This window comes from Bubalus kerabau, chromosome 16 (assembly GCF_029407905.1).
Source record: "Bubalus kerabau isolate K-KA32 ecotype Philippines breed swamp buffalo chromosome 16, PCC_UOA_SB_1v2, whole genome shotgun sequence".
Taxonomy (NCBI): Eukaryota; Metazoa; Chordata; class Mammalia; order Artiodactyla; family Bovidae; genus Bubalus; species Bubalus kerabau.
This window is the reverse complement of record NC_073639.1, coordinates 31898212-31970300: the sequence shown is the minus strand read 5'-3', so window position 1 is coordinate 31970300 and position 72089 is coordinate 31898212.

Below are 72089 nucleotides of genomic sequence, written 5' to 3'. Positions count from 1 at the left end.
AGCCTAGGTCTGAGGGAACAGATAATAAGACCTTTTGCTCATGAAGTATGTCTCACTGTGACTCACAGCCAATTTTAAAAATATAGAGAGGAGTACAGAACATTGTTTGTTTTGTACATATTCTTATTTTTAAAAATCTATTTGGGATTTTTGTTTTGCTGGTAACATTGGCCATAGTATAATACTGCACTGCAGTGTTTTCTTTTTTACTTAATACTGTTATAGCAAGGGTTTGCTGCTGGTTATTTCATGATTAGGAGAATATAACATTAGAATGAGTTTTAGCATTATATATTTGAAACAGGGTTAAGAAGAAGGAGGAATTGTCTTTTTTCCTACCTGTGAACGTTTATACATTGTTTTACAGCTTTCTGACAGAAGGGAGCAAATGATACTGTTACTGGTATATTGAAAATGGCTCTAGATTTTGATTCAGCTTATATGGATTCTGGTTTCAGTCTTCAGTTTGAGTCTGTTACCTGCTAGATGATTCATTTTTGATTAATTACTTAATCTATTTGAGTATTTCTCTGAAAATAGGGATACTAAACTGTCTTTGTGATAAAGATTAAATGAAACACGGAATTTGACAGTAAATTCTAAAAGCATAGAAATTTGAGAGGACTATTTTATGATTTAGAGATATGAAAGTAGTGTTTAAGTTTCATAAAGAAATGCTTACACTTGGTGTTTTGTTTTAAAAACTTTTTCTTTAGTCTTTCTCATCATTGAGCATGTGAACATGCTTATGTTAACTTCTGTAATCCTGAAAACATTTACTGCTGATGTATTGAGCGGGATAGTCTATTTAACTTCATGCTGATTTATTTCAACAGTGGAAGGATCACAAAATGCATTTTTTTAATTCAACCTAAACTCTGCTTTCCCAGATTATTATGCAAAAGTATAGAATATCATTGGGCTTCCCTGGTGGCTCAGGCAGTAAAGAATCTGCCTGCAATGTGAAAGACCCAGATTTGATCCTTGGGGCAGGAAGATCTCCTGGAGAAGAAAATGGCTACCCACTCCAGTATTCTTGCCTGGAAAATCCCATGGAGAGAGAAGCCTAGCAGGCTACAGTCCACAGGGTGCCAAGAGCTGGACAAGACAGAGTGACTAACACTTTCACTTTCATTCATAGGATATCATTAGTGATTTTATCTATGACCTTTATCTAAAAGATTAGCAAGGGATCAGGTTACCAGCAAGGGTTTTTCCTGATGGCTCAAGAGGTAAAGAATCTGCCTGCAATACAGGAGACTCAGGAGATCCCAGGTTGGAGAAGATTCCCTAGAGGAGAAAATGGCAACCCACTCCAGTATTCTAGTGATCATGGCTGGATACAGTTCATATGGTCGCAAAGAGTCAGACACTCTTGACCATGCATACACACATGTCTTACTGACATCTTTAGGTTTACATCAATGTTTGTTTCATTTATTCTTGTTGGTTTAATGCACATTCAAAATTCAGAGACTAATCAGATCAATGTCACAAAGATGTTCAACGAGTACCTTTAGCTTTACAGATAGAAATGTAGAGATTCTCAAAAGGCTATAAAGGAGCTTGAACACCTTGTCTCCTTCTGTGTACCACCAACAATCATAAATCTGAAAGTGGTTTGACTTAATATTAATAGTATGGAGCATTATAGAAGATGGAGGTAGCACAGGTATGATACTAAGTTCCACCCCCAGCCCTTTCCTTCAAGAACTTGGAAATAAGGAAACACAGGAAAAGAGCAAAGGCAGAATTCATGTTGGAAATAGCCTAGACTGAATGGATTAATCAAAGAGGGAAAGGTTCCAAAATAAATTCTGAGTGGGAGAGAGAGAGAGTGAAACTCTAAATGAGTTAGTGAGTCCTTCTGTCCACTTGTATATCCTTGCATTAGAGTTAGAAGCACTACTATCTTCCAGAGTTAATGCAATTAGCATCCTGAATTATGTAACTAACTCTCTTTATACTGATTCTCTTCTTTTTAAGATCATCCTCAAGAGGAGATTCTGTCTTGAAAGACATATGTGCTAATCTAGCAGGTGAGGTCAGCTGGTATCCTAGCTTATAACTTTTGGCACTTGTGAGTACAAAAAAAAATCTTTGGAGGTACCTTCAACTTTAGGCCACCAGGGAGATCTAGTTTCAGCAAAACTCAAGACCAACATCAGGACATGTTGAAATTACTGAGTCAATGTCATTCTGTGTGATCTCTTGAAAAGGAGTCATTTGACCTTCCTCAGACTATCTTAACTTGTTCATATGGTTTGAAAAAACATCCACATAAGTCATATGATATTTTCATACAAATCCAATGTATGTGTGTAACAACTGATATCTTAGATTGCTAAGGTTCTCCTTTCACTCACATTTGTGCTACATTTTTTAAGGGCAACTTTCAACATTTATTTTGCCCTCCCTGTTCTCAATTACCTAATTTTGGCTCTCTCCTTCTCTGGGATGTGGGTATGTTATCTTTCAGTGCCCTCTATTTATCCAGTACATTTGTTTTGTATGAGCATTACTTCCATGCTATCCTATCAATTATGCTCAAGGACTTTGGTATTGATGATCTGATTTAACTTGAATATGCATTACAACATGGGGGGGTGGGTTCTGTGGAGGAGAACATTACTAAAATATTCAGAAGGTATGCACATCTTTTATAGGAGGGCAGAGCACACACTGCAGACCATTAATTGAGTTTGAGGTTTGCTGATTTTTCTTTTCTATAACCTTTAGTCAATTTCTCAAGTCATGTTTTTAGTTATTCATATTTTAATCAGTCCATTGCTGGATTATGTGTTATATTCCTGATACATAGGTAGCAGAATCTAAGAAAAGACTGTATTCTTGGAATTCCAATGGAAACCTGCAGGTTAGTTTGGGATTTGCCTGGTATATAAGTTGCTGAGGTAATCTGGTTATATATAATTAATTCGTCTATTCCTTCTATATTTAGAAAACTTAAATCTATATATTTTAATGTATAGAAAGTTGACATAATTGCATATTATGTGAATAACTCAATGTTGAAATTTTAGTTTTCAGACATCACTTCTTTTGTGGAATTTGCACTTCTTTAGGTCAGGGACCTTATCATTGTCTCCTTCACATTGAGCTTGGTGCCTCAAAGATAAATCAACACATATTTACTGAACTGAATTGATAACTACTTCAACTATAGCTCTTTTTTTTTAATTCTCAAAATCAACTTGATCAATTCAGATTCATCATTTAATTTTAAAATATATATTCTGCCCCCAACCTTCCTAATTTGATGAAGAGGGGACATCTTTGCTATTAAAAACAATTCCCACTTGGCTGGCCAAGGTGGATGTATAAACAAGTTCAGCATGGGGCATTAGTGAAGACACCAGGAAAGATGCCAGGGTAGGAGTTGAACAGATGACAGTGGGTAGACAAAAACTAGACTGCATTGTTTTCTTGGTTGGAGGGCAGTTACAGGCAGGAAAAGGTCCAAACGGGAGGTGATGGTGAAGCTTGAATTAGCAAGCTGATGTGTTTGCTTGTTGAACTAGGTGGTAGACACTATAAGAAGGGTTAGCAGTGTTTAGGGCACAGTCTGTCGATAACAATGTGGAAAATGGTAAATAACAATACTTCATACAAAGGGGATATCTTGAGGAAAAGCAGCTTGCTGCTGCTAAGTCGCTTCAGTCGTGTCCGACTCTGTGCGACCCCATAGACGGCAGCACCCCACCCAGGCTCCGCCGTCCTTGGGATTCTCCAGGCAAGAGTGGGTTGCCATTTCCTTCTCCAGTGCATGAAAGTGAAAAGTGAAAGTGAAGTTGCTCAGTTGTATCCGACTCTTAGCGACCCCATGGACTGCAGCCCACCAGGCTCCTCTGTCCATGGGATTCTCCAGGCAAGAGTACTGGAGTGGGGTACCGTTGCCTTCTCTGGAAAAGCAGCTTAGTGGTTCCAAACTGTAATTACTGTGTTCTGACTGGAGCCCAGGGCATTAGGTCAGCCTCACAAGAGACTTAGTAAGTACTGAGAGGGAGGCATAGACCAGAACATGAAGGACCTCAGATTCCATGGAAAACAAAATTAATTTTGCTGTTTTGTCTGAAAAATCTCCATGTCATATTCAACTTTTCCTTTTATGTCTTCTATAGATTTAAATTTAACCTGTTTTAACATGCTTTGTAATGTCTCCTTTTTTTACCTATCTTTCTTGTCACTATTAATACTAGTCTGGTCATTAATACGAGTCTGGTCATTCAATCATTGTGTCATTCAACCACTAATTTTTATGTGCCAAATGTTATCCTAGGCTATAGAGAAACAGTTCTGAACAAGGCAGACAAAACACCTTTATCAAGCTTGTAGATAATTAATGAACAATCTGCCTGTTAAATTTACCTGAAAATGTCAAGAAGCAATAAAACCTATGAAAGTAAAGTGTAGTAAAGGGATGTCACATTGTGGAGTATACCTTGCTAGTTATGGTGGTTGGATAGTCATTGCTAAGCAGATGATGTTTCAGTTGAGACTTGGATGAATTCATCAGCCAGCCATGGGAGGGCTGAGAAAAAGGAGTTTCAGGAAGAGTGAATGACAAGAGAAATTTGTACTGATGAGGATGAATGTGGCTGATTTGGACCTGAGCATGGACCTGCTTATGTTCAGGTGGATGGACCTGAGCATCTCCCACAAGTATTTAAGATCAAATACATTCTCTATTTTGTAATGATCATAGCAGCTCTGCTTCCTTCTTCAAAGCTGGATAGCTACAGGAGTAAGTGACTGGAGCACAGTAAGTGAGGAAGAAAGGGCTTTGTGTTTTTGTTTGTCATGCTCACCCTGCGATTAAAAAAAAAAGAAACAACTTTTCTTTAGATAGGCTTCTAGTGTTTATTTAGAATATACACTGAACACTTTAAGAATTTGAGATGAAAGTTTGGATAAAATACAAATTTTATATTTAGCCGCACCATTTATATAATTTCTCAATTACTGTGTGTCATAGAATATACTGTGATATTTTCCTGACTGAAAAGGCATTTGTTCAGCTTGAATATACTTGAAATACAGTTACCCATTGTTAACATTGCATTGTGCAATATGGAATAGACTGGATTAGATTTCTTGAGGGATCTCTAGAAATGAAATATTTTTATTTACATTGAAATAAAGTTTCATTCATTACTAGCGGCCACCTGGGAAGTCCATTCATTACTAGGAGATATAGATAAAGTTTAATAGAAATATCTCGGCCCTTAAAGGATGCCTGTTTCTGTTATCTTTAGATATGTTCTTTGATTAATTGAAGAAAGGCATGACATTTCACCTACATATTGTTTTTCCTTTTTGGGATATAACCATATTTCTATAAACAGTCATAATTTGGACTGGCAGCTGTAAATATTTTTAAAATTCATTTTTGAGAATGGCATTTGTCATGGTTAGAACTAGTTCCTTCTTAAGATTCAGTAAAACTTTTTGCAATGATACAGTATTTCTTAAGAGCTTTAGCTTATCAAACATTGTTAAAATGTAAATAAAATAAATACAATGGAATTTAGATCCACAGGGTGCTTCTAATAGCTTTTCTTCCTTGACATGGAGCTAATATGAACTGCATCTAACCAGTTGATTTTTTAAAATTGCAGAAACTGACAGTTATTTTCCAGTGCTGCTTGCCACTGCTTTATCTCATTTTAATTCCAAAGTCAATGGACAATACCAATACCTATGGATTACATGTTAAAAGGATTTATGAATTATGGATGAACTGGGACAGTTATTGGTATTTAAAGGCACCAATATTTCATGTTGAATATTAATAGGAGTGAAAGACCAGAAGAATATAGTTATAAAAATATTTCAAAACAGACTAGCTTTTTTAAGCCTTGGGATATAAGAATAAATGTCAAAAAAAATTATAGTTAACTCATTTAGTGACAATTTCTACAATGATGAGTAGAGATGAGAACTTAGCGTCAAAGGTTTTTTATTATTATTCAATTAGGGCAAATCTAATGTGGACATTAAATAAATAGATAGTTTAAAAATTGTTGTAAATTGTGACAGTGCCTTTTGTCTGGTTGTTTAGTCTTATGTAATTAGTAAAAGGAAACTATGGTACCATATGATATGAAGTAAAATGTAATTAAAGTTTTTATTTTAAGAATTCAGGTTGCTCTTAAGAAAAGAGAAAAATATTTTTATTCAACACATGAAATGACATCATAAATCATTACTTTTACTATATAGGTTGGTTCAGTTGGTGCATAATAAAGACGGTTAGGCCTCTGCCTCTTGGGCTTAGGGTCTTATTTCCCAAACTGTCATTATCCCTCAAAGAACTTTATTTATTCTCTTGAACTACAAGAAACTCAGTCAAGCTCACCAACCCACAAAACTAATAAACCAAAATATTAATATCCATGGATTACTGTGTAATGAGAAATAAAAGAAACACCAAGAAGACTAGCATGTGTGCTGATTGAAAAAAACATTGCATTGCCAGTAGGAGTGTTATTTATTATTTATTCATCAAGTGTGTATTGATGTCTGATTTATACCAGACATTTTACTAGACACTTGGATGAAAAGTCAAATAGGGTATAATCTCCACCATCAAGGAGCTTATTGACTAAGCTTTCCCTTCTCCAGAGGATCTTCCTGACCCAGGGATCGAACCCAGGTCTCCTGCATTGCAGGCAGATTCTTTACTGTCTGAGCCACCAGGGACGCCCCAGTTAGAATGACAGCCAAGTAAATACAGCAATAATAAGCAGTGTGAAGAGATGATTACAAATCCAAATAGCCATCTGGAAGGGCTTCTCCAAGGTGTGAAACTAGGTGAAGTAGAAGTAAGAAGTTTGTTAGAAGAAGGAAATAATTAGTTTGTTTGACACTCTGTTTTCTGGTGCTGTGGCGTGGCATGATACTAAATCAGGATGACATCTTGACTTAGCACCATGGCTATGAGGTGAGATCGCTCTGCCTGCTCCTTCTAACCATGAGCTTGTCTCTCCTTTGGATCCTATTCATCATCATACCACTCAGTTCTCATACCACATATTTTTTATTCACTCATCCTAGAAATTCTTTGAGCATCTACTGTGTGCCAGACAGTGTACTAAACACCGAGCATTAAGCAGTAAGCAAAATAAAATCACTGGCCATCACAGAGCTTAGAATCTAATTAAAAAAAAAAAAAAAACCCTCCCCTGACCATGTACGCTGTCAATTACTTTTCCATTTCTCTATCAAACTTACTGATATTTCCACAACCATTTCTATTGCCTCATCTCTCTTTTTTTTTTTTTTTTTTCTCATCTAAATCTTTCCACTTCACTCCCAACACAGCCCTTGATGATGTCATAACAGCCTCCTCGTGGCAGAGGCAATAGCCACATCCCATTCCCGTGTTATTTAAACACTCAACAGGATTAGACACTGTTGCCTATTCTTTTCCCTTTAATACTTTTTTTCTTTTTTTTAATCTCTTCTTTCCTTCCCCCCCAGCTTCAAGGACAGGTTCTCCTTTCATCTCACTGGTTCCTCCTCTTTCTCCCTTGCTCCTCTTGCCCAGACAGGCCTCCAAATGTCATAATTCAGGCTCAGCTCTGGATTCACCTCTTTCTGTCTCTTCCCTTTGATTTGCTGTCTCAGAGTTTGATTCTCACATTTTTTTAAGTGATTGACTTAGGAAAATATTTTAAGATAGAAAATCTCGGGATTAATTTTACAGTGGGAATGCAAACTAGTACAGCCACTATGGAGAACAGTGTGGAGATTCCTTAAAAAACTGGAAATAGACCTGCCTTATGATCCAGCAATTCCACTGCTGGGCATACACACTGAGGAAACCAGAAGGGAAAGAGACACGAGTACCCCAATGTTCATCGCAGCACTGTTTCTAATAGCCAGGACATGGAAGCAACCTAGATGTCCATCAGCAGATGAATGGACAAGAAAGCTGTGGTACATATACACAATGGAGTATTACTCAGCCATTAAAAAGAATACATTTGAATCATTTCTAATGAGGTGGATGAAACTGGAGCCTATTATACAGAGTGAAGTAAGCCAGAAAGAAAAACACCAATACAGTATACTAACGCATATATATGGAATTTAGAAAGATGGTAACAATAACCCTGTGTACGAGACAGCAAAAGAGACACTGATGTATAGAACAGTCTTATGGACTCTGTGGGAGAGGGAGAGGGTAGGAAGATTTGGGAGAATGGCATTGAAACATGTAAAATATCATGTATGAAATGAGTTGCCAGTCCAGGTTCGATGCACGATACTGGATGCTTGGGGCTGGTGCACTGGGACGACCCAGAGGGAGGGAATGGGGAGGGAGGAGGGAGGAGGGTTCAGAATGGGGAACACGTGTATACCTGTGGTGGATTCATTTTGATATTTGGCAAAACTAATACAGTTATGTAAAGTCTAAAAATAAAATTAAATTAAAAAAAATAAAATAAAATAAAATCATTAAGTACAAAAAAAAAAAAAAAATTATTTAGCAAATCTCCTAAATTGTCTCCTTAGTGTGTATTTGTCATCAGATGTCATAAGGGTAGTTGAATGATCTTACTCATGAAAATAGAGATATGATGTCCAGGTGCTTGGGGATATTTACTTAGTTCTAGGAACTCTTTACACTGGAACATGTGGAAAATAAATTGATATATATATATTTTTTTGCTTGGATTCCTTTCTTCTGTACTATATATATTATATACCTTTATGTTGAAAGGAGACTGAAAGTAATTACTTTATAACTTTTCTTGGTCTACCTTTATTCCATTCATGGCATACGTTGTTTCTGAAGCATTTTGGTCTTTGTGAGATGGACATAGAAAATGTCATAGTTCCATTAAAACCTTTCAAGTTTCTTTTATTATTGAGTAATGATATATAATAATGCTAATCTGATTTTAAAGTATTATTTTCTAGTCCTGTTAAGAGATCTTGAGGTTATTTGGGGAATGTTCATCATCCTATGGCCTTCCTCATGGCTCAGACAATAGAATCTGCCTGCATTGTGGGAGACCTGGGTTCTATATCTGGGCCAGAAAGATCCTCTGGAGAAGGAAATGTCAACCCACTCCAGTATTCTTGCCTGGAAAATCCCATTGACAGAGGAGCCTGGCAGGCTACAGTCCATGGGGTGGCAAAGAGTCAGACACGACTGAGCGACTTCACTCACTCACTCATCGTCCTATGAATAACTGATTATTTAAACTTCATGCTCTTACAGCATGATATTTATTTTGAATCACCCATAGAAATGTCAATGTACCAATTCAAGGTATAAGGTAGCTTTTCCTTATTCTAGACAAAAATCTCCCATAAATAGTGCTATCTTTGTTATAGGATGGAATAAAAATAGCAATGATTTCTAAACATGATTACATTGTTCTAAGTGTTTTACTGTATGAATTCACAGAACCCTCACAAGAACTTTACAGTGAAACAGAACTAACAAGACCAAGTCTATCTCCAGAGCCTATGTTCTTAATCACCAAACTACACTGGCATATAAAATTTATGCCATTAGAATAGTTCCAAATCTATGTCATTAGGACTGAACATACTGTTGTGATCTTTTATTAGCATCATACCCTGATGAGGATAAATATGTTTTTGAGGCAGGGAGGCCTGACAGGAGGAAAGCACTACATAGGGGCCCATCCCTTGCTCTCCCACCTATTCTGAAACCCTTCCCAGCCCCCTGCATCCGGTCACTTCCAGTGCTGGGCCATTTCCAACGGTTACAATTTGGATGCTCAAAAAAGATAGGCAGTGTTGTATTTAGCCATACAAGAGCAAAATATAAAATATAGGCAGCTTTGGGTTAATATTATTAATATTTATAGCTAAAATTGGATATTTTAGCTCCTCCTAAATAAGTACACATCAATGAGGATTTTATTCATGAAATATTTGGATGACTATTTTAACTCTACTGTTAAAATTTCATTATGTAAAGGGGCATAAAAAGAGGCACTGAAAGTAGAAACAATTAACTTGAGTCAATTACTTGGCATTCTCCAATTTGAATAATATGCTGTTTGAACAATAAATTAGCTAACTGCAATTTTAGCTATAAAGCATCACCACATCTACGATTCAGGAGTCAAATGATATTTTTTCCCTTGTTTTTGAAGATGACAAAGATTACTTCCCAAATAAGATTCTAGAAGTGTCCTTCTCTTGTATCTCCATCCTTTCTGGTTCTATTCCAGCATGTCTTTGTCTATTTTATCTGTCTTGTGTTCTCTGTTTGAGTTTTTATTATAATTTCATAAAGTACATGTTAGAATCTGTCATGGATCTTACTTCTTTATTTACATGCCTTTCTGTAGGGCTTGCATGTTTATTTTTCTAGCAATCATAATGAGAGGACAACAATACTGAGCAGGAAACAAGGAAATCATTTTATGTTGAGCTCAAATTTAAGTCTTTGGAGCCATAGTTCAAAATTGTGCAATAATATTTGCTGTTGCTGCTAGTTTGGAGTTTTGAGGGGGAGACAAGGGGAAGGATCAAAGAATGTGAGTAAAGGAAAGTAAATAAGAGGAAAGCCGAATGCCACGGTTAAAGAAGGGTTTTGTTTGATTTTTGTATATAAAAAGAGAAAGTTTATAAGGGAAGGCTTGAGGAAGGGTAACTGTGGCAAAACTTCAGTCCCAGTAAGAGAGGACTTTGGAGCTTAAGTTCATATGAATTCTGTTACAAGGTGAGATGAAATGGAGCAAGGTAGGGTCTCCCACCAGAGAGAAGGGAGAACTGTGGAATGAAGAGAAACAGAGTTCAATATTGCAAACATAAATCTCAGGTGGAGTGACATGCTAGCCTCTGAGGTGGGAAGGAGATGGTGGGTGAGCCGAATAGTGAGAGGCAACAAAGAAATGATGGTCAAGAGAAGAAACTTTTTTTCTACTCCATCCGATATTAGTTTTGAAATACTAAACTTTTTCTTTGTAGTAAGGTAATATATTACTTTATGATCAAAGGATGGATTCCATGTAGAACAACTAAGAAAATAAACCTAGGAGTATCTATATTTAGTAGTGAGAGAGACTAAAGGAAAACAATGACAGGGAGCCATAAATGTAGGCTACCTCACAAATGGCCTAAGGCAACAGCCAAGAAATCTAGGGGAGGAAAGAGAACACAGCTAATGTTGATGGACCGCTTTTGTGCATTCAGCTTTGTATTAAGTGATTTCATTTATTTGGTTTTGTTTTATCCTGAGACTCTCTCTGTGAACTTTGCTGTCTTATTCTGATTTTGTAGATATATTAATAACTTATTTAAGATTATATTATTTTTTTAAGATGGAAATGGAATGCTTACTTTACACTGGCTGATTTCAAAGCCATATTTTTTCTACCTACTATTGCTTGCAGAATTCTTGTTAAAATCAGAATACCCATGCTGACTTTGAGAATGATTCCATGCTTTGAGATTAACATTTGCCAAACTTTGTATATCATACAGCATCACAGGTTAAAGAGAATCGATCATTCACTTCCATTGTACTTATCTATTTTGTAAAAAGTATGCATGTGTATGAGCCTATAACAATATAATGTCACTTATGAAACATACACAAAACTTTAAAAGTATGAATTAAAGCTAAATGTAATTAAAACTGCTAATAGTTCCAGCAAGTATCCCAAACAGTTGTCTAGTTCAGCCACCAGAGTAAACAGATGGTACTGTGGAGAGTGCTGTTGAATATCACCATTACTATCTCCTGTAAAGCATGCGTTGGGTTATATGAATACAGCAATATCTCATTATTTAAGGCTCTTCAGCAGGTTACAATAATCAATGATGGTGGCCAGCATATCTTCTGGTTTGATAAAAGTCACAATTTACTGGCAATTTACTGGCAATAAACATCCTACATGGCAGGTAGGACATACATTCCTAATGCCTTAATGAGAGGAGATGCCATGTGCAACATGTTTTTTTCTAAAAAAAAAAAAAAAAAAAAAAAGTCCTAATAGATCTACATGCCCTGCTGAAGTGGGATTCAATGCAAGATACAATGCAGAGGTTACTTGTTATTCCTGAAACTCCTAAAGACCTCACCTGCTCATCTTATGATAGCACTTTCCTCCTCCTTATCCCACAAAGATTATTTGTTTTGGGTAATGTATTCCTACATATACGATTTAACTGGCTCCTTTCTCTGTCTCTGCTTTTCTTTTTTTTAAAGTGTCAGAGGGGTGGAAGGTGAAATCAAGTCCAACAGGCCAGTGGACCAGAGACGTGATATGAAGAGACCGCAGCTGTAATTACAGGTCACTGTGTGGAGCCTTCTAAGAGGATGTCCTCACTGTGAAGCCTTCTGTTTTGTCAATACTTTTACATCAATACTTGGCAGTCGGTTCTGCTGCTGTAGGGTTTCAGCATATAAAACAGACAAAGTCACTAATATCAAATTGGAGCTACTTTGCATTTGCAGTTGACAAATCCTATTTTAGAAATATACATGAGTCCGAGGATTAGATCAAGCTTTTAACATTTACATTTTTTTCCAGCGGGGAAGTCTCTGATCCTCTCCTAATTTACCTGTTGTTGATTTCCTGAATCTTTTTAAATCCCTTGCAACTGAGGCTGGTCTCTCCATCAGAGAAGCAATTAACCAAATCCCTGACTAGAGTGTATGAGGCATCTGTTATAAAAGTATAAAAGGTTAACTTAAATCCCAACACACAAAGGAGACGTCAGACCAGAACAAATCAGCATGGAGAATTACCTGGAGGGGATACAAGGTTAAGGTGGAGCATATGTACAGTTGAGAGGATGTTTATGACTAGCAGAATTTGTTTTTCTGACTGCAAAGACTGGAAGGTTAGAAATGGCATGTCTATTATTAATCAACATAATTTATATTCAGCAGCTTTTATCTGACAAAAGAAAATGTTCCTTATTTTTACCTATGCAGCTTCAAATCCAAACAAAGAGTTGTAGAGGTGTCAACTTTCATCTCGCACAAGTGCTTTAGGTAGTTTCTTTTTTAAAAAAACAAGAGAGCAGTTTTTAGAAGTTCATGCATGCATTGCCTGAGTTAGGTGAATTAGTAAGCATGTAACAATGAACTAACTTGTTTTTACATATAGATAGGCCTCTTTCAACCATTTATTGTAGGATGGAATAATACAATTTATTAAAATATTATAATTATTGAACTAATAATTATAAAGTAAATGGCCTGGGATATTACATTTTTATATGGACTTATGCAGCATGATAAACATGGTCATACATTCTTTGATACTCTTTCCATTGAGAGGAGGGTTATAGGTCCCCTCCACTTGCATCTTGATATGTTCTGTGAGTCCCTGATCAGTAAAATATGGCAGGAGTGATGCTGTGACAAATTCTGAACCAGAACCTTAAGAAACTGGTAGTTTCCATTTCCTGTCTTTCAGAGTCCTCACGTTATGAGCCCAACCTATGGTGCAAGTCCAGCTAGCTTGGAAAGACTATGTGATGCACAGACCCGAGACTACAGGGAGAGAAGAAAAGGGAAAGAGAGAGAGGGAAGGCAGGGAGCGAGGGAGGGGGAAAGAGAGGAGAGGAGAGGAGAGGCTTAGTTTAATTCATTCTTTCAGCTTTGCCAAGATCCAAAAAAATGTGAGTGAAGCTATCTTGGGCCATCGATCTGTCCTAGCCATCAACTAGATACCACCAAGTGCCCCTTGTTGACATCACATGGAGCCAAAGAATTGCCAAGTAAGAGTCTGTATCAGTTGGTACCCCACAAAAGTATAAAGATTATTAAAAGGTGGTTGCTCTAAATTGCTGATCTTAAGGGTATTTTGTTAAAATACCAGATAGTTGAACTGGTAGGTGTGAGAAATTTCATTACTTTTATAATTAATCCTTAAGAATTAGGATATTTTCAAGATTAGTAAATCTAAAAAGTAAATATGATACTTGTGGAAATGGAAGTTATAAAACAGTATGGCAGAGTCATACGTTCTACTGAGGTTGTCCTTAACTTGATGTAATTGCATAGCTAAAGGCCCCGAGGGAAGAGAAATATACTATTTTTGTTTCTTTACCATCCTGATAGACGAGTCAAATATGTTTTCTTTAAAGTTGCATATTCTAGACCATCATTCTAAATCTTTGGATCTTGCAAACATAATGTTACACCAAATGCAAATGCACTCGGTTATAAATATGGCTGTCAGCTAAGATTCACTGTACTTGCATATTTAAAACTAGTCACATGGACAGTTAGATCCCTGAATCTTTGCAAATCTCTACAGTTTCTAGGGATAAAGAAGGACAGCTTCTCCCCGACCTCCATCTTCTCTTCCTCCTCTTTCTGCTTCTCTTTTCCTTTCTATATATCTTGATCTCTCACCTCCTAATTTCATTGAATTAGTTCTATGGTGGGTCATTTTACTATCCTCCTGGGGAATATTTCACACAGATATGAGGTATAGTTCTTTTTATTATTATTACTTAAATTTGAAATTACTCCTGAAAAGCATTTTATGGCTTTCAGCCTCTAATGAAAGTTTGGCGCGATAAAGACTACACGAGCTAGGCTGCTCTCCCAGTGCATTTCCGTTCCTCTCCAGGCACCTCCATTCCAGAAAACTCAAATTTTCCCTTTGTTTTGCCAAAAAACTGTTTTCTCTATCCTTTAATGTTTTGTAAGTATATTTTTTTCTATGTAAAGATTTACTAATTGGCTTTGTTAATCTTGAAGCAATATTCCAAAATTTATCCCCAGCAGGCACAGAGGAACCGACAGAAGTGAGCTTTTATTTTCCTCATTTTCCTACCCTGTGTTTAACTTTGGATAAAGGGAAATAGGGCAAAGGACACTTTTCAGATACTACATGGCTCCAGGATTAGAGTAATGGGTTAGAGGATTAGGAAACCAGGTTCAAGTGAATCCAGTATTTTATCTAGCATAAAGCTTTACTAATCATTTCAGACAGGACAATCAAGAGGTTCAGATGATGACAACAGATTAGCGTGATTTCCTAGGTCCTTTTTTTTCACATCAGACATGCATCTTTGGCCCAAAATAATATAGGAGATCTCCAAGTGAAACTTTGTGAGTTATCACCTCACACAGCAGGAAAATTATTTAAATTACAAGCATTTTCACTTTATATCCCATACCCCAGAGAGCTGTTATAGTTTAAGGGATATTCTCTAAGGAAGTCAGGCCTCATAACTGTATAGATCTTGCATATATTTACTAATAAGAACCATCAACCAGCAACCTTTGGCTAATGGCTTTCTACATAAGAGGCTCATTCCTTCTGGAAAATATATTTGCCTATTTCCACAGAGGTTCAGTTGACAAGATTAAACAAAGTAACCCACTTTTTCTTTCCTTTTCTGAGAAAAAGAAAGTGACTCTGGTAAACTGGGTGACCTGGCCATAGGCTAGACGCTGTAATGTTTTTCCCTCTCTGTCTGTCTCTGTCTCTTTCTCTCTCTCACACACACACACAAACACACAAATACACCTTCTCTTCTACTGTTCACTTGATTTTCCATGTGTACCTTACTTTTCTTCCTGTGACTCTTTTTAGCAACTATTATCTCATTGTTTACTCAAAACAACCATATTCTATATATATATATATATATATATATATATATATATAATTAACTGATTATACTTTAACAATGAAAATATATTTGTGATTTGAGGGATTTCATTATATATCCCCAAACTGACAACTACTTAATAAGCAATCACTGAATACCTTAAGTGTACAAGGCATTATTCAGAATGTTGACGACTTAAACATGGCTGGAATCCCACTGGGGTGTACCAATACTCCTGTATAAATTTTTCAGATATTACAATGTTTGTATATGGTTTCCCCTTACCCCTTTTCACTTGCTCTCCAGGCCTCTTCTTGAATCTGCATCTACTGTGATCAGGCTACTAAAGTTTTATACCTGGCTCAGGTGGCTCCTATGATCCTGCTTCAACACTAAAACTAGAGTCTCTCCATGTAGAAAACAGTTAACCTTTCTTGTGCAAGTATTGTCTCCTCCCAGCCACCTATATTATTAGGGGGTAGCCCAATTTATAGGGTTAATCAATAGCATGCTTAAAATCCTCATGATGAGCATTACTGAGCCACCACTGTGGACTTGCCTTCCAGGTCACCATGGTTCTGGCCACTCCCCTGGCCAGAGTTACATAGACCATAAGTCTACTGGTGCTTGATCATCTAGTTCCTAATATTGTACTGCCTCGCATTGGCTAAGGGCTTTCCATTTCCCTTTCCCCAATTGCATTACCTTCACATAGCTGCTTGTGGGAACTGTATCCTTTGCATGTCTTAGATCCTGAATTCCAGAGAAAAACATTGGGGAAAGGGAGGCAGGCAACAATGGGAATAGCTCAGACTCTGGTATGGTGCTCTTAGCTGTACACTAAGCATTGCTGACACTTCTGAGACAGGGTGTATTCAAAACATATTTTAACTAATCTGAGTATTAGATTTACTACCATCACCCCCTATTTTAGATGAGGAAACTAAGACACTGAGACGTTATCTAAAGCTTAAGTCACAGAGTAGAGATTTGACCACAGGAAACTGTGATACAAAACCTATACTCCTAACGATAGAAATATGCCACCCCTCCACAATGCACCTCCTCTCATCTGATCTAACAAAATGGGTTTCCCTGAATAAAATTTGACATTTCAATGAACTGTTTTTCTGACTTGTTTCATGAAAAATGTTACGTTATTCTCACATCTTCATTCCTCTGCATTATAGAAATAAACAACCATCTTTTCAGTAGCTTCCAGTAGAGAGAGGAGTATATTTCTGCACCTCATTAATGTTAGACTTCACCCTGTGACTTGCTTTTGCCTAGGAAATGAGTGGATGTGGCAGCATTCTGGTTCTGATAGAGGCCTTAAAAGACATCAGGCATTTCTGCTTTCTACTCTCCTCTGATTTTGTCATTGCAATGAGTAAATTTCCTAGGTAACTGCTATTTCCAGAGTGGTAGTGGATACATGTAGAAGATTTGAACCCAATTTTCAGCTTGGAGCTCAGTTTCAAGAATGATTAATGATAGTTCAGTTCAGTTCAGTCATTCAGTCGTGTCTGACTCTTTGCGACCCCATGAATTGCAGCACACCAGGCCTCCCTGTCCATCATCAACTCCCAGAGTTCACTCAAACACATGTCCATCAAGTCGGTGATGCCATCCAGCCATCTCATCCTCTGTCATCCTCTTCTCCTCCTGCCTGCAATCGCTCCCAGCATCAGAGACTTTTCCAATGAGTCAACTCTTCACATGAGGTGGCCAAAGTATTGGAGTTTCAGCTTTAGCATCAGTCCTTCCAAAGAACACCCAGGAATGATCTCCTTTAGAATGGACTGGTTGGATCTCCTTGCAGTCCAAGGGACTCTCAAGAGTCTTCTCCAACACCACACTTCAAAAGCATCAACTCTTCGGTGCTCAGCTTTCTTCACAGTCCAACTCTCACATCCATACATGACCACTGGAAAAACCACAGCCTTGACTAGATGGACCTTTGTTGGCAAAGTAATGTCTCTGCTTTTGAATATGCTATCTAGGTTGGTCATAACTTTCCTTTCAAGGAGTAGGTGTCTTTTATTTCATGGCTGCAGTCACCATCTGCAGTGATTTTGGAGGCCCCAAAATAAAGTCTGACATTGTTTCCACTGTTTCCCCATCTATTTCCCATGAAGTGAAGGGACCAGATGCCATGATCTTAGTTTTCTGAATGTTGAGCTTTAAGCCAACTTTTTCACTCTCCTCTTTCACTTTCATCAAGAGGCTTTTGAGTTCCTCTTCACTTTCTGCCATAAGGGTGGTGTCATCTGCATATCTGAGGTGATTGATATTTCTCCTGGCAATCTTGATTCCAGCTTGTGCTTCTTCCAGCCCTGTATTTCTCATGATGTACTCTGCATATGTTGAGTAAGCAGGGTGACAATATACAGCCTTGATGTATATACTCCTTTTCTTATTTGGAACCAGTCTGTTGTTCCATGTCCAGTTCTGACTCTTACTTCCTGACTTGCATACAGGTTTCTCAAGAGGTAAGTCAGGTGGTTTGACATTTCCATCTCTTTCAGAATTTTCCACAGTTTATTGTGATCCACACAGTCAAAGGCTTTGTCCTAGTCAATAATGCAGAAATAGATGTTTTTCTGGAATGCTCTTCCTTTTTCCATAATCCAGCAGATATTGGTAATTTGATCTCTGGTTCCTCTGCCTTTTCTAAAACCAGCTTGAACATCTGGAAGTTCATGGTTCACGTATTGCTGAAGCCTAGCTTGGAGAATTTTGAGCATTACTTTACTAGCATGTAAGATGAGTGCAATTGTGTGGTAGCTTGATCATTTTTTGACATTGCCTTTCTTTGGGATTGGAATGAAAACTGACCTATTCTAGCCCTGTGGCCACTGCTGAGTTTTCCAAATTTGCTGGCATATTGAGTGCAGCACTTTAACAGCATCATCTTCCAGGATCTGAAATAGCTCAACCTGAATTCCATCACCTCCACCAGCTTTGTTCGTAGTGATGCTTTCTAAGGCCCACTTGACTTCACACTCCAGGATGTCTGACTCTAGGTCAGTGATCACACCATCGTGATTATCTGGGTCATGAGGATCTTTTTTATACAGTTCTTCTGTGTATTCTTGCCACCTCTTCTTAATATCTTCTGCTTCTGTTAGGTCCATATCATTTTTGTCCTTTATTGAGCCCATCTTTGCATGAAATGTTCCTTTGGTATCTCTAATTTTCCTGAAGAGATCTCTAGTCTTTCCCATTCTGTTGTTTTCCTCTATTTCTTTGCATTGATCGCTGAAGGCTTTCTTACCTCTTCTTGCTATTCTTTGGAACTCTGCATTCAGATGCTTATATCTTTCCTTTTCTCCTTTGCTTTTCACTTCTCTTCTTTTCACAGCTATTTGTAAGGCCTCCCCAGACAGCCATTTTGCTTTTTTGCATTCCTTTTCCATGGGGATGGTCTTGATCCCTGTCTGCTGTATAATGTCATGAACCTCTGTCCATTGTTCATCAGGCACTCTATCAGATCTAGTCCCTTAAATCTGTTTCTCACTTCCACTGTATAATCATAAGAGATTTGATTTAGGTCATACCTGAATGGTCTAGTGGTTTTCCCTACTTTCTTCAATTTAAGTCTGAATTTGGCAATAAGGAGTCCATGATCTGAGCCACAGTCAGCTCCTGGTCTTGTTTTTACTGACTGTATAGAGCTTCTCCATCTATGGCTGCAAAGAATATAATCAATCTGATTTCAGTGTTGACCATCTGGTGATGTCCATGTGTAGAGTCTTCTCTTGTGTTGTTGGAAGAGGGTGTTTCCTATGACCAGTGTGTTCTCTTGGCAAAACTTTATTAGCCTTTGCCCTGCTTCATTCCGTATTCCAAGGCCAAATTTGCCTGTTACTCCAGGTGTTTCTTGACTTCCTACTTTTGCATTCCAGTCCCTTATAATGAAAAGGACATCTTTTGGGGGTGTTAGTTCTAAAAGGTCTTGTAGGTCTTCATAGAACCGTTCGACTTCACCTTCTTCAGTATTACTGGTTGGGGCATAGACTTGGATTACTGTGATATTGAATGGTTTGCCTTGGAAAAAAACAGAGATCATTCTGTCATTTTTGAGATTGCATCCAAGTACTACATTCCAGACTCTTTTGTTGACCATGATGGCTATTCCATTTCTTCTAAGGGATTCCTGCCCACAGTAGTAGATACAATGGTCATCTGAGTTAAATTCACCCATTCCAGTCCATTTTAATTTGCTGGTTCCTAGAATGTCGACGTTCACTCTTGCCATCTCCTGTTTGACCAATTTCAATTTGCCTTGATTCATGGATTTAACATTCCAGGTTCCTATGCACTATTGCTCTTTACAGCATTGGACCTTGCTTCTATCACCAGTCACATCCACAACTAGGTATTGTTTTTGCTTTGGCTCCATCCCTTCATTCTTTCTGGAGTTATTTCTCACTGATCTCCAGTAGCATATTGGGCACCTACCAACCTGGGGAGTTCCTCTTTCAGTATCCTATCATTTTGCCTTTTCATACTCTTCATGGGGTTCTGAAGGCAAGAATACTGAAGTGGTTTGCCATTCCCTTCTCCAGTGGACCACATTATGTCAGACCTCTCCACCATGACCCGCCCACTTGGGTGGTCCCACAGAGCATGGCTTAGTTTCATTGAGTTAGACAAGGCCTTGGTCCATGTGACCAGATTGGCTAGTTTTCTGTGAGTATAGTTTAAGTGTGTCTGCCCTCTGAAGTCCTCTCACAACACCTACCGTCTTACTTGGGTTTCTCTTACCTTGGACGTTGGGTATCTCTTCATGGCTGCTCCAGCAAAGCGCCACTGCTGCTCCTTACCTTGGAAGAGGGGTACCTCCTCACAGCCGCCCCTCCTGATCTTGAACGTGGAGTAGCTCCTCTTGGCCCTCCTGCACCCACTCAGCCACTGCTCCTTGGACGTTTATGTATAACTAAAACAGGGTTACCAAGAAGAATTCACTCCAGGTCAGCCAAAATCGTAGTGGATCTGCAGACCCAGAAATAAAAGAGTATATGCTTTCTTTTGTGAGATATTGGGTTTTAGAGTCCATGGTTTTGTAGTATTGTTGCAACAATACCTGAGAAATATTTTCAGTAAGATATGTTCAATATATTAAAATGTAAGGAGGTGGTCCTAAGATGGTGGAGGAATAGGATGGAGAGGCCACTTTATCCATCACAAATTCATCAAAACAACATTTAAACGCTGAGTAAATTCCACAAAACCACTTCTGAATGCCGGCAGAGGACATCAGGCACCCAGAAAAGCAGCCCATTGTTTTCTAAAAGAGATGTTTTATCAACGGTGCTGTATAGAAGGAGAAGTCTTGAGACTACTTTACAAATAAGACTGATAAGGTGTCCATATGTGCGTGGATTTACCTCTGGGCTTTCTATTTTGTTCCATTGATCTATATTTCTGTCTTTGTGCCAGTACCATACTGTCTTGATGACTGTGGCTTTGTAGTAGAGCCTGAAGTCAGGTAGGTTGATTCCTCCAGTTCCATTCTTCTTTCTCAAGATAGCTTTGGCTATTCGAAGTTTTTTGTCTTTCCATACAAATTGTGAAATTATTTGTCCTAGCTCTGTGAAGAATACCGTTGGTAGCTTGGTAGGGATTGCGCTGAATCTATAACTTGCTTTGGGTAGTATACTCATTTTCACTATATTGATTCTTCCTATCCATGAACATGGTCTATTTCTCCATCTATTACTGTCCTCTTTGATTTCTTTCACCAGTGTTTTATAGTTTTCTATATATAGGTCTTTAGTTTCTTTAGGTAGATATATTCCTAAGTATTTTATTCTTCCTGTCGCAATGGTGAATGGAATTGTTTCCTTAATTTCCCTTTCTATTTTCTCATTATTAGTGTATAGGAATGCAAGGGATTTCTGTGTGTTGATTTTATATCCTGAAACTTTACTATAATCATTGATTAGTTCTAGTAGTTTTCTGGTGGAGTCTTTAGGGTTTTCTATGTAGAGGATCATGTCATCTGCAAACAGTGAGAGTTTTACTTCTTCTTTTCCGATTTGGATTCCTTTTATTTCTTTTTCTGCTCTGACTGCTGTGGCCAAAACTTCCAGAACTATGTTAAATAGTAATGGTGAAAGTGGGCACCCTTGTCTTGTTCCTGACTTGAGAGAAAATGCTTTCAGTTTTTCACCATTGAGGATAATGTTTGCTGTGGGTTTGCCATATATAGCTTTGATTATGTTGAGGTATGTTCCTTCCATTCCTGCTTTCTGGAGAGTTTTTATCATAAATGGATGTTGAATTTTGTCAAAGGCTTTCTCTGCATCTATTTAGATAATCATATCACCTTATCTTTGACAAAGGAGGCAAGAATATACAATGGATTAAAGACAATCTCTTTAAAAAGTGGTGCGGGGAAAACTGGTCAACCACTTGTAAAAGAATGAAACTAGAACACTTTCTAACACCAGACACAAAAATAAACTCAAAATGGATTAAAGATCTCAATGTAAGACCAGAAACTATAAAACTCCTAGAGGAGTACATAGGCAAAACACTCTCTGACATACATCACAGCAGGATCCTCTATGACCCACCTCTCAGAATATTGGAAATAAAAGCAAAAGTAAACAAATGGGACCTAATTAAAATTAAAAGCTTCTGCACAACAAAAGAAACTATAAGCAAGGTGAAAAGACAGCCTTCAGAATGGGAGAAAATAATAGCAAATGAAGAAACTGACAAACAACTAATCTCAAAAATATACAAGCAACTCCTACAGCTCAACTCCAGAAAAATAAATGACCCAATCAAAAAATGGGCCAAAGAACTAAGCAAACATTTCTCCAAAGAAGACATACAGATGGCTAACAAACACATGAAAACATGTTCAACATCACTCATTATCAGAGAAATGCAAATCAAAACCACTATAAGGTACCATTTCACACCAGTCAGAATGGCTGCGATCCAAAAGTCTACAAGTAATAAATGCTGGAGAGGGTGTGGAGAAAAGGGAACCCTTACACTGTTGGTGGGAATGCTAACTAGTACAGCCACTATGGAGAACCGTGTGGAGATTCCTTAAAAATCTGGAAATAGAACTGCCTTATGATCCAGCAATCCCACTGCTGGGCATACACACTGAGGAAACCAGAAGGGAAAGAGACATGTGTACCCCAATGTTCATCGCAGCACTGTTTCTAATAGCCAGGACATGGAAGCAACCTAGATGTCCATCAGCAGATGAATGGATAAGAAACCAGTGGTACATATACACAATGGAGTATTACTCAGCCATTAAAAAGAATACATTTGAATCAGTTCTAATGAGGTGGATGAAACTGGAGCCAATTATACCGAGTGAAGTAAGCCAGAAAGAAAAACACCAATAGAGTATACTAACACATATATATGGAATTTAGAAAGATGGTAATGATAACCCTGTATGCAAGACAGCAAAAGAGACACAGATATATAGAACAGTCTTTTGGACTCTGTGGGAGAGGGAGAGGGTGGGATGATTTGGGAGAATGGCATTGAAATATGTATAATATCATATATGAAATGAGTCACCAGTCCAGGTTTGATACACGATACTGGATGCTTGGGGCTGGTGCTCTGGGACGACCCAGAGGGATGGTATGGGGAGGGAGGAGTGAGGAGTGTTCAGGATGGGGAACACATGTAAACCTGTGGCGGATTCATTTTGATATATTGCAAAAACAATACAATATTGTAAAGTTAAAAAATAAAATAAAATTAAAAAATAAAAAAATACTAAAAATAAGACTGAAAACCAGAAGCAGGAGGCTTAAGTCCAAATTCTGAGAACATCAGAGAACTCTTGACTTCACAGAACATTAATCGATAGGAGCTTATCAAACGCCTCCATACCTACACTGAAACCAAGCACCACCCAAGGGCCAACAAGTTCAAGAGCAAGACACACCACACAAATTCTCCAGCAACACAGGAACACAGCCCTGAGCTTCAATATACAGGCTGCCCAAAGTTACTCCAAAACCACTGACATCTCATAACTCATTACTGGACATTTCATTGCACTCCAGAGAGAAGAAATCCAGCTCCACCACCAGAACACTGACACAAGCTTCCCTAACCAAGAAACCTTGACAAGCCACCAATACAACCCCACCCACAGTGAGGAAACTCCACCATAAAGAGAACTCCACAAACTGCCAGAATATAGAAAGGCCACCCCAAACGCAGCAATATAAACAAGATGAAGAGACAGAGGAATACCCAGCAGGTAAAGGAACAGGATAAATGCCCATCAAACCAAACAAAAGAGGAAGAGATAGGGAATCTACCTGATAAAGAATTCCAAATAATGATAGTGAAAATGATCCAAAATCTTGAAATAAAAATGGAATCACAGATAAATAGCCTGGAGACAAGGATTGAGAAGATGCAAGAAAGGTTTAACAAAGACCTAGAAGAAATAAAAAAGAGTCAATATATAATGAATAATGCAATAAATGAGATCAAAAACACTCTGGAGGCAACAAATAGTAGAATAACAGAGGCAGAAGATAGGATTAGTGAAGAAGAAGATAGAATGGTAGGAATAAATGAATCAGAGAGGAAAAAAGAAAAACGAATTAAAAGAAATGAGGACAATCTCAGAGACCTCCAGGACAATATTAAATGCTCCAACATTCGAATCATAGGAGTCCCAGAAGAAGAAGACAAAATTAAAGACCATGAAAAAATACTTGAAGAGATAATAGTTGAAAACTTCCTTAAAATGGGGAAGGAAATAATCACCCAAGTCCAAGAAACCCAGAGAGTCCCAAACAGGATAAACCCAAGGTGAAACACCTCAAGACACATATTAATCAAATTAACAAAGATCAAGCACAAAGAACAAATATTAAAAGCAGAAAGGGAAAAACAACAAATAACACACAAGGGGATTCCCATAAGGATAACAGCTGATCTTTCAATAGAAACTCTTCAGGCCAGAAGGGAATGGCAAGACATACTTAAAGTGATGAAAGAAAATAACCTATAGCGCAGATTACTGTACCCAGCAAGGATCTCATTCATATATGAAGGAGAAATCAAAAGCTTTACAGACAAGCAAAAGCTGAGAGCATTCAGCACCACTAAATCAGCTCTCCAACAAATGCTAAAGGATCTTCTCTAGACAGGAAACACAAAAAGGGTGTATAAACTCGAACCCAAAACAATAAAGTAAATGACAACGGGATCATACTTATCAATAATTACCTTAAACATAAATGGGTTGAATGCCCCAACCAAAAGACAAAGACTGACTGAATGGATACAAAAACAAGACCCCTACATATGTTGTCTACAAGAGACCCACCTCAAAACAGGGGACACATGCAGACTGAAAGTGAAGGGCTGGAAAAAGATATTCCACACTAATATAGAACAAAATAAAGCAGGAGTAGCTATACTCATATCAGATAAAATAGACTTTTAAAAAAAGGCTGTGAAAAGAAACAAAGAAGGACACTACATAATGATCAAAGGATCAATCCAAGAAGATATAACAATTATAAATATATATGCACCCAACATAGAAGCACTGCAATATGTAAGACAAATGCTAACAAGTATGAAAGGGGAAATTAACAATAACACAATAATAGTGGGAGACTTTAATACCCCACTCACACCTATGGATAGATCAACTAAACAGAAAATTAACAAGGAAACACAAACTTTAAATGATACAATAGACCAGTTAGACCTAATTGATATCTATAGGACATTTCACCCCAAAACAATGAATTTCAGCTTTTTCTCAAGCTCACACAGAAACTTCTTCAAGATAGATTACATCCTGGGCCAAAAATCTAGCCTTGGTAAATTCAAAAAAAAAATTGAAATAATTCCAAGCATCTTTTCTGACCACAATGCAGTAAGATTAGATCTCAATTACAGGGGAAAAACAAACAAACAAACAAACTATTAAAAATTCCAACATATGGAGGCTGAACAACTTGCTGCTGAATAATCAACAAATCACAGAATAAATCAAAAAAGAAATTAAAATACACATAGAAATGAATGAAAATGAAAACACAACAACCCAAAACCTGTGGGACACTGTAAAAGCAGTGCTAAGGGGAAGGTTCATAGCAATACAGGCATACCTCAAGAAAGAAGAAAAAAGTTAAATAAATACCCTAACTCTACACCTAAAGCAAATAGAAAAGGAAGAAGTGAAGAACTCCAGGGTTAGTAGAAGGAAAGAAATCTTAAAAATTAGGGCAGAAATAAATGCAAAAGAAACAAAAGAGACCACAGCAAAAATCAACAAAGCCAAAAGCTGGTTCTTTGAAAGGATAAATAAAATTGACAAACCATTAGCCAGACTCATCAAGAAACAAAGGGAGAAAAATCAAATCAATAAAGTTGGAAATGAAAATGGAGAGATCACAACAGACAACACAGAAATACAAAGGATCATAAGAGACTACTATCAGCAATTATATGCCAATAAAATGGACAACGAGGAAGAAATGGACAAATTCTTAGAAGAGTACAACTTTCCAAAATTGAACCAGGAAGAAATAGAAAATCTTAACAGACCCACCACAAGCACAAAATTGAAACTGTAATCAGAAATTTTCCAGCAAAAAAAAAGCCCAGGTCCAGACATCTTCACAGCTGAATTCTACCAAAAATTTAGAGAAGAGCTAACACCTATCCTACTCAAACTCTTTCAGAAAATTGCAGAGGAAGGCAAACTTCCAAACTCATTCTATGAGGCCATCATCACCCTAATACCAAAACCTGACAAAGATGCCACAAAAAAAGAAAACTACAGGCCAATATCACTGATGAACATAGATGCAAAAGTCCTTAACAAAATTCTAGCAATCAGAATCCAACAACACATTAAAAAGATCATACACCATGACCAAGTGGGCTTTATTTCAGGGATGCAAGGATTCTTCAATATCCGCAAATCAATCAATGTAATTCACCACATTAACAAATTGAAAAATAAAAGCCATATGATTATCTCAACAGATGCAGAGAAAGCCTTTGACAAAATTCAACATACATTTATGATAAAAACTTTCCAGAAAGCAAGAATAGAAGGAACATACCTCAACATAATAAAAGCTATATATGACAAACCCACAGCAAACATTATCCTCAATGGTGAAAAATTGAAAACATTTCCCCTAAAGTCAGGAACAAGACAAAGGTGCCCACTTTCACCATTACTATTCAACATACTTCTGGAGGATTTGGCCACAGCAATCAGAGCAGAAAAAGAAATAAAAGGAATCCAAATTGGAAAAGAAGAAGTAAAACTCTCACTGTTTGCAAATGACATGATCCTCTACATAGAAAACCCTAAAGACTCCACCAGAAAATTACTAGAGCTAATCAATGAATATAGTAAAGTTGCAGGATATAAAATCAACACACAGAAATCCCTTGCATTCCTATACACTAATAATGAGAAAATAGAAAGGGAAATTAAGGAAACAATTCCATTCACCATTGCAACGAAAAGAATAAAATACTTAGGAATATATCTACCTAAAGAAACTAAAGACCTATATATAGAAAACTATAAAACACTGGTTAAAGTAATCAAAGGGGACACTAATAAATGGAGAAATAGACCATGTTCATGGATAGGAAGAATCAATATAGTGAAAATGAGTATACTACCCAAAGGAATCTACAGATTCAAGGCACTCCCTATCAAGCTACCAACGGTATTCTTCACAGAGCTAGAACAAATAATTTCACAATTTGTATGGAAATACAAAAAACTTTGAATAGCCAAAGCTATCTTGAGAAAGAAGAATGGAACTGGAGGAATCAACCTGCCTGACTTCAGGCTCTACTACAAAGCCACAGTCATCAAGACAGTATGGTACTGGCACAAAGACAGAAATATAGATCAATGGAACAAAATAGAAAGCCCAGAGATAAACCCACGCACCTATGGACGCCTTATCTCTGAAAAAGGGGGCAAGAATATACAATGGAGAAAAGACAATCTCTTTAACAAGTGATGCTGGGAAATCTGGTCAAACACTTGTAAAAGAATGAAACTAGAACACTTTCTAACACCAGACACAAAAATAAACTCAAAATGGATTAAAGATCTAAATGTAAGATCAGAAACTATAAAACTCTTAGAGGAGAACATAGGCAAAACACTCTCCGACATACATCACAGCAGGATCTTCTATGACCCACCTCCCAGAATATTGGAAATAAAAGCAAAAATAAACAAATGGGACCTAATTAAAATTAAAAGCTTCTGCACAACAAAAGAAACTATAAGCAAGGTGAAAAGACAGCCTTCAGAATGGGAGAAAATAATAGCAAATGAAGAAACTGACAAACAACTAATCTCAAAAATATACAAGCAACCCCTGTAGCTCAATTCCAGAAAAATAAATGACCCAATCAAAAAATGGGCCAAAGAACTAAGCAGACATTTCTCCAAAGAAGACATACAGACGACTAACAAACACATGAAAACATGTTCAACATCACTCATTATCAGAGAAATGCAAATCAAAACCACTATAAGGTACCATTTCACACCAGTCAGAATGGCTGCGATCCAAAAGTCTACAAGCAATAAATGCTGGAGAGGGTGTGGAGAAAAGGGAACCCTCTTACACTGTTGGTGGGAATGCTAACTAGTACAGCCACTATGGAGAACAGTGTGGAGATTCCTTAAAAAACTGGAAATAGAACTGCCTTATGATCCAGCAATCCCACTGCTGGGCATACACACCGAGGAAACCAGAATTGAAAGAGACACGTGTACCCCAATGTTCATCGCAGCACTGTTTCTAATAGCCAGGACATGGAAGCAACCTAGATGCCCATCAGCAGATGAATGGATAAGAAAGCCGTGTACATATACACAATGGAGTATTACTCAGCCATTAAAAAGAATACATTTGAATCAGTTCTAATGAGGTGGATGAAACTGGAGCCAATTATACCGAGTGAAGTAAGCCAGATAGAAAAACACCAATACAGTATACTAACGCATATATATGGAATTTAGAAAGATGGTAACAATACCCCTGTATACGAGACAGCAAAAGAGACACTGATGTATAGAATAGTCTTTTGGACTCTGTGGGAGAAGGAAAGGATGGGATGATTTGGGAGAATGGCATTGAAACATGTATAATATCATATAAGAAACGAATAGCCAGTCTAGGTTCAATGCAGGATACAGGATGCTTGGGGCTGGTGCACTGGGATGACCCAGAGGGATGGTTTGGGAAGGGAGGTGGGAGGGGGTTCAAGATTGGGAACAAGTGTACACCCATGGCGGATGCATGTTGATGTATGGCAAAACCAATACAATGTTGTAAAGTAATTAGCCTCCAATTAAAATAAATAAATTTAAATAAAAAACCAATAAAATGTAAGATATTATTAAAAAACTATAAAACCCCCAAATATAGTTGTTATTTTACACACGCAAATGCACAAACACACAGACAATGAAAACAAGACTTTGGAATTATGAATAATACTACTGATATTAAGAGAAATTTTTAAGTCACCAATGTATATAAGCCACTAATCTATATAATGTATAGAATATAAACCTCACAATTTAATAAGGAAATGTTAGGAAATTTCATGTTTTTCCCTTATGTCAAATCATGACTGGCAGTCATTTCAAATAAATGCAGTGCTAATACTTTTAAAAATCATCAGATGTTTTTGAAATCATTAGAATAATTTAACAAAAACCAGCACTATAACATACATCACTTTGACAGTGTTTGGTAATATAGTTTAATTTTATTTAGAAAACGAGTATGGTTTATGGTTTTGTTTTTTATTAAAAAGTATCTTACCATACTGGTTGTTAAATATTTTGAATGTTGTTCTTAAATATAAACATAAATGGCAAAATGGCTTTGTCTTTAGGATAGTTCACCAGGTTATTAGGAAGATAACATTAAATTAAATAAGGCATGGCATCTGGCCCCATCACTTCATGGCAAATAGATGGGAAAACAAGGGAAATAGTGAGAGACTTTATTTTGGGGGGCTCCAAAATCACTGCAGATGATGAATGCAGCCATGAAATTAAAAGAAACTTGCTCCTTGGAAGAAAAGTTATGACCAATCTAGACAGCATATTAAAAAGCAGAGACATTACTTTGCCAACAAAAGCCCATCTAGTCAAAGCTATGGTATTTCCAGTAGTAATGTATAGATGTGAAAGTTGGACTATAAAGACAACTGAGTGCTGAAGCATTATGCTTTAGAACTGTGGTGTTGGAGAAGACTCTAGAGAGCCCCTTGGACTGTAAGGAGATCCAATCAGTCCATCCTAAAGGAAATCAGTCCTGAATATTCTTTGGAACGACTGATGCTGAAGCTGAAACTCCAATGCTTTGGCCACCTGATGCGAAGAACTGACTCATTTGAAAAGACCCTGATGCTGGTGAAAGGTTTTTGCTGAACCACAAAAGACGCCAGGATTCTTGGCCTCTGGAGGAGAAGAATTCAATCCAGGGCCAGAGACAAGGCTTGATTGCTCAGAGCTTTTGTGTAATAGAATTTTATTAAGTATAAAAGGGATAGAGAAAGCTTCTGACATAGACATCAGAAGGGGGCAGAATGAGTACCCCCTGCTAGTATTAACAATGGAATTATATACTTTTAAATGAACTGAACTGAAATTACTTATTACAGTGAATCAAAAGAATGTCTGGAGGTTGTAAGGACCTTACTAGATTCACCCCCATAATTTACATTTTAAGATTACAGGATTAGCCAGAAGATTTTTCCAGAAACTTTCCTCAAGCAGGATACATTATTGTTATATAATCCTAAAGAATGTAGAGGGAAAAAAAGTTTGTACTTTCCTCCTCCTTAAGAATTCCAGACCCCTCTCCCCTTGGGGACACCTGGACTTCTTATCAACCTACCAAGGAATTGACTCTCTCACTGGGAAAGATTGAAGGCGGGAGGAGAAGGGGATGACAGAGGATGAGGTGGTTGGATGGCATCACCGACTCTATGGACATGAGTTTGAGTAAGCTCCAGGGAGTTGATGATGGACAGGGAAGCCTGGCGTGCTGTAGTCCATGGGATCGCAAAGAGTCAGACATGACTGAGTGACTGAACTAAAGAATGATTATAGCAAGCAAAGACACTATGAAACTAACTTGTGACATGTACCCAGGATCTGTCTCAGTCTACAAAACCTGTTTCATCTCAACAATTTTACCCCATTGAAGTTAGGATGCCTTTTTTTGTACTGAGTAGAGGTTTGTGGACAGATAGCAGTAACTTTCCTAATGGCTTATCTCAGTCCTGTTTCCATGTTTTCCTGTCTGGTTGGCAAGAGTAAATGGAGTTTTTGTGGCATTGGAAGCTTATAAAATTTGGGAACTCTTCTTAAGAAAAAGGACTTTTTTTTAATGTTAAAGTACTATTGAAAATTAATATCATTTTAAAATAAAATAAGTTACAGAAAATTAGTGCAGCTTTTGAGCTTCTGATCTCTTTGGCAATCTGCCATAAATACTCTGAATTTGCCATAGCATTCTGCCATTCTTGCCATCCTAGAACACCTGCAAACTGCATTCTCCCCACTCCAGGGACTATGATGTGGTGGGGAAAGTACTGCTGCTACTGCTAAGTCACTTCAGTCATGTCCGACTCTGTGGGACCCCATAGACTGCAGCCCACCAGGCTTCCCCATCCCTGGGATTCTCCAGGCAAGAACACTGGAGTGGGGTGCCATTTCCTTCTCCAATGCATGAAAGTGAAAAGTGAAAGTGAAGTCACTCAGTCGTGTCTGACTCTAGCGACCCCATGGACTGCAGCCTACCAGGCTCCTCCGTCCATGGGATTTTCTAGGCAAAAGTACTGGAGTGGGGTGCCATTGCCTAGGTTCATGTAAATCTCCCTCTGCTGACTTTTGACGTTGTGCATTTAATTTCCATACACTCTTTCTGTCAAAGTTTCCCCCCACCCCACCCCATCTGTCTTGTTTTCATTCTGCAAATTTCTATTGAATTTATTAAATGTCTTAAGTGAAATAGTGAAAGTGTACATCACTTACTTATGTCCAACTCTTTGCGACCCCATGGACTACAGTCTGCCAGGCTCCTCTGGCCATGGAATTCTCCAGACAAGAATACTGGGGTATTTTCCCAACCCACATATTGAACCTGGATCTCCTGCAATGCAGGCAGATTCTTTACATCTGAGCCATTAGGGAAGCTCAATATCCAATACTGTATTTACAGGTACTTCTGACATGCGTCTGCTCACAAGCAGGTTATGATTTAAGGTAAACTTCCATATCAATTAAAGATCATAATATAACGAATGCTATAGTAGAAATATGCTATGGATATCAGATTAAGGACACAAAGGAAACAGTAGAAAGTTATGTCTAGGGAAATAGAAAGATTTTGTGAAGGTGATGGAGCTTCTACTGAATTGTAAAAGATAAGGAAGTTTTTGATTGGCAAAGAAGAGTGGGACAGGTATTTGAGGCAGAGCCATGGCTCAGATATAAAGAAGTGATGAAAACCACAGAAGTCCAACACAATAGCTGATAAAAATATTTACCTAGGGTGACCGGGATGAAGTATATGCGAGGGTATGAATACAGTAGATCTCATAATGACACTCTGTAGTGCCACCCTAAGGAGTCTGCACCTACTGCATAGGAAGTACAAAAATACTAATGTATTATAAGCAGAAGCTTGGCGTAATTGCAATTTTGGAAGCAATTGATAGGGAGAGTTTGTGATATGAAGTTTGAGAAAAGAAGTGGAAAGACCAATTAAAACACTGTTTTGTAGTTGAAGTGATCATAGTCAGTTTTGATGCTCCTACTTGAGTTATGACAGAGGAACCTTTAAAGGAATGGAGAATAATTTACTAGGAGATATGGCTCTTTGAATGCAGTATCAAATGGTTTTAAAACTATTCCTTGATTCTAAGTGAAACAAAGTCATCTTTATATTATCTTTTGATTAATGTTCAAAAGTGATAAAAAAGTACTCACCGACAAAATCCAAGCATGAAAAATTATTCATTGTAATGTTTTTCATGGAAGAAAATTGTTAAAATTTTAGGAAACAGATCATACGCCAATGTCAGTGAGATTTAAATGATTGTGAAACCATGGTCAAATTGAAATGACATGTTACCCTTCAGTTGCCCAATGTATAGTGAGTTGGTTTTCATACTTTACATCAAGGAATCAGATAGGTAAAAGAGATAGAATGTCAATAAGAGAAGGGCCGGTGGGAAAAGATCAAGGGGAGGAAGGATCATGGGTGAGTGGAAGCTCAGTGGTGGTATCCAGGACAATTACATGATAGGGAGTCAATGTTAGAATGCTCGAGAAAGCAAAATTTCCACCATTTAAAAGTGGGAGATTTCCATCATTTAAAAGGTGGGTCAAATATCAGTAAGCCTTTTCATGTTCAGTGATGAAATATGAAGGGCATATCATGCATTGTTTTCCATACTTTTAAAATACATATTTAGTGCAATCTGTTATCTCTTGTCTGTGTTAGCCAGGTAGTTTGTTTTCTCTAGACCTCTTTAAATGATGGCAGAAGCCAAAGGACCCAAGTCTTGAAGCAATGTTTAATCCCCTGATAGTTATTAGACTAAGGTCTAAAACCAAGCACGATAAATCCACTTCCATCCTCTTTGATTTCTGGTTTATCACAAATCACAGCTCCAAATATTTATTTCAAGATTATATACAGGCTCTGCACAATGCATCTCTGATGATGAAATTTGCACACATGCTTTTGCTTGATCTTAGCGCTTTCCTTTGGAAAGGTTTCTAACTTTTAATCACTGGTTCCACCTACATTCTGCTCCAGCCCTGTTAGACTGACCAGCTGGGTCTGCCATCCAGGTAAGCTCAACAGACATAAAGCCCAAATAGAGAGAGATTTAGATAGGGTGAGGAGACAGGAGAAGAGCAGAGACATTTTTAGAAAGAAAGAATAAACTAAATGGTTTTTGCATTCAGTGTAACTTGCACTTGAGTGGAGGATATGTATAACTAGTACTAGACAATGTAAGGAGAAGGCAATGGCACCCTACTCCAGTACTCTTGCCTGGAAAATCCCATGGGCAGAGGAGCCTGCTAGGCTGCAGTCCATGGGGTCACCAAGAGTCCGACATGACTGAGCGACTTCACTTTCACTTTTCACTTTCCTGCATTGGAGAAGGAAATGGCAACCCACTCCAGTGTTCTTGCCTGGAGAATCCCAGGGAGGGGGGAGCCTGGTGGGCTGCTGTCTATGGGGTCACACAGAGTCGGACATGACTGAAGTGACTTAGCAGTAGCAGTAGACAATGTAAAAGTGGCAAAGAGTGAAAATATTGAGTCTTTCTTTCTAACACAGTATATAAATGTTTTGGTAGGAAAGGCTGTTTTTGGATCACAGAGGCACAAAACATGTTTTCTTAAGTGCGGGAACAAGTGAGAAGTTGGATGAGGAGGGATATAGTTAAGTTCTATCCTAGCAGTATGGTTGCAAGTAGAATATACTCTTTAGTTTAAAGGAATATGTGAGTTCTGTGTCCACTGTCTCTCATACGAGCTATTAGAGCATGTTGTGTTGTCGTGAAAAAAGAAAAAGTCCATTTTGAGGACTTTTTGAGGCTATTTTGAGGACTGCAGCTTATTCTGTTACTTTTGAGTAAGCCACTTAACAGTTCTGAAGCCCAGATTTTTTTATCTGAAAAGATGAAATTTTAATATTTATTAGGATAAAATGTGATGAGTAATGTGTGTTAGCATGTAGGAGAGTTGAATAAATAAACAAATAGGTATTGTTTTCCCATCAAAATACTTTACTGCAACTAACTGGTGTATTCATTCTTCACATCAGGGTAAAGTTTTGTCACTATTAAGAGAGATAAAATTTATGACATTTCTTTTAAGCCATCAACTAAGTTTATATTATACCAAATCTGACTCCATTTAGGCATGGACATAAAAATAAGTTGTATAACTGACTGTACAAGGTTCATAATAGTAAAACTGTATCTGAAATGCCATATGCATTGGGTTGATCATTTCATCCTTTCCCACTTTACTCAACTAAGGTGTGTGGTACCTATATTTGTTGCATGATATTTTGGAGGTCATACTTAATATTTTTTCTATTTGTGGTATACAATTCTTAATCTTTATCTTATTCTTGTGAAAATATTTCCAACTGAGTTTTAGAAAGCTTTTTGTTTTACTTATACAATTATTTATGTAGCCATTATAAAGTAGTCTTTCCTAGATAAAGCACTAGATTAGTTACCTCAAATTTGGATAGTTACCTTAAAATCAGTATACAACAACCTGTTAACAGTGACTAACTGTGTAAGACAAGATTGTGGATAATATTTTCACTTTCTATGTGTGTATGTAAATTCTGTTTATATAAACAATTTCTAACAGAAAATAATATAATATTAAGTATACAAAATAGGATTTGGTTGATTGAATAAAAATAAAATATAGAGATCAGCCCTGGGATTTCTTTGGAAGGAATGATGCTAAAGCTGAAACTCCAGTACTTTGGCCACTGCATGCGAAGAGTTGACTCATTGGAAAAGACTCTGATGCTGGGAAGGATTGGGGGCAGGAGGAGAAGGGGATGAAAGAGGATGAAATGGCTGGATGGCATCACTGACTCGATGGATGTGAGTCTGAGTGAACTGTGGGAGTTGGTGATGGACAGGGAGGCCTGGCGTGCTGCAATTCATGGGGTCGCAAAGAGTTGGACACGACTGAGCAACTGAACTGAACTGAACAGAACTGAATTATCCTTATTTGGCAATCTTGCCTATGGCAAAGGAAAGAGGTAGCAATTGAAATATTATTTTCTGGTACACTGATATTTGCCTAGAAAATGTCTATTGTGTTTGACTCAGCTCTACAAAAAGAAGGAAAGGATTTGTTGAGATACTTACTACAAAGGATTAAGTGGAAAATATATGTTGTTTATTATGCATAACATGAGTTAACACTAACTGAACATTGATCATACTAGGGATTTTACATTTATTACCTTATTTTATTTTCAAAAAGTTTCATAGGACAGATATTCTTCAACATCCCCATTTTACAGCTAAGGCTTAGAGAGCTTGAGCTTAGTAGCTTCTCTCATCATGTGTATCCAGGATCTAGAGGTCAAGACAGAGGAGAATTCTACTGATCTGGCTTCAGGTATAAATAAATGTAAACAAATCTAACTTCACTCATCAACTTTTTCCTGCACCTGACTCTTAAATTTGTTTCTGAATTATTTCACAACATAGGGCATTTTAACTTTAAAAATATCATATCAACTTCCAGCTTAAAAGTCTCCAGTGATATTCAACTGAAATCAGAATAAAACCTAAATGTCTTAACATGACCGATGACAAGACTATGCAACATCTATTTCCTTTGTAGTTGTTGTTCAATCACTAACTCATGTCTGACTCTTGGTGACCCCAAGGACTGTGGCACGCCAGGTCTCACTGTCCCTCACTATCTCCTGGAGTTTGCCCAAGTTCATGTCTTTTACGTTGGTGATGTCTCATCCTCTGCTGCCATCTTCTTTTACCTCTCTAACCTTGGCATGAACTATTCTTATTCTTGCCAAAATGGCCTTGTTTAAAATTTGCACAACTCACTTCTGTTTCAGGATCTTTACAGCTAAAATTCTTTCTTTGTCTTTTTACCCTGCACCTTCAGAGTAACTGTTTTTCACCATTCAATTCTTTGTTGTATTAGTGTCTCTACAAAGAAGGTATAGACTCTCATTCCTTACAATCTTAACCAAAGTAATCTTTCCTTCATCCACCTTAATGCACTTTTCCCATATATTGTTAAATTTTTCTTTATAGTACGTGCTGCTGTTGCTAAATCACTTCCTATCACAATTTAAAAGTATTTTATGTATTTGTTCACATTTATCATTTGTCTTTTCCAGCTTTACTAAGCTCAGGGTTTTAGCTGTTTTATTATTGACTCATCAGTAGTAGAACTACTACTGCCTACACAGTGAAAGTGAAAGTGAGTCACTCAGTTGTGTCTGACTCTTTGCGACCCCATGGACTTTAGCCTACCAGGCTCCTCCATCCATGGTATTTTCCAGGCAAGGGTATTAGAGTGCGTTGCCATTTCCTTCTCCAGGGCATCTTCCTGACCCAGGGCTTGAACCTGGGTGTCCCATATTGCAGAAAACCCATAATATATTAAATGAATAGATAGAATTTGATGTGATATTAAATAAATATATTCAGAAATATTTTAATATTTAGACTCATATATTTTAATATTTAGACTCACATTTTAATACTTAGATTCATATTGCAAAAGCATTAAAAGACTCACCTAGTTTAGAGAACTTTCTGAGGTTAAATATTTCCTATCACATGTTCATTAAGTTCATGTTTAAATACTTCCAGAAGTAGGAAACACACTAATTCCCAGTGTAACCATGCAATGTAAATCATCATCTTGGTTTGGTTCTGGTTGCTACAAAATTCTAAGATTGCCTAAGACTGAGTTGAAAAGTATGGGCCTTTTAAACTTATATCCATGCATGAGACTACCCACTGAAACCATGAAAGTATTAAAAACTCAGTTATTTGATAATTACTAAAATATATTAATACATTGTGAGTCTTATCTTCTGCAGAATAAGTACATTTCACTTCTTTTTAAAAGAAGACATTCTTTCATTATTTTTTATATTCCTTTCTGGACCTCTCCCATTTTGACTGTATGTCCTCTACATTGTAGGGCATAGAATATATGTTAAATGTAAGTGATTGTCCTCTATCTTGCTGGTAAACTATATAGTTTAACAACTATATCTCCAAGTATAGTTCTGACTTGAATGTTGGGTGATATGCTAGTTTACTTTAATGAGTTAGATGAAAGTGAAACAACAAAGACCAAAGTCTTTGTTCTTTCATCAATGACATGAGGGATTTCTCTGATGAATTGGATACTGGTTTTCAAATATTGTAAGTATATTCCTCAAATTTTTGAGTTATTCAGGATGTAATAGCTACAGACACAGACACACTTTTAAGTTTAATCATAATGCACAGCTAGCGACAGGAGCAAACTTTTCAGTTCAATCTTCTTTATGAACATTTTCTCTACTGTCTTAACTTTATACAATCCACAAAACACACTCATGTAAAAGAAGGCAATCATTATGTAGCATTTTCTGATTCAGTTCAGTTCAGTTCAGTCGCTCAGTCGTGTCCAACTCTTTGCGACCCCATGAATCGAAGCACACCAGGCATCCCTGTCCATCACTAACTCCAAGAGTTCACTCAGACTCATGTCCATAGAGTCAGTAATGCCATCCAGCCATCTCATCCTCTGTCGTCCCCTTCTCCTCCTGCCTCCAATCCCTCCCAGCATCAGAGTCTTTTCCAATGAGTCAACCCTTCGCATGAGGTGGCCCAAGTACTGGAGCTTCAGCTTTAGCATCATTCCTTCCAAAGAAATCCCAGGGCTGATCTCCTTCAGAATGGACTGGCTGGATCTCCTTGCAGTCCAAGGGACTCTCAAGAGTCTTCTCCAACATCACAGTTCAAAAGCATCAATTCTTCGGTGCTCAGCCTTCTTCACAGTCCAGCTCTCACTTCCGTACATGACCACAGGAAAAACCACAGCCTTGACTAGATGAACCTTTGTTGGCAAAGTAACGTCTCTGCTTTTGAATATGCTATCTAGGTTGGTCATAACTTTCCTTCCAAGGAGTAAGCGTCTTTTAATTTCATGGCTGCAGTTACCATCTGTAGTGATTTTGGAGCCCCAAAAAATAAAGTCTGACACTGTTTCCACTGTTTCCCCATCTATTTTCCATGAAGTGGTGGGACTGGATGCCATGATCTTCATTTTCTGAATGTTGAGCTTTAAGCCAACTTTTTCATTCTCCACTTTCACTTTCATCAAGAGGCTTTTGAGTTCCTCTTCACTTTCTGCCAGAAGGCTGGTGTCATCTGTATATCTGAGGTGATTGATATTTCTCCCGGCAATCTTGATTCCAGCTTGTGCTTCTTCCAGTCCAGCGTTTCTCATGATGTACTCTGCATGTAAGTTAAATAAACAGGGTGACAATATACAGCCTTGATGAACTCCTTTTCCTATTTGGAACCAGTCTGTTGTTCCATGTCCAGTTCTAACTGTTGCTTCCTGACCTGCATACAAATTTCTCAAGAGGCAGATTCAGGTATGACCTAAATCAAATCCCTTATGATTATACAGCAGAAGTGAGAAATAGATTTAAGGGACTATATCTGATAGACAGAGTACCTGATGAACTATGTACGGAGGTTCATGACATTGTACAGGAGACAGGGATCAAGACCCTCCCCAAGGAAAAGAAATGCAAAAAGGGCTGTTTGAGGAAGCCTTAAAAATAGCTGTGAAAAGAAGAGAAACAAAAAGCAAAGGACAAAAGGAAAGATATGCCTTTGAATGCACAGTTAAAAAGAATAGCAAGGAGACATAAGAAAGCCTTCCTCAATGACCAGTGCAAAGAAATATAGAAAAACAATAGAATGGGAAAGTCTAGAGATCTTTTCAAGAAAATTAGAATTACCAAGGGAACATTTTATGCAAAGATGGGCTCAATAAAGGACAGAAAATATATGGACCTAACAGAAGCAGAAGATATTAAGAAGAGATGGCAAGAATACACAGAAGAACTGTGCAAAAAAGATCTTCACGACTCAGATAATCAAGATGGTATGATCACTCACCTAGAGCCAGACATCCTGGAATGTGAAGTCAAGTGGGCATTAGGAAACATCACTATGAACCAAGCTAGTAGAGGTGATGGAATTCCAGTTGAGCTATTCAAATCCTGAAAGATGATGCTGTAAAAGTGCTGCACTCAATATGCCAGCAAATTTGGAAAACTCAGCAGTGGCCACAGGACTGGAAAAGATCGGTTTTCAATGCCCAAAGAAGGGCAATGCCAAAGAATGCTCAAACTACAACACAATTGCACTCATCTCACATGCTAATAAAGTAATGCTCAAAATTCTCCAAGCCAGGCTTCTGCAATACGTGAACCATGAATTTCCAGATGTTCAAGCTGGTTTTAGAAAAGGCAGAGGAACCAGAGATCAAATTGCCAATATCTGTTGCATCATCAAAAAGCAAGAGAGTTTCAGAAAAACATCTATTTATGCTTTATTGACTATGCCCAAGCATTTGACTGTGTGGATCACAATAAACTGTGGAAAATTCTGAAAGAGATGGGTATACCAGACCACCTGACATGCCTCTTGAGAAATCTATATGCAGGTCAGGAAGCAACAGTTAGAACTGGACATGGAACAGACTGGTTCCAAATAGAAAAAGGAGTGCCTCAAGGCTGTATATTGTCACCTTGCTTATTTAACTTATATGCAGAGTACATCATGAGAAATGCTGGGCTGAAAGAAGCACAAGCTGGAATCCAGATTTCCGGAAGAAATATCAATAACCTCAGATATGCAGATGACACCACCCTTCTGGCAGAAAGTGAAGAAGAACTAAAGAGCCTCTTGATGGAAGTGAAAGAGGAAAGTGAAAAAGTTGGCTTAAAGCTCAACATTCAGAAAATGAAGATCATGGCATCCGGTTTCATCACTTCATGGCAAATAGATGAGGAAACAGTTGAAACAGTGGCTGACTTTCTTTTCTTGGGCTCCAAAATCACTGCAGATGATGACTGCAGCCATGAAATTAAAAGACACTTACTCCTTAAAAGGAAAGTTATGACCAACCTAGACAGCATGTTCAAAAGCAGAGATATTACTTTGCCAACAAAGGTCCATCTAGTCAAGGCTATGGTTTTTCCAGTAGTCTTGTATGGATGTGCGAGTTGGACTATAAAGAAAGCTGAGTGCTGAAGAATTGATGCTTTTGAACTGTGGTGTTGGAGAAGACTCTTGAGAGTTCCTTGTACTGCAAGGAGATCCAACCCATTCATCCTAAGGGAGATCAGTCCTGAGTGTTCAGAAGACTTAAGATACATGGTTTTTATCCATGGGTCAGGAAGATCCCTTGGGGGAGGAAGTGGCTACCCACTCCAGTATTCTTGCCTGGGAAATCCCATGGGCAGAGGAGCCAGGCAGGCTACAGTCCATAGAGTTGCAGAGTCAAACACAACTGAAGCAACTTAGCCTAGCCCAGACATGGACTCATTTCTATCTTACATTAACTCTATAGGTAGGAACTGCTATTATTTCCATTTCCCAGATGGAAAATTTAGAAACAGAGGTTAATAAGTAGCCACTAAATCGGATGACCAGTAGTAAGGAGCATAGCCAGAATGTGAACATTTTTAATCTTGTAACCACCATGCTTTCAAACAGAACTGTGTGGAGGGAAGACTGGAAATAAAAGTTCAGCTACATGGCAATGCTAATATGGCTATTAAGCATGAGAGAATCATAAAGGAATTAATTGGAAAATATTTAGATATTCCCATTTGGTATAGGCAATTTGAAACATAATGATATTATGTGTAGCTTCTTTGACCTCCCCTTGCCTCCCATTTTGGAGCTCACAGTGTCTTCAACACTTTGCAATCAAAATGTTTTTTCTTTGCTTTAGTGAAGAAAGTGTGAATAAGGAGTCCAGTATCTCAGACCATATCACACTCAAGATAAGGTGAAATTCCTTCAGGTCTTGGATCACTGAATCACAGTTTGACTGTATCAACAATTATAACTCATATCTTTACATAGCACTTTACTTAGCTTTACAAAGCCATTATTATACTTCCTATCATTTTGATTTTAATTCTTCTATTAACCCTATTCTTCTATTTACAATGCCTATAAGGTAGATATTATTAATCTTGTTTAAGAAGTGAATATATTTATCCTCATTCAGATTAAGGACTATCAATCTGAAAATCAGTTGCAAAGATGAAATAATAATTAGTTTCTTGAGTTCATATTGTCTTTTCCAAGGGCTTTTGAAACATTAGAATTGAGAGTTCTGTTTGAATCATGTTGTATCCACCATGGCTTACTGTAATTTAAACATGCAAAAGAGTATTGTTGTTGTTGTACAGTCACTAAGTTCTGTCTGACTGTTTATGACCCCATGGACTGTAGCACGCCAGCCCTCCCTATCCAAGACTTTGCCAAAGTTCATGTCCATTGAATCAGTGATGCTATCCAATCATTTCATCCTCTGCCACCCTCTTCTCCTTTGGCCTTCAATCCAGCATCAGGATCTTTTCCAGTGAGTCTGCTTTTCATACCAGGTGGCCAAATATTGGAGCTTCAGCTTCAGCATCAGTCCTTCCAATGAATATTCAGAGTTGATTTCCTTTAGGATTGACTGATTCTCCTTTCAGTCCAAGGGATTCTCAAGAGTCTTCTCCAACACCACAATGTGAAAGCATCAATTCTTTGGCACTCAGCCTTCTTTATGGTCCAAATCTCATACCTGTACATGACTACTGGAAAGACCGTAGCTTTGACAATGTGGACCTTTGTCAGCAAAGTGATGTCTTTGCTTTTTAATATGCTGTCTAGGTCATCAAAGCTTTCCTTCCAAGAGCGAGCATCTTTTAATTTCATGGCTGCAGTCACAATCCTCAGTGAGTTTGAAGTCCAAGAAGAGAAAATCTGTCACTTCCTCCCCTGTACCCCTTCTATTTGCCATGAAGTAATGGGACTTGATGCCAGGATCTTAGTTTTTTTGAATGTTGAGCTTTAAGCCAGCTTTTTCACTCTCCTCTTTGACACTCATCAAGCAGATGGTGACTGCAGCCAGGAAATTAAAAGATGCTTACTCCTTGGAAGGAAAGTTATGACTAACCTAGATAGCAAATCGAAAAGCAGAGACATTACTTTGACAACAAAGGTCTGTCTAGTCAAGGCTATGGTTTTTCCAGAGGTCGTGTGTGGATGTGAGAGTTGGACTGTGAAGAAAGCTGAGCACTGAAGAATCGATGCTTTTGAACTGTGGTGCTGGAGAAGACTCTTGCGAGTCCCTTGGACTGCAAGGAGATCCAACCAGTCCATCCTAAAGGAGATCAGTCCTGGGTGTTCATTGGAAGGCCTGATGTTAAAGCTGAAACTCCAATACTTTAGCCACCTCATGCGAAGAGTTGAATCATTGGTAAAGACTCTGATGCTGGGAGGGATTGGGGGCAGGAGGAAAAGGGGACAACAGAGGATGAGATGGCTGGATGGCATCACTGATTTGATGGACGTGAGTTTGAGTGAACTCCGGGAGTTGTTGATGGACAGGGAGGCCTGGCATGCTGCGGTTCATGGGGTCACAAAGAGTCAGACATGACGGAGCAACTGAACTGAACTGAACTGAACTTGACCCTCATCAAGAGGCCCTTTAGTTCCTCTTTGCTTTCTGCTATTAGAGTGTTATCATCTGTATATCTGAGGTTTTTCTCTCAGCGATCTTAATTCCAGCTTGTATGGATACTGCCATGCTAACACATAATTTCAGATAGTTTAAGGAGGCACTGATTGAATTTGTGGTTGATTTTTCCATGCTTATGAAAACAAAACAAAACAAAAAAACAGGGCTATCTAAACTTCATCCTCAATCAATATCCTTCAATACCCACAGGATTCTCACTTAGGAAGAAATGCCTAAGTGTTGGAGAGTCTTGGCATGTTTAATTCCAAACTCCATGAAGTGCTTGATCTTAGTATGTGGCCAGCACCAGGGATAAACATTGAACTTATTTTTCCCTTTTTTAAACTTAAGCCAATGGCTCACACAAATTTTCCCAGCAATGCATTATATCCTTACTCATGGCACTTTCATGGTCATAAAAGGTTCAAATTTTAAACATTCAGATTTTTAAGCTCACTTACTGTGGTCTCAGACAGTGATAAATTTTAAGCCTACTTTCCCTTTGATAAACACTCAAGCCTTTCTAACAAACAGTACCCCTCCCCCTCTGATCCTGGAGATGAAGACCCATCATTAACCCTCCCACTGAAAATCACTGACCTGGAGTACTTACGGGCTTCTTGAGCTCACAACACATTCTTCTCTCTTGATATCAGGCAATGGAGGGAAAAAGCAGGGAAGACAACCTAAAGGGGAAAAAGAAAGAGGAAATTGAAGTAATCAGCCCACTGAGCTACCTACAGGCATCCCCACAGTGCATATTCTCCCAAGTGGCAGGTGGCCATGCTCTCCCTGCACACCTGTTACATGAAAAGAAATGATTCAAAGGAGAACTTAAAACTTTTGAAGCAGGATCCAAAAATAAAAGATGTAAAGAGAAAGCAGGCTATATGTGCATGTATGTGTGTGTTTGTAATTTTTTTTTAAGCACATTTAATCCTCAGAGTTAACATCCAAAATCTGCACACCTTTATTCCTTGGTTCATCAAGCCATTTCTTTGACCTAGATGATAGCTTGTTTTCCTCAGGGTGTGAGAAGACTGGAGGAAGAAAGATGTGAGATTATTAGTGGGGAGAACAAAGGCGCTCTAAGACATTGTTTTCTTTGCTTTTAATTTTAAAATGCTACCTTTTTAAATGGTTAAAGAATACTAGTTATAAACATCTAGTGCTCTCCTGCTTACATCTTTACGTAGGGCACATTCTCTTCTTCATTTCCCTCACTTGTTCTCTGGTCTGCAGTTTTGAGCAGCAATTCACCACAGAGATCCCTGGGTTAAGTAGTGAGGGAAATCATCCCAGCCTAAGCATGTTAAGTTTGGATGAGGGCACAGAATTCTAGAAGAAATTGAAACTTACAATTGTGCTTAATTGGCTTTAACCCTTCAACATATTGTGTAGAAATACATTGGGTAGTAATAGATACTGTTGCACTGTGCAGATGTTAAAATGGAAAATCCTTTAAATGCAAACAGAACTTGTCACTCCATAAACTATTCAAATTGTCAGAGATGTATCAGCCAACCCTAACTACCCTCTGCAGGCAATCTGGAACCAGCCTGCTGTTTAATAACCAACATTTAACAAGAAATAACATGTAGATGTGGTGTGTAGTTTAAAACATTGTGTTAAGCGTCATTAAAACTCAGTCTCCTAAGAGCCTTATTAAAACAGCCCTTTCCCCACCATAATAAAACATTTCTCTGTGACTGTTTCGATCTAGATGCTAACAATACAAACAAAATGCCTCTTAATTTAGCATCCCACTAGAGGGCCATTGTGATTGTAGAACTGTAAAAGCAGGAAGGAAAAAATAAAAAATAAAAAACCAGCCCTAAACTACCTTTCCTAGATCCATCCAATCAGTGAAACTAAAGCACTAGGAGCCTTTGATTTTAGCATTTTATTTGTACATTTTTTTGTCTTTATTCTTCCATATTCCACGTGTCATTATTATTTGCGGCTGTTCTTTTGTTCAGCACTGAGAGGAAAGGTTGCTGGTGACTTAGAAATGAGCCATGCATCTGCTAAGTCACTTCAGTTGTGTCCGACTCTGTGCAACCCCATAGACAGCAGCCACCAGGCTCCCCCGTCCCTGGGATTCTCCAGGCAAGAACACTGGAGTGGGTTGCCATTTCCTTCTCCAATGCATGAAAGTGAAAAGTGAAAGTGAAGTCGCTCAGTCGTGTCCGACCTTCAGCGACCCCGTGGACTGCAGCCTACCAGGCTCCTCCATCCATGGGATTTTCCAGGCAAGAGTACTGGAGTGGGGCGCCATCGCCTTCTCCGGAGCCATGCATCACAGGGTCAGAAATCTACAGTTGTCGAATGGACTGATGAAGTTCTCAAGACAATGCATACATGAAACCTGTAAGACTTCATGAGCTCTTGATGGCACTATTTATTTGAAAAGAAAATGAAATTTCCTTACCCTACAGTTAGTGTGAAGTCCTCCTATCTTACTATTGAAAGAGAAAACACGTGCATATTTGTGTCAATTAATAGAGATAATAATTCAAATCTTCTGTGACAGAAATAGAGATTTGTTTCCAATCTTCCTCATTTGAAAACGTGTATGCCAAATTTTTCTGTACAATTTTCCCTGCTGCTTCATAGACAGTTACAGAGCTAACAAATTGACAAATCACAATAACATTTTGATAGACAATGCTTGCAAATTAGATTTAGTAAGATTTTATTCTATTACTTGGTCTACTGAATACATTTTCTTACCTGCAATATTTAAAGTGACTCCAGTGGAAGTATATAGGATTGTAAGTGGCCAGTTGATTAAAAATGACCTTTGCTTTCTTTTGAAATGACTACCAAGGAAGGAGATATTGTTTTGTCTCACTTTTAGGTAATCTTATCTACAAGACAGAGAAGATGCCAGGCACACTGCTTTTATTTTCACTCATGCTGTTTATCCAAATGCTGGAGGAAGTTTTGGATAAATAGGTATTTGTACCCCAGATTCTTTAAATTTCCCTAGAACATAAAATAGCTTTCCAAAGTTTGAAAAATGTCAAACATATCAGGGCCACATATCAATTTTATCTCAATAAAGCTGGGATAAAAATAGTGAAAAATGAAATTATTGAGTAAATAAGATAAGTTACAAATTCCTTTTAGTAGCAGCTTCTCTGACTATAAAGAGCAAAGTTCAACCTTTCCTCATGAAAGGATGACTCCAATATACATGCAGTGCTGTTATACACTCTTCCTAAAAACTCAGGAGAAGACCTATAAAATAAAGATTGGTGAGCCAAATATTTCTTTATACCAGTTCAATTTGAAAGTACATGCCAATGATGAAAAATGAGATGGGAGATTGTATTATTTACATGTAAGAGTGACATGTCAACATTTTCCCCATGTCCACTTAAAGAGAAGGTTGCATTTTTACTCTTTATCTTATCTCTGAATAGGCAATACTGTGAATTCACTACCTTTTCATTATACTAAAATTCATTCAGGGCCCTGTGAAATCTGCCAGGTTATTCCCAGGAGGCCTTCTGGATACAGAGCCATTAGTGAAGTATATAATATAATTAAAGTGTAGACTGTGAAATGCATTCACACCAGTATGATATGAGATATTACCTGCACCCAACCGTGGTTGTCTTTTGAAATCTCACCATGTTGTGTTCCTCTGTGGCATTTTTCTTGTGTATCACTTCCTTTTCAGTGACTATGTGTTTTAGCAATTTAGAGAAATTATACAGTATTCTATCTCAATAGAAAGCATACCGTCTAAAGTTAGCCCATAAAGAAAGGTCTATGAAATTCACAGATTTAATATAAATGAGATCATTATGTTTTAACTCTGATAAATAAAATTTCACATAGAGATTATGATAATTTCCAAGAAATGGAGAAATTCACAATACAAATCGCTATGCATTAAAGTGCAATAAAAAAAGACATTCATACTAAAATGTAATTTTCTATTTATTCAAAATTGATTTTTTGCATGCCTACTCACAGGCTATATCAGGCACTATGATCCAAAACTGCAAAGATGCAGACTTTGCCCTCCAATTATTTGCATAGTGGGTGGACTGAACAACAAATAAATCACCAAAGAGGGGGACAAGGGCAAAGGGCAGTGAGACCACTAGATAAGCACCTTTGTTTAACCAGAAAAATGCTTTTCACTTATTGAGACTTGAAGACTAGGAAGACATATTGCAGGCAAAAGAGGCAACGTGAATAAGAAATACACAATTGCAGAGCGTTGAAGGAGCTTGGAATGTTTGGGTAAATAATGAGATCTAAATCATATAGGGAAGTACATGCTGTGCACAGGGATATAAAACTCATGCTTCACAAGAATGGGGAGCAAGTGAAGAATTTTGAGCAAATGAGGAATATGGTGAAGCTAATTGTGTGACTCATCTCTGTGATGGCAGTATAAATGGGTATGTTGAATAGGGGTGAGATTGAGGGGTGGGACTCTGGTGGCCCAGTTGCTGCTGCTGCTGCTGCTAAATCTCTTCAGTCGTGTCCCACTCTGTGCAACCCCATAGACGGCAGCCCCCTAGGCTCCACCGTTCCTGGGATTCTCCAGGCAAGAACACTGGAGTGGGTTGCCATTTCCTTCTCCAATGCATGAAAGTGAAAAGGTGGCCCAGTAGGGAGATGACAAATGTCCACTCCAGTGCACCAGAAGTCTAATGATGGTAAGAGGATGGATAAGAGAGATATTTAGGGAACAGGATTGATTGGACTTAATAACTAATTGAATATGAAATGGAGAACATGAAAAAATAATAAAAGGATAAAGTCTGGCTTGAACCTCATGTTTGTTTCAGTTGTTATCAATATCCTGAAGGCCATCTAATGTATTTCCCCAGCCCATTCTTCTGAGTCCTTCACTTTCATTTTTGTTTACTTTAACTGCATTGTGACCAATTGCTTTCTTGCTCCAGAGATGCTCCCTTTTATTCTACTTTAACCTCAACACATGGCACCATCATATATTTACCTATTAGCTCAAGCTGTAAAACTTGCTTGTCAAGCTCATATTTCATTCTTCTTTATTCCAATAAACTACCTCAGCCCATTGATTTTCCTTATAAATATTTCTTAAATCTCTCCACTATTTTTCATCCCCACTGCCAGAATTCTCACTTCCACATTCTGCTACATACCTAAGCTACCAAATATCCTCTCCATTCCTCTATATCCTCTCTATGAAATAGCTTTTAAGTTGTTTCATGACCTCACCTTCCTTCTCACTTGCTCACCACTTCACACTGAAGCCAAATGATCTATAACTAGACATTTATGAAATATTCATGTTGTCTATCCAGCTTTGGTCTCTGCCAACACCTCAAGTCAAATCTCACATCATTTACTACCTCCTCCATACATACAATTTCTATGACTCAACTCTCCTGGCCTCTCTTTCTTGCTTTGGCAAACTCATATATATTTTTCTCTCTTTTTGGAATGTTCCTTCTCTTCTCTCACACCCTAACAAGAGTAAGTCTCACTCATGTGTCCCAAATCTGCTTAGGGATCACTTCCTCCAGTGTAGATTAAGAGCCTAATAATACATTTATATAATGCTGTAACTCATTGTGTTGTATCACTGAATACATACTCTTCGTAAGGAATAATGTATGGAACTGGAGTGTATTAAATAATATTTCAGAGTTGTGATGGTGATAGGTGAAGTGGTAAAGTCAAATGGATAGAAGGCAAATTAGCAGTTAAGAGGTGAAGAATCTATGGGGTCTGTTTGTTAGATAGGTCAGATACAAGGAGATTAAAAGCCTTCATGATAACACCAAGTGTTGGAGAGGTGAATAATATGGTAAAGTCAGTAATGAACATGTAGGAGTTTGATAGAGTGGCCTAGATGATTGTAAGGACAATAAAGTAGGAATAAATTTTGAGAAACAGCAATGGACTACTATTAGAATAATGATATGGTCTTAGACTTTGTGGAATTTATTTAATATGGGAAAGAGGGTTCACGTTAACGTGGGAAATAAACTAGGGAGCTAGCTGTATGGTCCAGTGTGGGAGTGAAAATGGTAGAGATGAGAAATATGAAGGATGGTTTATACTTGGCAAATGGTAATGTATGACAGTAGAAGAAATAGAATTTTTCATTTCAAAGTTCCTGAACAGAATTTAGATTAAAATTATTCTGATGAAAAACTGACACAGCCTTCATATTGTAATATTTATATCCTGCTGTTGAATCTCAATTGCACTGGAAGGATGAAAGTTAAACAGGTCTCTATGTCTAAAAAGTAAGGAGTAAGACAGGTGGTGTTAAATATCACTTGGAGTAGGAGTCGGAAAACTGTAGTTTGTGGGCTGAATCTGGTTCTATGACTGTTATCATACAGACTCTGAACTAAGAAGAAGTTTGTATTTTTATATGGTTGAAAAATATCAGAAGAATACAATTATATTGATGGCTTTATAATGTGCCATGCAGTGGTCCAAATCTTTACATGTATAGCTTATTTAATCTTCACAACAACCCTTTGAAGTAGATATTATAACTCATTCTTAGATAAGGAAATCGAACCTTTGAGAGTTTAAGTAAGTATTCAAACATAACGCAGCCAGTGAGTAGTTTGGCTGGGATTGAAACTCAGAGACTCACCCAGAAGCTGCATTTTAACCTGCTTTCCCATTTATAAAGTTATTCAACATCATAAGGGCAGTCTGAGAGTGTGAACAGGAGAAATGCAGGAAACACATTCTTGTGTAGTCCTGGGGTGAAGTTTCAGAGAAACAAGGGAAGACTAAAGAAGAATAAAACCATGTTTCTACATGAAGACAGAGAATTAACTTTGAATCCTAATTAATTAAAATGTTTCCCCTACCCAAGAATGAATTCCATTCTTCTCATTAGTAAAATTTCAATTGTAAAACTTTTACTTTATTAGTCTTATGAGTTTCCTCAATTGAAAATTTGCAAAAGTTTGTTTTTGTCTCTTTTTTAAAAGTATCATTACATAATATCCTTGATTTTGTCTCTTGGCTCACAAAGCCTAACACATTTACTATCTAACACTTTACAGAAAAAGTATAACAACTTTTGACTTAGAGTAACAATCTACAAGTTACTCAACACCAACTGAAAAATAGCGTAAACTTGGAGTACATAAGGCTACATCTACCATCAATATCTACGAAGATCAATTGAATATTTTTGCATCATATCCTGCTCAGACTTCTCTAACCGGTCTCTGTTCCATTTTTCTGTCCCTCCTAGTTTCTCATTAACTAGAAGAACCAAGTCAGAGCGTCGCCCAGTGAAGGCAGTTTGCTCTCTCCATAGGGGTTTTGCCAATGGGAAGTACATCTGCTTTTGCTGCTTGAGGTTTCTTTGTTAGCTGGCCCCTCTCCCACAGCCAATATCAATTGTCCCCTGTGCATACCTTCACTTCATTTCTGCCAATTTTTACCAGATGTTAGTTGTGCTGCTTGAGAAAGGAAGATGGACAAAATCCAAAATCTCAGCTCAGCTATCTCCTGCCAATGCTCACCTTAATTCCTAGGGGATGTATATACAGCACATTCCCTGTATGAAGCAGCTCACATTGACAATTCCAGCTTTGATCAAATGTTTTCCCCAGTCTGTACACGCTGTTGTATTTGCATGTAACAAGGAGGCCTAACATAATATCCATTTTGTTTCCAAAACCAGGATTGTATTAGTCTTAATTCAATTTTTATTTTTTACATATCTGTATATCTCAGAGAAACTAAGTAATGTTACTAATATAAACTGCAAGTACCATCAAATTTAGATTAATTCGTAGTGCTAAAGGCTAGAATCCCAAGGAGCCTATGGACTTCAGAGGCCCAGGCAAGGGACACAGCCAGAGGCAGTTCCCCCGGAGAGAACCAGGAGAATGGATTTCCCGAGATAGCTCTTCTTTCTTCCCCAAATCAATCTCCAGAGATCTTAGCTGACTGATCCCATAGGCAGAGGGCCAGGTGAAAAGAGGGTGGGAAAGGGTAGTTGTAAATTACATTTGAAGGGACCAAGAGAAGGTATTCCTCATTGTTTCCCTTTCCTTATGCAGTCAGTACATACCCACTTGTGTATATGTGCCTGCCGTTGCACTAGACCTGGATATATTTCACGAAATAAAGTTCATTCATAGTCTAGTCCACGGGTCATTTTGGTGAGTAGTGCAGGGTCAGGAAAGAAAGCTTTACATCAAGGGATGCTAGTAACAAAGGGTACAAAATGTGTGTAGATTAAATCAACAGTTAAGAATCACAAATGAAGCATTGTTCTCTGTTTTTATTTTCACAGCAGATGGTTGAATGAAAAACTCTGATAAACTCAGAATACTAATTTAATAATGGAATATTATCAGCAAAGCTCATTTAGAATATGTAACTAGATTTCATCCTTGATTATATGTGCAAATACCTTCTAGGAAAACAACAGCTTAATTTTGATTCAGTAGACATTTCAAGACTTTGAGCCTTATGATATCTAAATTTTTGTATTGTATGATAGTCTGATAAAACAATATACATTTATAAGTTGAAAATTATCCACTCTCAAGTTGTTTCTGGGAAAATACTACTACCTTTGGAGAGAAGGAAAATTCCGAGAAAATAAACCTGTTACACCGTAGTATAACTCAAGAGAAAGTATTAATTATCGATCTTTGTTGTGAATTAAAGTTGAGGTAATAAATTTGATAACCCAAATACTACCACTAAAGTATCCACATTAATAAAAATAGCAATAATATTGACATGCTATAAGGAACCTCCTCAGAGAAGAAAATATTTCACAGCTGTTACAGTAGGTTGAAGATTCTTAGGGAAATAAATTTAAGTTGAAATTAATTTCAATTTGCCATTTGTCTCAGAGATGATTCTTTAGACCTGAGGTCAGCAATAAATAGAACAGACATTTATTTCCTTGTTTTAGAGACTTTACTATCTCCCTAATATTATGTAGTCTCTCCATAAGGAGATCAAACAAGAGATCCATATCCTCCTTGTGGTTAACAAAACATTCCCATAACATTTTCTATTAATTAATTTGAAGCTAAATCTCTCTCTTAAATGTATTTTTAAAAAATCTTAAAAAGCAGGTACAGTGTCTATCAGTGTAACATGTTATATTGACTTGTTTTTGTTTTGCTTTGAGTCAGTTTTCTAGTTTATACTATTCTTTATTCATGTTAATTCTGCCATCTGGCATATAAAGTATTTTTCCTCATTATGTTTGGATCCCAATTTTGATGACAATAGACTCAATATAGAAACCTATAGTGTATAGGTGGAGACATCCCTACAGGCTGAGAGCGATTAATTAAGCAGCATCAGCTCCAAATTTATCTAACTACATGGCTTCCCTCATAGCTCAGTCAGTAAAGAATCTTCCTGCAATTCAGGAGACCTGGGTTTGATTCCTGGGTTGGGAAGATCCCCTGGAGAAGGTAATAGCAACCCACTCCAGTATTCTGGCCTGGAGAATCCCATAGACTGTATAGTCCTTGGGGTCGCAAAGAGCCAGACGCAACCGAGCAACTTTCATTATCATTTTCAGGAGGCGCTAGTGGTAAAGAACTCGCCTGAGAGAGAGAGAAGTAGAATTTGGCTTATCTGTCTCAGGATTTGTGATGTGCTTTCTAAGGTGCCTATAGGAAAAATAAACTGTAGTACAGAAAATATGTACATGAAAACATTTATTTGAGGGAGGTTAGAGTAAAAACAACTTTCTATCCATGATTAAGAGTTTCAGTTTCCTTTGAAAGGTAGTTGTGAATCAGTGAAGGAGTCAAAGTGAATGAACTGATTGCAGTATGTAAATTGGTAATGAAAGAAGTTGCCTGTAGTTCAAGTTTAGCTATATATAGTTCAATCATAGTGTTTAGGAGTGAAGCCAAATGTACAATGGCAAGAATCAAAAGAAATACGTAGACCCAAGAAATATCTGAGGGAGGAAAGAAGATGAGACAACATGTTAAGCCTTAAATAATGGAAGACATTTTAGACAAGGAAAAGGGTTTGCAACTGGGAATTAAAAAATAACTTATGTATAGAAATATTGGGTTTTAGGGACTTCCCTTGGGGTACAGTGGCTAAAACTCTGTACTCCCAATGCAGGGGGCTTTGGTTCAATCCCTGGTCAGGGAACTAGATCGCACATTCTGCCACTAAGAGTTTGCATGTCGCAACTGAAGACCTTGCAATGCCACAGCAAAGATCAAAGATCCCTTGCGCTGCCGTTAAGACCCGGCACGGCCAATTAAATAAATAAATATTTTCTAAGTTGTCTACCTTTTACAGAAAGAAATACTGGGTTTTGTATTTTGATGTGCAAGTAGAGATATTTTTGAAAGGCCAGAATTAAAAAATAAATAAATAGGTCAAGTATCCATCAGTAGAAATATTCAGAAAATCTGGATATTACTGGCTGTCCAGCAGATGGACCAGATGCTGTAAATTTTGTTTTCCATCTGCGTGACTTTTTCAGTTTTATTGTTAACACTGCCTCCTTTCAAGAGTTCCTGGTGTGTGTGAGTGTGTGTGTGTGTGTACATGCACACATATGCTATTACTGCCATCTTGCTGCTCTTTGTCTGTTTCATGGTGCTGAGCATCAGCACAGAAAACAGGCAACAGCAGGTTGAGTGCTAAATGTAAAGTGTAAAAATAGAAGTAGCAGACTCAATGATGTGGCGAGAACCATAAGACTAAGGGATTAAGAGAAAAGAGCAACTGCTCTTTTCCAGTATTTACTTTAAAAGATATAATGGAGTAAGATATAACCATTTGCAATATAATTAAGAATTAAAAAAAAATAACCACCAATTTTAGAAAGTTAGTTAGGCCTTAGTAACCATGTCATGACACCTTGTCCCACTCAAATGTCCTCATAGGATAATGAGAGCTAAGCTTAAAAAGAAGCAGGTTCAGATTAGGGGATGGAAACATTCTCAGACAAATTACAACAACCTCAAGGAGCACATAGAAGCAGAAAGAGAAGAAAAAAAAATGACTTAAAAGATTTCAGATACTGACAAAAATAATGTCTAAAATGTCTTTAGGTGAAATTATTATTCAAATGCCAATTCTTGCTACCCAAGTTTTAGCATAAATATAATTTATTTTGTAAGTCAGACTAAAGAAACACATAATAGGAAGCAAAATTTTTAGAAGTAAAAGGAACAAGGAGAAGCTCAGAATCTGAAAAATCTTGAGATTCCACAGTCTGTAAAAATATATTGTCAATTCAGGAGAACCATTTTAAGCCTAATTGGAAGAGAACAGAAACATTACCTCTAGAGAAAAAAGTTGTGCCCCTATATTGGAAGCCTCAAAAAAGACATAATTATCCAAGTTCACTGTTTTTCTTTGTTCTAGGGCTTTTTTATTTATCCTAATTCCATATCAAAGCAAGCCATGACAGTTAGGAAAACTTATTTTCTTCTGTTTTCAATTCTGGACATTTTATGATAATTGTTTCTCCTGTAAAAAGTCCTCTGTTCTCTTATCCAGGGCCTCTTTTTTAGCTTGTTTGGGTATTTTTTAGACATTGACTTGTGTTTCCTTTAGTACATTTTATGTTCACTTTGATATTCTTTAGCTGATTAATAATAATCTTGTGAAATGATTTTGTAAGTGAAAACTGGGCAGTCTCCGAGTGAGTCAGCTTCCAGATGACTAATGGGAAATACAGGTTCTATTCTTTTAATATCTGCGCACAAGCATGCTAAGTTGCTTCAGTAGGGTCCAACTCTTTTGCGACTCCATGGACGGTAACTCGCCAGGCTTCTCCATCCATGGGATTCTTCAGGCAAGAATACTGGAGTGGGTTGCCATGCCCTCCTCCAGGAGATCTTTCCAACCCAGGGGTCGAACCTGAGTCTCCTGCTTGGTAGGCAGATTCCTTACCACTAGTGCCACCTGCTGCTGCTGCTGCTGCTAAGTCGCTTCAACTGTGTCCAACTCTGTGCGACCCCATAGACAGCAACTAACCAGACTCTATCCCTGGGATTCTCCAGGCAAGAACACTGGAGTGGGTTGCCATTTCCTTCTCCAATGCATGAAAGTGAAAAGTGCGAGTGAAGTCTTTCAGTCGAGTTCGACTCTTAGCAACCCCATGGACTGCAGCCTACCAGCCTAGGAAGCCCTTTTAATGTCTGTCCCTCCATTATTTACCAGTCATAGGCCCTTTTTCTTGGAAATGTCCCTGAGACCTCTCCCCGGGTCTCATTTCAGACCCCCCTCAGCCCCACCCCAACTTCTCTGCCCTCTGTTTACTTTTAGAGAACCCCTTCTTTCTCCTGTCTAGTTTCCTTCAGAGAAATCTCCCTTTCGTTTCTTCTCAAACTCAGCTGTGGTCTGGTTCTTTCATCATAGTCTTGAAGGCTCATCAAACCCAGATCTGAATCATTAGCAATTGAAAATGACTTCAATGCTCCTTGAGAGTTTCAAAATCAAACTTTGGGAAGAAAGGAAATCATTCTTGTTTCACTCTTCCATTATGAAAATAAAGAAAATAAAGCAGCACACTTTGAATATTTAGACAATCTAAACATTCTAACTCTGAAACACAGCCAATACAAAATGTTGACTAAGTGATTAAGTGAATTAGCTGAAAGCTTATCCCTTGTCACTTTCCACCAAAGGGTAGAAAATCTTTCTTGCAACTTAACATGGGCCTGTGACACAGTTCTATTTCCAAAGGGCCTTTGGAAATAAAGTCATCTGGTGGTGATGGTTGTGGGTAGGGATGTCTTTTTTTTTTTTGGTAAAATGATCAAATGAGGGTGAGCATGGATGTGATACCTGGAGATGCAGCATTCTTTCTGTGACCACAAGGCAATTGGCTGTATACTGAGGACGGTGAAGCAAAAGATGAAGGTTTTTGGTCATAGATGGCAACTTAAAGCAGCTGAACTACAACCAGCAACTGCCTGCATTCTAACATGTCTTATTGTGTAAGAGAAATTTCTTTGATTCACTATTCCTCCACCCTGCTTGAATGAAACTATGCTCTGCCTATGGCTAAAAACAGTCCCACAAATTAGCTTCTTTATCACCATAGAACTTGTGATTTCCCTTCTTCCCACACTCTTAATTAAGTGTTCAGACTATGGGCAGAAACTGTTTTTATAAATCATCATAGCTCTCTGTTTTTATTTCCTTTTCCATTTTGACCCATTTTGTATAGTCTCCTAAAGTTTTTCTTCTCATTCAAAGCTCATGGACAACTTTGAAGTTATCCTAATCTTGAAGAAGTTCATATATATTACAAGTATTATAATTTGAGTTTAGGTTGTTTATTTTAGATGTAGCATGGCTGAAAGTATCCATAATATACAAGGTTTCATGTATTTTTAGAATATTTAAACATCCAGTTCATGCAAATATGGTTTTTGCATCTTTAAAATTGCATTTAATATTGGTTTGATGAGGAAAATAGGTATATCACTAAAGCATAATTCCTGCCTTTATTCAGGTCATAATACAAAGGTGAAAACTTTAAGCTTTAGGTATATAACATTTAAATTATTTATTTAGTAATTTCAAAACAATTAAACTGTATATTTTTAAAAATCCTAATATTTCACAAAGCCATAGATTTCACTGTGACAAAGGCAATCACTAGAAGGTTTGAGCTGGCTACCTGGGCTAGAAGAAGGAACATTGGCCTTAGAATTCAGCAAAGTTGGGCTTGGGTTCTCTGCCACTCTGTCACCTTGGGTGCGTCACTTTACTTCATAAACCTCATTTCAATTCAGTTCAGCTCAGTCAGTCAGTTGTGTCTGACTCTTTGTGACCCCATGGACCTCAGCACGCCAGGCTTCCCTGTCCATCACCAACTCCCGGAGCTTGTTCAAACTCATGTCCATTACGTCGGTGATGTCATCCAACCATCTCATCCTCTGTCATCCCCTTCTCCTCCTGCCTTCAAGGTTTCCATAGCCTTAACTATAAATGGTAATAATAAGAGGTACTTAGTACTGTGATGTTTTTCTTCATTTCTTTTAAAATAAAGCGTATGTAATCCAGTAAACTTTTTCTCTGATGATACTGTGTTCTTCTCATAGCTAGACACTAATTCCCTCATGGAATGAACTTTTGTGAATTAGCTAGGTTTATTTTTCAAATCAACCTTCTTTCATCTCAGAATAATTAATTTTTTTTTCTTTTGCGTCTCCTGAACTGCAAAAAGATTCTTTACCTGCTGAGCCATTTGTGGAACCATATATGTAAAGTGTGATGGGCTCATTAGTAAGATTCACTGGACAGAGTAAGAAAACTGAGGAAAGATGGTGTGGCAACAATTCTGGGACCTGCGGCATGGCCCCTGCTCAGCTCTGACTTTAGCTATAATTCTGGTAGATGGTTTTCTGTAAGCTTAGATTTACCTGCCACTGAACAAGCAAAAACTGATCATGTGTCTTTCCAGGCTCTGATTTGGAGAATTCTATGGCACCATAAGAGTCTTACTAATCTACTCTGCCATCTTTTAAGTAAACAAGGCTGGAGGACATTATTTTGTATACTTCTCAGAAGGTTTCAGGAGATCAAGCCAACCTGTCTCATAGTAGGTTTTTCTTTCTCCCATGTCCAGTCTACCTCCTCCTTTTCTCCTGCTTCATGTGATCGTCTATCAAGTAAACTCTGTGCACCCAAACTTTTATCTCTGACTCTGCTTCTGGGGACCACATACCCAGAACAGTTGTATTCTGTGAAAGGCTGCTCTGTTTAAATGGTCCCATGGACAATGTCCCAAAGACACATTAAACCTAGGTGTGGTGCAAACAATTTGGGTATAGGAAGGACATCTAATTTTGCAGTAAGGTTCAGACAGGAAGAAAAGAGGATGACGCCATTTTTGTTCTGAGTAATCATACCATTCAAGGTGGGATCCCAGCTGACAACTGACGAAACAAGATCCTTTGTAAGAAACAAGGTGTGGTGGGGCCAGACAGGCCAGGGCCAACACAGGGCTCCTGACCCACTCATTAGAGGACTAAATGTGCTGGATGGAGGGCCTGAGTCAGAAACCCACATGCGACACTGGTTCAACATGTCAATGTCAAGTGAGAAACACTAAAACTTAGAAGCTACATAGGAGTCCCAGACTTATTCACTGAACATGAAATTTTAGGCCTGTGCAATAAGATGATTCTAAACATTCCATTCTAGTTGTCCAGGTTGCCTTTTGTTCCTGTTTTCCAAATGAAAGGCATTTGTCACTTCATCTCCCTGTTAGAGGAAAATAAGCTCTAATAAAAATAGATCAGTATTTTTCTACTTCTTTATGTTAATATAGTGGAAGTACTTGGAGGTTAGGGAGATGAAAGAAGCAGGATCACTCCCCTTCTCCTTCTGTCCTTGGAACCTCTGAATAATTTCTACGAGACATGAGGGGATACATGGAATACAATGAGTTTTTATAGAGAAAGGACCCTGGTCTGATTTGACATTATATCCTCCGCAGTGTCTTCTTGGTAGAAAGTTTGAAACGTAACTTCCACAATGAGCATGTTAAATAGGTAATTCATAAAACATGCTTATACTTCCCAGATTTCTGAAGCAGTAAGAGTGGAGCAAATAGAGAACAGGTAGTACCTTTAAAATATAGATAACAACATCCAACCAGTAGCTAGATAAACAATTACCATAGACATAACTTAACTTTTTGTTCTTCTGGAAAAAGAAGTTGTTATGTGGCATAGCTTGGGCTGTTATGTTAGGAGCCATGTGAAAATTTTGCCATAGTTCTTGACTGGGGTCCTATATGTCATAGGATCTGTGTTCAAACTCAGCTGCATGCTGACCATATAAATCTGGACAAGTCACCTCATCTTACTGTTTCCCTTTCTGCTAAAGGACTGGTTAGCTTGAAATAATCTCCAAGGCCCCTTCAAGTTTCAACAATTTTATTCAAGTTCACAAACAGCCCAAATGTTCATAAAATATTCTGGAATTGACAGTACATTAGTAATCAGACTTTAAGTGAACAAACAGAGTCATTTTTGGATATTTACACAAAACATTTAACAGTCATTTTATTCTTTTCAAAAAGTATATTTATTTTCGGTTTAGGCATTGAGGTGTAGATTTTAGTGTTGTTGGCATGAATACTCTGGCCATTTTTATAAAAGAATGATACTCTTGGGAGATTAAAAATTCTTAAATGCAAACAAGCCTGGGAAATGTAAACTATATTTTATTGAACCAATTGATTTTGCAAATGCATTTATATTCACATTCACAAAAGGTTTCATTAGAAATTCTTAGCATATTTTTACTACATGATTAAAACCTTTGTAATGTTTGAAGACATCTCTTCTAGAACAAATGCAATAGAAACAATGTAGACATCAAATAAGATAAGACTTGTGAAAAAAAATTTTAAAAATAAAGTGCTATATACTTATAAAGGATTATTACAGTTAGGTATAATAAAGTTACTGAAATTGTGTAAATTGTTTCTAGATAATTTTAAAAAGTCAAAATGGCCAATTTTATGTCATGCTTTTACTTTTATCCTTGTTACATATTTTGGTTGACTCAAGTTAGCACTTTATGCTTCACAGCTGCTGACTGAAGCTAAGGAATAGCTAAACTGGCCAATTTTTCTGTCATAAGCATTTGTGGGCTTCCTAGGCCCCTTTTTGGTGAAGTGTCGGCCTCTTATGCAGGATAATGAAATCCCTGTGCTAACAAGACTACAATGGATAAAAATGGAGATTGAGCTTCCATTCTGAGAATAACGCCATGAGAATTCAGAAAAGTTACACTGGAGAACAAAGGGAGAGCACTGTCAAATTGCAGTCCCTTAGTTGGATCAGACTCACCAGTGGCAGAGTTTGAGTCCTTTGAAGAGAAGATCCCCTAAGCAATATCAGGACAGGGTCGGGGTGTTGAGTCAGGTGGAAACATGCAATCTACACATTTGCTACCTTGCCCAGGATGCCTGTAGACCTTCCTTAGCAACCTCCTGTTGTCTTCAGACACACGTGTAAAGGAACTCTCAGTCATCCCTATGTGTCTCCTTTGGGAAGACCCATTCTTGAGAGTGCCAAGAAGAAAAGTCAGCAAATTGGCACTGAGTAGATTTTAGATCTTTATTTTGTGAAAAAGCCTATCAGGTGTACAACTAATTGTTTCTCAGGATGAGTATGTAAGTTAAGTTCAATGCTCAGTGAATAAATGAATCTGCCAGTCTAACTTGCCCTGCCTCTTGAGAAACCTGTATGCAGGTCAGGAAGCAACAGTTAGAACTGGACATGGAACAACGGACTGGTTCCAAATGGGAAAAGGAGTATGTCAAGGCTGTGTATCATCACCCTGCTTATTTAACTTATATGCAGAGCACATCATGAGAAATGTTGGGCTGGAGGAAGCACAAGCTGGAATCAAGATTGCCGGGAGAAATATCAATAACCTCAGATATGCAGATGACACCACCCTTATGGCAGAAAGTGAAGAAGAACTAAAGAGCCTTCTGATGAAAGTGAAAGAGGAGAGTGAAAAAGTTGGCTTAAAGCTCGACATTCAGAAAACTAGGATCATGGCATCTGGTCCCATGACTTCATGGGAAATAGATAGGGAAACAGTGGAAACAGTGGCTGACTTTATTTTTCTGGGCTCCAAAATCACTGCAGATGGTGATTGCAGCCATGAAATTAAAAGACGCTTACTCCTTGGAAGGAAAGTTATGACCAACCTAGACAGCATATTGAAAAGCAGAGACATTACTTTGCCAGCAAAGGTCCGTCTAGTCAAGGCTATGGTTTTTCCAGTCGTCATGTATGGATGAGAGAATTGGACTGTGAAGAAAGCTGAGCACCGAAGAATTGATGGTTTTGAACTGTGGTGTTGGAGAAGACTCTTGAGAGTCCCTTGGACTGCAAGGAGATCCAACTGGTCCATTCTAAAGATCAGTCCTGGGTGTTCATTGGAAGGCCTGATGTTAAAGCTGAAACTCCAATACTTTGGCCACCTGATGCGAAGAGCTGACTAATTTGAAAAGTCCTTGATGCTGGGAGGGATTGGGGTAGGAGGAGAAGTGGACGACAGAGGATGAGATGGTTGGATGGCATCAGCAACTCAATGGACATGGGTTTGGGTGGACTGCGGGAATTGGTGACGGACAGGGAGGCCTGGCGTGCTGCAGTTCAAGGGGTCGCAAAGAGTCGGACACAACTGAGCAACTGAACTGAAATGAACTGAACCAGTCTAATAAATGTTGAGTGCTACAAAAGTACATAAGTTATGGAGGATAAATAAAATTATAAAATGACATTAGAAAAAAGAATGTTCTATTGATGAGCTATGTTATTTCAAAAATTATTTTAGGTTCCTCCTCTAGTTGTTTGTATAAAAGCATATTTTACTTTACTTTTCAAAGAATCAAACTGTTTTTCTCACTCTTTTTGCCCATCATTCCAAGCTTGGTTGAAACTTTTTGGGGATGCAAGGGACAGTAGCCTTTAAACTGTCTGCATGGCTGAGAGGTTAGAATCTAGGGGATGGGAAAGGTAAGGTGTATTTGATAAACTGCATTATCTTTTCTGTGATTCTGTTGGGATAGTTATGTGCCCTGGGTTAGCCTGCTCCCTAGGCACAGAGGGTGGAATTAGAAGCATTTGTGTGTGTTAGTTACTCAGTCATGTCCAACCCTTTATGACCCCATGAGCTATAGCTGCTAGGCTCCTCTGTCCATGGAATCTCCAGGCAAGAATACTGGAGTGCGCTGTCATTTCCTTCTCCATAGATTCATTTAGGCGATAGGAAAAGTCAGAACTAGAAAACAAATTCACCAGAACTCCATTGATTGCTTGGCTCACTGAACAATGTGGCTTCTGAGGTGGTTCTGAGTCTGTCCAAGTATCTTGCAGATAATTCAGACATCTGCCAACCGAAGCTATAAAGGTGGTTTATGTGGACATAACCTTACAGTTTCTGAACTTTCACATTTTAAAAACCAGAAGATTTTTAAATTCTGTAATAAACATCTGCCAAATAAAAGCTTAACAAGCCCCTAAAAAAACAAATCTCACAGCAAAGAAAGAAAATGGGTGGGTAAGATATACCTTGTACATGACTTGAAGGTTTACAGTATGATTGGCATTGAGATTGTTGACTGATTCCCTGTGGCCAATGCATATTTTTTGGTAGGCCTGTATTGGGAGTCAGTGGTCATCTTTACTTTGATATTAGAGGCTTCTACTAGAGAAATTTATAATAGAACACTTACCCTAAGACTGGGCTTGATATTTGAAATTCTTTCCAGATTAAAAAAAAAAAATGGAAATGACTGTTATCTCTATTCTCTGTAACAATCAACCTTGACAATTTTAGAGGACTAAATGCTGCTTAGAGACACTCTATTTTCTGCTGGTCAATGTCATTGACTCTAGAAAATATTTGAAAACAGAGATCTTAGTTCATTGCAGCTTTTTTCCAATTTTCCCACACAGTTCTCCTTCTTTGATTCATTAAAGCCAATTAGGCATATTGCACTGGCAGAGATTAATACTGCTAAATGTCAATGATGTGTCTGCTTTGAAAAAACTATTGAGCTGAAGAGTAAATACAAATACAATAAAAATGCCCTGACATCTTCCTTGCAAGAAAGCAGAGAGCTGTAAGATGGCAGGAAGAATAAAAAAGAGGATAATAATGGTTGATCACTAAATTGATTTCGGTAGTTTACATCCCCAGAAAATCAGCTGAACATACACACAGAAAACAAAACAAACCAAGAGAAAATGATAGAAGATCATAGCTGGTGGGTACAACCATTGACATAAGAGGCACTGTTTGTGATGCTCTCAAAAATGAAATAATGACCTTTCCTCTTCTTCATGGCTCAAAATGTCATTAATTAGCAGCATTCTTGAAAATTCTTGTTGTCCTCCAGGCATATGGACTGTACTGTTCAATCTCCAAAATCTAGTTTCTGTAAGAAATCTCTCAGTATGCCCAAAACATTGCATATAACAGCAATACTTTTCTTAGCTGGAAACCAAGGTGACTGGCTAGGTCAGCAACAAGTCAGCTGTGGCCAGGGCACCAAATCTGGCCTGCCATCTGTTTGGGTAGGGCCCTACTGCTGATCTATCTATCTATCTATCTATATATATATTTTACATTTTTGATGGCTAGAAAAAAAGTAAAATTAGAATAATACTCCAGATCTGTGAAAGTTATATGAAACTCAACTTCCAATGTCTGCAAAGAAAGTTTTATTGGAATAAAACCACACCCATTAATTTCTGTTTCTGTATTATCTGCAGCTGCTTTTGTGATAAACCTACACTGGCAGAGTGTAATAGTTGCCGCAGGCACCATGTGGGCCGCAAAGCTAAAATATTCACTATCAGGCCCTTTATAGAAAAAAGTTTGTGGACACCTGAGAAAAATGATTACTTAAGAATAAGTTTGAGGCTTGAAGTTTAATGTGGAATTTTTTTCTTTCTGTATTTGTCAATTTTCAAATAGAAGGAGAGGACATGAAGTTTGTGGGAGGATATGAGGAAAGAAAATTGCAAAAAGTTGAATTTTCTTTTAAAAACTGGAAATTACTTTGTACAATAACATTCAGTGTTCTCCAGAGAAATAGAACCAATAGGAGATCTAGCAATCAATCAATCTATCTATTGAGAAAAAGGAGATTTAAAAATTGATTCACATAATCATGGGGGCCCAGTATGTACACAATTTTCTGGCCAGGCTAGCACGCTAGAAATCCCAGCAAGAGTTGATATTGCCATTTTTGAAATAAGGACGTTCTGAAGGCAGAATGCCTTTATTTTTCTTCTAAGAGGACTTCAGTCTTTTCTCTTAAGACTTTCAAGGGATTGAATGAGGCCCACCCACAATATGGAGAATGATCTGCTTTACTTTATGTCTACTGACATGAATGTTAATCACATCTAAAAAATACTTTCACAGCAACATCCACACTGGTGGATATTGTTTATTCAAACCACTGAATATGAATTTATTCCAACCACTGAATATGAATTTATTCAAATCAGTAAGCGCCAAGGCCTAGCAGAGTTGACATAAACTACCACACTCTAGAATGATGCCGATGAGGTCAGTATAGGTACTTATCAGAGACACTTGTGAATAGTTTTTCTGTTTAAGCAGATGAAAATTGAATTGCCATGTCCAATTTTCAAGCTGGAAAGACAGAAACAGAAACAAGTTGTTTATGTAGAAATAAGGAAATTTGGAAATTACTTTTAATTTATCATTTAGATCAACAACTAATCCACAGTTCCATAGACATTAGAGCAAAATAAGAGCTTGGAAAGCTTTATCCTTCATTTTTCAGGACCATACACATACACATGTTTCAAGACTATGTTCCTGTGTGACCTTTGTTATTTCACAAATATGCAATGACAATAGATATGAGAGTTGTCCTGTGTGTATTAGCTTACAGGAGCTGCCAAGATAGACTGACTTAAACAATAGAATTTATCTGATTGCAGTTCCACAGTTTGGAGGTCCAAGATAAAGGTGTCCACAGGATTGGTTTCTTCTGAGATCTTTCTCCTTGGTTTACAGATGGTGGACTCCTCACTGTTTCTGCACATGGTGGTCCCTGGGTCCATATGTTGTCTGTGATCTAAGCTGAGGCTGAAAATTCATTAATTAGCAGCATTCTTGAAAAGTCTTTTTGCCTTCCAGGTGTATGAAATGTATTGTTAAGGACACTAGTCATATTGGATTAGGGCCTGTTTGTATGAACTCATTTTGAAGTGAAAGTGTTAGCCGCTCAGTCATGTCTTACTCTTTGCAACCCTGTGGACTGTAGCCCATCAGGCTCCACTCTCTGTGGGATTCTCCAGGCAAGAATACTGGAGTGGGTTGCCATTTTCTTCTCCAGGAGATCTTCCTGACCCAGGGATCAAACCCCAGTGTCCTGCATTGCAGGCAGATTCTTTACCATCTGAGCCACCAGGGAAGCTTCTATTTTTAAAGGCTGTATCTCCAAATACAGTAATATTCTGAGGTACTTGGTAGAACTTCACATATGAATTGGGAGGCAAGAGTACAGTTCAGGCCATCAGTTCAGTTCAGTTCACTTCAGTCACTGAGTCATGTCTGACTCTTTGCAACCCCATGGATTGCAGCATGCCAGGCCTCCCTGTCCATCACCAACTCCCAGAGTTCACTCAAACTCATGTCCATTGAGTTGGTGGTGCCATCCAGCCATCTCATCCTCTGGCGTCCCCTTCTCCTCCTGCCCCCAATCCCTCCCAGCATCAGTCTTTTCCAATGAGTCAACTCTTCGCATGAGGTGGCCAAAGTACTGGAGTTTCAGCTTTAGTATCATTCCTTCCAATGAACTCCCAGGGCTGATCTCCTTTAGGATGGACTGGTTGGATCTCCTTGCAGTCCAAGGGACTCTCAAGAGTCTTCTCCAACACCACAGTTCAAAACCATCAATTCCTTGGTGCTCAGCCTTCTTCACACTCCAACTCTCACATCCATACATGACCACTGGAAAAACCATAGTCTTGACTAGACGGACCTTTGTTGGCAAAGTAATGTCTCTGCTTTTGAATATGCTATCTAGGTTGGTCATAACTTTCCTTCCAAGGAGTAAGCATCTTTTAATTTCATGGCTGCAGTCACCATCTGCAGTGATTTTTGGAGCCCCAAAAAATAAAGTCTGCCACTGTTTCCACTGTTTCCCCATCTATTTCCCATGAAGTGATGGGACCAGATGCCATGATCTTCATTTTCTGAATGTTGAGCTTTAAACCAACTTTTTCACTCTCCTCTTTCACAGCTAGCAAATATTCAATGACTGAATACTTTCTAGCCTCAAATGAAGATCAGTAGAATTGATCTATTGTCAAACCTAAAGCATTTTCTATTAATAAAATGTTATTTTAAAGTATTATATACATGCAGAAATGTGAATAAACCATAAGTGTACAGCTTGATTAAGTATTAAAAGCAAACATCTTTGACAGAAAGATTATTCTTAAATTCAGCATCTCCTTTGTGTCCCCTTTCAGACAGTATGCTCACTCCTCCCCAGAGTTAACCCTTATCCTGTTTTGTTTCTGAATTTTATATAAACATGATGTATTACTTCACTCATTCAACATTATGTTTAGAAGATTTATCCTTTGTGTATGTGTGTGGCAGCTCATTTTTATTACTGTAGGATGTTTGTTTTAGAAATATACCACAATTTATCTATCCTGTTTCCAGTTATCTGCTGCTATGAATCATGCTGCTATGAATAATTGTGTAAATATCTTTAAAACACCTAAACTGAAGCTAAGTATGTCAAAAATTGCTTTTTGTTAAAGAAAACAATAAGGAGAAACACCTTTGTCATATGATTTATCTTCAAAAATACATTTTTAATTTATTCATTTAAAAAAAAAATTATTGTTTATCTTGGTTTGGTTTTGACACATATGCCCAGGTGTGTTTAGAGCAACTAATAAATCCATTGATGAGCACGTTAAAAACATCTCTAAAGGATTTGGGGTATGGTGGAGTAGGGTGGTGATTTTCAAAGTATAGTTCCCGGATCAGCAGCTCCCCATCAGTATCAAATGGGAGCCTACTAGGAATACAGATTCTCAGATGGTTGAATCATAACTCCACGGGTGAGACACAGAAATCTGTAATTTCTGCAAACCCTGCAGGTGACTCTGATGCTTTTCTGAAGTCTGAGAACCACTCTGGTAGAAGATGAGAAGACAGGAAATGAAGATATAATGCATACATTTCTTTTCTAGAAGCCAAGAGTGTCAGTGGTAGCACCCCTTAAATAATCATGGGGTGAATAGAGGCTTCTCAGAGGAAGGCATTCATTGTCAACCTTTAGTAAAGACAGAAATCTTTGTTTAGGTAACCTTAGCATTTTTTTTTTTTTTGTCATAAGTAGTAACAACATTTCCTGGAGATGGAAATAACAACCCACTCCAATATTCTTGCTTGGTAAATCCCATGGACAGAGGAGCCTGGTGGGCTACAGTCCATGGGGTCACAAGAGTCGGACACGACTTAGCGACTAAACCACCCCCACCAGTGGTGACATTTATTTACTGGCTTTTAATTTCTTTCAAACTTGTCTCAAAACCTGTCACCACATATTAGGAAAAGGTCAACTATATTATAGAATATGTTATACAGCTAGGCAGCAGAGGAGCAGCTGCAGGTTCAGTGATTTTACAGTCATATCCTTGGTGATACTGTGACTTCTCCAACTCCAAACTCTCTTTTCTGGATCTGTGTGATATATGCCCATATTGCCTTCTTGCCTATCTAGAAATAAAACAAATGATCAAACTCCTTAGCAAGGCTTTATAGCATGATGGATAGTAGGACGCACTCTGAAGAAGATATACCCGGCTTTACATCCTAGGTTTTATGCTTCCTATCTATGTGACTGTGATCAGATTACTTAACCCCACTACTGCTGCTAAGTCACTTCAGTCGTGTCCGACTCTGTGTGACCCCATAGATGACAGCCCACCAGGCTACCCCGTCCCTGGGATTCTCCAGGCAAGAACAGTGGAGTGGGTTGCCATTTCCTTCTCCAGTGCATGAAAGTGAGAAGTGAAAGTGAAGTCACTCAGTCATGTCTGACTCTTCACGACCCCATGGACTGCAGCCCACCAGGCTCTTCCATGCCTGGGATTTTCCAGGCAAGAGTACTGGATTGGGGTGCCATTGCCTTCTCTGCTTAACCCCACTATGTATCTTTTTTTCTCCTTGATAAAGCAAGGATGCTAATAATACCTAATTTGTTGTGTTAGAATAAAAATTAAAGAAATTAATACCCAGAAAACACTTAGATATGTGTTTTACACATAACAAGAGTTTAATAGTTGCTAGATTTTAGATATTTCTTGATGGTATTCACAGTCCCATTTCTTTATTATCAGTATTTTTTCCCATTATAGTAGCATCTCATTGTGACAATGATCCATTAAAAATTATTATTATTGGAATTGATTTACACTATTGTGTTAGTTTTGTTGTACAGCAAAGTGAGTCACTTAACATACACATATACCCACTTTTTTTTTTTTTAGATTATTTTCCCATACAGGTCATTACAGAGTATTGAAAAGATTTTCCTGTGCTAGTTAATAGGTTTTATTAATTATCTGTTTTATATATATTAGTGTGTCGATGTCAAACCTAATCCCCAAGTTTATCCCTCCCCCACCCCTTCCCTACTGGTAACCATGTGTTTGTATTCTACATCTGTGACTCAGCTTCTGTTTTATAAATAGGTTTATATGTACCATTTCTTTAAATTCCACATTTAAGAGATATCATATGATATCTGTCTGACTTACTTGACTCAGTATAACAATCTCTAGGTCCTTCCATGTCACTGCAAATGGCATTAGTACATTCTTATGGAATGATGCTAAAGCTGAAACTCCAGTACTTTGACCACCTCATGCGAAGAGTTGACTCATTGGAAAAGACTCTGATGCTGGGAGGGATTGGGGGCAGGAGGAGAAGGGGACGACAGAGGATGAGGTGGCTGGATGACATCACCAACTCGATGGATGTGAGTTTGAGTTAACTCCAGGAGTTGGTGATGGACAGGGAGGCCTGGCGTGCTGCGATTCATGGGGTCGCAAAGAGTCGGACACGACTGAGCGACTGAACTGAACTGAACTGATGGCTGATTAATATTCTGTTGTGTTTATGTACTACATCTTCTTTGCCCATTCATCTGTCAGTGGTCATTTATATTGCCTCCATGTCCTGGCTATTGTAAATAGTGCGGAAATGAACTCGGATAGGGTGCATGTATCCTTTCGAATTATGGTTTTTTCTGGGTATATACGCAGGAGTGGGATTGCCAAATCATATGGTAGCTCCATTTTTAATTTTTAAAAGCATCTCCAGACTGTTATCCATTGTGGCTGTGACATTTTACTTTCCCACCAGCAGTGTAGGAGGGTTCCCTTTTCTCCACACCCTCTCCAGAATTTACTGTCTATAGATATTTTTTGATGAGGGTCATTCTCATTAGTGTGAGGTGATGCCATATTGTAGTTTTGAGATCACAATCTGCTTAAAATAAATAACTGTGTTGCTTTTTTGATTATCCCAGATCTCAATACATAAACTTGTAATTCATTATCTTATTATGATACAACTGTCCCTTTGTAGCCAGAGGGGATTGGTTCTAGGACCCTGGGGATACCAAATTCCAAGGCTATTCAGGTTCCAGATATAAAATGATATAGTATTTGCATATAACCTATGCATATCTTCCTGTATGCTTTAAATGATGTTCAGATTACTTATGATACCTAATGATTGGAACTACTATGTTAATAGTTGTCAGGGTGCCAACTTCAAATTTTGCTTTTATGAAATTTTTTTGTTGTTGTTGTTATTTCCTTTCCAAGATTGATTCTGTGCATACAGAATCTATGGACTACAATCATATGAACTCTTATGTGTATTATATATACACATATAATACATTGTTCCAAGACTCAGAGTACAAATAGATACTCCCATTATTAAGTGCTTTAAGTTTTGGGTCTTTGTCAATGTGTACCTCCCTACATGTTATAGGGTCTACTGAAAGATGTTTAAAGTTCATATACAAACACGTAGAAATCAATGCATTTAAAGATTCTAGACTTTGTAGACTGAAGTTCTAGTAAAAGCTTAAAAGTGAGTTGAGGTGATTTCACTCTGGATTGCCTGAGATTTACAATTCATGTTTTTTTTCCTGCTTTTCAGATACCAGGGCCTTTTTGAGACCTAGGTTAGTTCAAGGAGCTTTATTTCTCTCCTATCTCCTTCCTGTTATAGGAAGAAATAAATAAACTTCAGGGTAGTAAATAGAGGTTCACATCAGGATTGGAGAGCCTCTTAGATTGCAAATGTGCCCATTGGACTGCCTGCATCCACACCTCTACCCAGCACTGGAGCCCCACTCATCTCTAAGCATGCAGTGCTTCTTGATAAGTGATGGAAAGTCTTTCCTGGTAAAATATGACTATAAAAATGAAGCCAAATACCTATGCTAGGCAGGATGTGAGAAAAAGTGGAAAAGGGGAGGCTAGTAAAGGGGTTCACACATTTGGAAATACAGATCTTACAGTTCACTCCTATGACTCTCAAGAGTCAACTTTACTATCTTCTTTTATTCCTCTAGTTCCTGAATCTCCCTTAATATCAAAGGATATCTAGACAACTTTCTAGCAAAAGGAGTTAAGACAACTACCTTAAGTCCACTTCTCTCTAGAGGGCATCTGCCTTTCCAAAAATATTTGAGTTGGGTTAAAACCCCAATAGAACTTTGTCCAAGTGAAATGTTTATACTAATGCATTGATTTGGTGCCTGTTGATTTTTCTTTTATTTTTAGATACTGTAATGAAATGTCCTTCAAATCTGTTTTGTTCTATCTAAAGTCTAGGTCAGGTTCTATCCAAACTTTACATAGCAGAGTCCCAATTTACTACCTGAAAATCTATCTACACAGGGCACTTCAAAGTGCTGCCAAACTTGTTTACAAAGATGTCCAATAAAATATAAAATCCTTAGTTTGGTTGTCAAAGTTACCTCACTCTGTTCTTCCTGCTTTGCTTTTTCTTTTTTAATGTATGAGTCATGCTAAATTTTTCCAACAATCAGGCACTATTTTCTTAACCCGCCTTGCACTCTTGCACCTCCACCAATTGCATTGTGCCATTTCCTTAGACTGAGATGCTCCTTTTCTGTCTCCACTTCCATCTGTCCTTTATGACTAGTTAACCAGTGGTCTCTTACTTGAGGTCATTTTTTTTTTTTAATTGTCAGAAGTCCTTTCTTCCCAGGAGTGCAAATTGTACCTATGCAATTGATGATGTCAAGTCAGCCTCCTCACCTGACAGCAAGCTAGAAAACTGGAGGGCACAGTGATTTCAGAGAGACTAGAAGCACAGACTTGGGACCCATAAGAGTTATGGTCCACATTGTGCTTTGACACTAACGAGTTGTGTGACCTAAAGTAAGTTGACTTAAAAGTTCAATATTCCTGTTTATACAGGGGCATAGCACAATAACTTCTAGGCAGGATCATTCAACTGGCAATCATATATATATATATATTTTTTTTTTTTTTTTTTTTACAGATCACCCTGAAGAAATCCACCATGGGTGCCAAACACTTAAAATAATATAGGCCAATTTCTTTGGGGATGGGGGGTAGTGATCAAAAGGAAGGGAAAGAGGTAACCTTTAAATGAATGTGCTCCTGCCTCCTGAGAAATTTGTATGTAGGTCAAGAAGCAACAGTTAGCACTGTACATGGAACAACAAACTGGTTCCAAATCGGGAAAGGGGTACATCAAGGCTGTATATTGTCACTCTGCTTATTTAACTTATATGCAGAGTACATCAAGCAAAATGCCAGGCTGGATGAAGCAAAGCTGGAATCAAGATTGCTGGGAGAAATATCAGTAACGTCAGATATGCAGATGACACCATCCTTATAGCAGAAAGTGAAGAAGAACTAAAGAGCCTCTTGATGAAAGTGAAAGAGGAGAGTGAAAAAGTTGGCTAAAAATTCAACATTCAGAAAACCAAGATCATGGCTTCCAGTACCATCACTTCATGGCAAATAGATGGGGAAACAGAGGAAACAGTGAGAGACTATTTTCTTGGGCTCTAAAATCACTGCAGATGGTGACTGCAGCCATAAAATTAAAAGATGCTTTCTCCTTGGAAGAAAAACTATGACCAACCTAGACAGCATATTAAAAAGCAGAGACATTACTTTGCCAACAAAGGCCAGTCTAATCAAAGATATGGTTTTTCCAGTGGTCATCTATGGATGTGAAAATTAGACTATAAAGAAAGCTGAGTGCCAAAGAATGGATGCTTTTGAATTGTGGTGTTGGAGAAGACTCTTGAGATTCCCTTGGACAGTAAGGAGATCCAACCAGTTAATTCTAAAAGAAATCAGTCCTGAATATTCATTGGAAGGACTGATGCTGAAGCTGAAACTCCAATATTTTGGCCACCTGATGAGAAGAACTGACTGATTGGAAAAGACCCTGATGCTGTGAAAGACTGAAGGCAGGAAGATAAGGG